General features: G+C 38.1%; 1 protein-coding gene across 4 annotated transcripts; it reads left to right on the top strand.

Annotated features, from left to right (window-relative positions):
• The first annotated feature begins 13481 nt into the window (after positions 1-13481).
• LOC104212629 (uncharacterized) lies at positions 13482-24047 on the top strand. Of its 4 annotated transcripts, none has more exons than XM_009761944.2 (9): positions 13482-13829; positions 14722-14967; positions 15285-15373; positions 15450-15588; positions 18493-18567; positions 20612-20733; positions 20827-20902; positions 21369-21428; positions 23356-24047. In XM_009761944.2, the coding sequence occupies exons 2-9, from the start codon at positions 14809-14811 to the stop codon at positions 23482-23484; spliced, it is 849 nt and encodes a 282-aa protein (XP_009760246.1). In that variant the 5' UTR covers positions 13482-13829; positions 14722-14808; the 3' UTR covers positions 23485-24047. The 4 variants fall into 4 exon arrangements, with proteins under 4 accessions (XP_009760246.1, XP_070024022.1, XP_070024023.1 ...); XM_070167921.1 differs by lacking the exon at positions 13482-13829 and adding an exon at positions 14074-14145; XM_070167922.1 differs by lacking the exon at positions 13482-13829 and adding an exon at positions 14186-14208.
• The last annotated feature ends 34782 nt before the right edge of the window (positions 24048-58829 follow it).

Here is a 58829-nt window from a genome sequence, read left to right as displayed (position 1 = left end):
GGATCTACTTACTGGATTTTGAGCATGACAGATATCCCAGGATCATTGCATTCAGGAGCTGCTCGAGGAGCCATTTTATGTTTTTGAGTCAATTATTTTTGTTTTGTTTTCCAGTCTTGTATAGTAGTATTTAGTCTTTTAGGTGATGTTAGAGTTTTTAATAGTCAGGTTAAGTTTGCCGAGTCTTTTGTTATGGTATTTCTTATTTTATATGTGGAAATGTGTTACAAGTCGAAAATCCAGAAAAAAAAATTGCATTTTTGTTATAAGAAATAAAAAAAATTCTCCTTTGAGATTGTTTTTCCTTTAGGCAATTAATATCTAGGACTTAAAATAAATTATTTTTATATTTCTTCTACTATATTAGGACCAAAATTCAAAAAAAAGAGAATTTTCTTTTAGTACTTCTTTAAGGTATTAATTCCAAAATTCAAAAAGATTTTCTTTTGAGGTGTTTCTTGGGGAAATTAGTGAAAAATGAAAAAATATTCTTTTTATTTTTATTAGAACTTTAGGATATTGTACATAGAAAAAAACATACTTTATCCTTTGTTTATCATTAGAAATTCTTCTTTAGGCAATCAAAATTGAAATCCAAAAAATATTTTGTTTTATCTTTTTCATTGCTTGTTTCGAAACCTTGCATCAGAATATCAAATGAAAATTCTAAATATTTTTCTATGGTTCACTCTTTAGATTTTCTTCCTAAAAAAAAGGAATAAAAAAATATCTTTCTCTTCTAGAGTTTTTTCTTAATAGAGTATTTGTTTCAAAGAAAAGAAAAAAAATCCGTTAAGCTTGAGTTTAAAATAGGTTATAGAACATTAAGTTTAGAAAATTCAAAAAAAAAAAAGATTTGCTTCATTTATTTCTCTTTTCTCAGCAGAGTAGTCATTAAGGTAAAAGAAAAAGAAACAGAGAACGTCAGTTTGTTTCCTTTATTCCCGATTTTTCAGAACTAAGCAAAGATCTGATTCATGCGGCGTCATGATACGTAGGCAACCTAAATAGGGTTCGATCGAATCATTTTTTTACTGTTAAAAGAAAAAAAAAAGGAAAAAAAATGGTGAAATTATGGGATGTAAGAAATGAGAAGGAAGAAAAAAAGCGATAATAAGAAAGAAAAAAAGGGAAAGAAAATGAGTGAGATAAGAAGTGCGAGGAAAGAAAAGAAAAGAGAAGATTCAAATGGACAAATTGGGATGATGCCAAGTGACCTTATGACCCTCGAAGTCATTCTAGAACTATTAATTGTTGCTAGGTGCATTGCACGCAATGTGATATTTTTGCTGTTAAATGCCCTAACGCTGCCAGGATGACCCCATTTTGTTCCTTTTGATATCTTCATAGCAGAAAGGTGGTTGATTTGTGGTCCTCGAAGTAGTAACTCCTCTCCACAACATAAAGTCAAAAGGCAATGGCAGACAACAACAAAACTGAGTTGGTTGATACAGGTGCCCAAAAACAATTGGTTGAACAGGACAATGAGTTGGTTGAAGAGGTGAGGATGTTAAGACAACACATAGCGGGCATGTATCAGGCTTGGATGACTGGGAAGGCACCACCCCCGTCACTACCTAGCTTTATAAATACTACCCTTACCCATATACCGGTCACAGTGCCAGATGATCTCCCATACTCTCCAAATCCACCCGTTTATCATGGCTTTCCCAACCACCCTAGTAGCTCCATCACTCATCTTCCAATTACTTTTCCCAAAAATTGCCCTCCGGCCTTATTCACCATCCCCAATAATGAACACCCACTCAAAGCTCATGATGCCCAATATTACCCCTCAGAGGTTGCCCACAAGGTTCCCAACTCATACAAGCAGGGTCCGCGGGATGGGCCTCATGTTGTAAATGAAGAGTTCACAGGAAGAAAAGGGCGAGACGGGATGCCCAGGAGGCTGAAAGGCATAGAACAGTCCCTAAAGAACAAGAAAGGAATGAGAGACCAGGGTAGCATGTCTTACAAAGAATTGTCTATGTCCCCCGACGTTCGTTTGCCTGCGGGGTTTAAAGTGCCAAAGTTTAACTTGTATGATGGGTGTGGGGATCCGGTAGCCCATTTGAGGGATTATTGTAGTGAAATGAGAAGTGTTGACGAGAAAGATGATTTGTTGATGACGTACTTCAGTGAGAGCCTGACTAGGGCAGCTTTGGAATGGCATAATCGTCAAGATGTTGGTAAGTGACCTACATTGGGTGACATGGCTCAAGATTTTGTTCGATACTTTTAATATAGATCAGGTGTTACCCCAGACCACTCCTCCCTATCTAAAATGGAAAAGAAGTCAGAGGAAAGCTTTAGGGAGTTAGGGCTCAGGTGGAGGGAGCAAGCGGCTCGAGTCAATATCCCGATTGGTGAAGAAGAAATGGTTGAGCTTTTCCTACAAGCCTAGGGGCCCACCTACTTCAGTCATTTGATCCCGACCATGGGGAAGCCTTTCAATGATATGTTAAAACTGGGGGAGCTAGTAGAAGAGGGAATCAAGTCATGCAAAATCATGAGTTGTTCGAAAAACATTCAGAACATCCCAGTAAGCTTGGGTGGAAGAAAGAGAAACAGAAAAGATGATTCGATGGGCTTTCTCGATCAACACTTCCAGCCTCGACATCGTCCCCGTGGATATCCTTGTGCGCCAGATGATCCTCCCTAATGCCACTTCTCTCCACGGAACTCCCAAAATCGTACATCACTTTCCCAGTACCCAGCTCCACAAAATGCCTATCCACCCCCACGAGCCTACCGAAAACCCCTGAATCAGGTTTCTGGCCCAATCAAACATTTAAGAATGAGAGGTTGCTGAAAAAAGAAAAGGCTTTCACCCCTATTGGAGAATCATATGCCAGTTTGTTCCAAAAGTTGAAGCAATTGGACATGTTGAAGTCGATTCATATAAAAATGCCAAACCCTCTGTCAAAGAAGTTTGATTTTTCTCAAAGGTGCGCATATTGCTCAGATGCCCCGGGGCATGACATAGAGAAGTGTTGGAATCTGAAGAATGCGATTTAGAAGCTTATTGATGCAGGCGACATTGTCGTACAAAATCCAGATGCAGCAGACACTAGCTAAAGTCCATCGTCTGTGCATAATGAGACACATATGGTGGGTATGGTTTATTTTGAAAAGGAATGTGAGAATTCTTCTGGGAGCTTCGGAGGTCCACGTGCTACTAAGCTTTCAGTGCTATCAGAGGTTGATCTTAAGAACGAGCCAGCAAAGGGAACCCAAAAGCAATTTGTTAAGAACAATGTGATGGAAATCTGTGAATGTCCTAGTAATATTGATGCGGAATTCAGTGGCTAAGATGCCGAGCTTGACAATTGGAGAGATGCTCCTTTCTTGGTTAGCCAGGGAGGAGTTTTGGTGGTTTATTTTGTTGTCATTTTTGTTGTCCGAGTTATTTCAGGGTTGTAAGCCAGACATTATCTTGTGGCTCAAACCCTTCTATCGTTTTATTTTGCCTAGTTTGTTTAGTCATAGTAGCCCGTCTAGCATCGTCTAAGTTTGTTCTAGGTTTGTGTCCCTAGTTTAGTTTGTTTGTTTTGTTGTTCAATCCCTTTCACCATCTGTCTAATGCAATTTTCTGTTTTCTGTAATTTCTAGTCATTTTCATTTAGTTCTTTTTCTTTTTATAGTTCTTTTCTTGATTGACTCTAGTGACATGACATGTATGCGTAATTCTCGGCCTGATCTTAAAAAGTCAGTTTAGTCATAAAGCAATGAATGAAACAATTTTGAAGATGACAGGGGCACTTGGTGGAAATAAGAATAGATTTGGACACTTTGAGATCATTTGAAACCCGAACCATGTAAAACTAGGGAAGATAGAACAAAAAGAAATACTATTGAAACGCATCATGCCGCATCAGGTCGAAGCTAAAGGCAAGTTTGCCCCAAATTAGAAGGGGCCGTTAATGAGAGTGAGAGTGTTATCCAATGGTGCTTTGTATATAACAAATGTAGAAGCGAATGTGTGGGTACGATCATCAAGTCTGCCGCAACCAAAAGATGTTACGAATGTTTTCCTTGGTTTGTTTAATTATGTTGTTTGTACTTTGCATGTTTTGAAGGTTGGAATGATAAAGACATTTTGTTCTGCTATCTAAACATTTTATCCCTCGTCACCCCTTTTGAGCCTTATTTATTTTCTTTCATACCCCTCTTTCAGAATCAGTAGCGAATATCAGAAACACAAGCATGAAAGACAAGAAAAGGAAGAAAGAAAAAGAGAAAGAAAAGGAAAGAGAAAGAAAGAAAGAAAGAAAAAGAAAAAAAGAAGAAAAAAGAAGAAGAAAAAGAATAAAAAGAAAAAGAGAAAAAAAGAGAGAAGAAAGAGAAAAGAAAAAAAAACAACAACAACAAAGTAATTTCTATGACATGAACTACATTCGACCTGATTCCTTTTAAGGATATGTAGGCAGCCTCACGGTTCGGTCTCATCAAAATAAAAATCCAAAAGTCCCCAAGCAAAGAAACTGGGGCAGAAGTTGTGTTTGCAGTAAGAAATCTGATTCCAAAAGTTGTAATTTTAAACCCATGTCGAAATTGTTTTGAGCCTTTGATACCCTTTCTTTCTAACCCTATCCAAAAGCCCACATTACGGTCCAAAGAAAGACCTTCCGACCAGTGTTCGAGAGATGCCAAGTCGAGCAAATAGAGGTGATTCATATCAGGGTAACACTCTGGTCCAAGCAGGAAAAGTAATGAAAATGAGAGAGTCTTATCGGTGAAAACCCTCATAGACATCGTAAGGCAACGAGAGTTGAGAGAAATAAAAATGAGAGAGTCTTATTGGTGAAAACCTTCACGGGCACCTTGAGGCGACGAAAGTTGAGAGAAAAAATCAAATGAGAGAGGCTTGATGGTGAAAACCCTTTGGGCACTACAAGTCGAATAAGGATTGTAAATCAGATTGGATAATCAGAGCATTGAAGCCCAGTTTCACGACTTAGAGGGTACAACAATAGTTGAACATCAGACTTGCTTGACAGAATAGGCCACATGTGCATGTCATGGTCGTTAGAGTTGGTATCCAATCTGATAGGTTTCTCCTTTGTAATTTTCTTGTTAGGAATCATCTCTTTCCCTTGTCCTTTACTCTGTTTCTTTTGTCGTGTTTTCTGAGTCTGTTTGGTCAAAACAAGTGAGAAATGACTTCAAAATTTTCCACCAGCTTTCCAAGTGCACAAAATGAGATCTGGCTAGCACATCAAAGCATCATAAGTCAGGAAAGAACAACAAGCGCACTGAGTTGGTAACAATCAACATGCGTTAGGATCCATGTGAAATACAAGGGACAAAAAAGGTGGTAAACCAGTGACAAACAAGATCTTCCATGCATAAATCAAAGCTATCATGGCAAGTGATGGAGCAATAGACCTCAAGACCAATGCAAGTGATTTAAATCAGGAAAGAACAACGTGCGCATTGAAGTTGGTAACAATCAATATACCGTGGGGATCATGTGAAACACAAAGGTTTGGTAGATGTCGATTCATGAGCAATGCAACAGATAGAAAGTATTGGGTCTGAACGGATCAGAGGTATTTTCTATGATAAGGGTGACAGAGAAAGTAGCCAGTCAATAAACAGGCAAGGTCTTTCAAGTTGAAACCAAAGTTATCATAGGAAGTGAAGGATCAATCGCCCTCAAAGTCAATGCCACAAACCAACCACCATATTTATAAACTCACAAGTTTTCTTTGTTTGAAACAGGGACAAAAATTGTGTCCAAATCAAAGCTTGGAAGTTTGATTTTTTTCAAGTGTCATGCCAAAATTTTGCCAGCCCAAAGGCAGTTTGAGAATGGGAAAGGAAAATTTGTTCGATCTGTAGGAACCCTCCATGAGGAAAAGCATGGTTCATAGGCAAAGAATTTTGTTCGTTCTGCAGAGATCCTCCAGAAAGAAAGCATGGCTCAGGTAAGTTCATTCTCGGCTTTTCAGGACCCTCCTGGACAATGGGATTTAGTTCTAAGACCTTCATAGAAAATAAGATTTAGCATAAGTTTTACCTTTAGGAAATTAGATTTAGATTTGAAATTGTCACTCTTAAGGTGAGATTTATTTTGAAATTTTCAGGACCCTCCTGGAAAATGGGACCTAGTTTAAAATTCAAAATAATCATGAGTAGCAAGATCTAGTATAAATGTACCCCAAAAGAATATAAGTTGGCTTTAAAGCTTTTATTGTTAGGATAGGATTTAATTTGCAATTTTCAGGACCCTCCTGGAAAATGGGACCTAGTTGAAAAATCGAAACAATCATAAGTAGCAAAATCTAGCATAAATGTATCCCAAGGAATATAAGTTGGTTTCAAAGTTTGCATGTTTGAGATATGATTCAATTAGGAGTTTTCAGGACCCTCCTGAATAATGGGACCTAACTTTAAGATTTCCATTAACAAGGTTTAGCATAAGTTTTGTTGTATGGTAATATAATTTAGCCGTAAAATTGTCACTCTTAAGATAAGACTTGATTTTTGATTGTCAGGACCCTCCTAGATAATAGGACGTAGTTTAAAACTGGCTTGCATAACAAGATTTAGTAGAAGTAACACCTTTAGAAGATATAACTTAGATTTAAAATTATCGTTTAGTTAAGAGTTGTCAGGACCCTCCTAGATAATGGGGAGTAGTTTAAGACCCTCTTAGATAACAAGATTTAGCGGAAGTCATACCTTTAAAAGATAGAGCTTAGACTTAAAATTGTCGTTTAGTTAAGAGTTGTCAGGACCCCCTGGATAATGGGACCTAACTTTCAAATTCTTAGAAATATGATTCAGTTTAACACTCACAGATGCGCCCAGCTACCAAACTGGGCCAGAAAATTTTCTTTTGTTTTGTCTATTTTTGTTGAAATCAGGTGCCTATCTGAAGAACAGGGAGAGCAACACGGATGTTAAAGATAAGAGCGTGACCAAGTACTAGCAATCAGGCGTCCACCTGGAGAACAAGGAACAACAGTTGAAGTATCAGCAATCAGGCGTCCACCTGGAGAACAAGGAAAAGCAGTTGAAGATTCAGTAATCAGGCGTCCACCTGGATAACAAGGAACAACAATTCAAGTTTCAGCAATCAAGCGCCCACCTGGAGAGCAAGGGAATACAATTCAAGTTTCAGCAATCATGCGCCCACCTGGAGAGCAAGGAAGTACAGTTCAGGTTTCAGCTTTCAAGTTCTTAGTAATATTTGGTAATATGATTCAGTTTAACACTCACATATGCGCCCAGCTACCAAACTGGGGCAGAAAATTTTCTTTGTTTTGTCTATTTTTGTTGAAATCAGGGACCCGCTTGGAGAACAGGGGAATACAATTCAAGTTCAGTAATCAGGCGCCCACCTGGAGAGCAAGGGAATACAGTTCAAGTTCAGCAATCAGGCGCCCACCTGGAGAGCAAGGGAATACAATTCAAGTTTCAACAATCAGGCGCCCACCTGGAGAGCAAGGGAGTACAGTTCAAGTTTCAGCTTTCAAGTTCTTATTGATATTTGGTAACATGATTCAGTTTACACTCACATATGTGCCCAACTACCAAACTGGGGCCGAAATTTTTCTTTGTTTTTGTCTATTTTGTTGAAATCAGGAGCCCACCTGAAGAGCAAGGGAATACAATTCTAGTTTTGGCAATCAGGCGCCTACCTGGAGGGCAAGGAAATACAATTCCAATTTTGGCAATCAGGCGCCCACCTGGAGAGCAAGGGAATACAATTCAAGTTTTGGCAATCAGGCGCCACCTGGAGAGCAAGAGAATACAATTCAAGTTTTAGCAATCAGACGCCCACCTGGAGAGCAAGGGAATACAATTCAAGTATTGGTAATTAGGAGCCCACCTAAAGAACGAAGGGAAGCAGTTCAAGTTTCGAGAAAAAGCAGTGCAAGTATTGGCAATCAGGAGCCCACCTGGAGAACGAAGGGAAGCAACAAGGTTCAAAGGAGTTCAGCAATCAGGAACCCACCTGAAAAACGAAGGGAAGCAGTTCAAGTTTCGAGAAAAAGCAGCGCAAGTGTTGGTAATTAGGAGCCCACCTAGAGAACGAAGGGAAGCAGCAAGGTTCAAAGGAAGACAACAATCAGAAGCCCACTTGAAGAACAAAGGGAAAGCATCTCAGGATGTAATTCAAGTCAGCAACAAAGGAATCTCACTCAGAGAGTACAAGTCAGCAGGGCAGCAGAAACTGCAAGTTCAAGTTTGAAGATATAGATAAGATTCTTGTAATTCGTATATCATAGTTTAGTCTGGTTTCTTTTATTTTGTCACGATGTAATAAGGAGTTCAGTAAGCAGAAATAGCAGCAAAATTACAGCTCTTCGGTAGTACCAGCTACCAAAACTTCTTGAACTACACGCGACCTGATTCCCCTATAACCCGAAATATGTAGGTTGTCCAAAACCAAGACTCGGTTGCACCCTTTCTCTTTTTTCTTATCCTTATTTCTTCCTTTTTGAATAAAAATTAGTCACATGACCCACCTTATCTTTACTTGAAAATTCTTCATGTTTCCAAGCAAAGAGGGGCAGCTGTGAGCACCTAATTTTTGACAATATTTAATTTTTTATCACTTCTTCTATGTAAATATTTTAGTGGTTTTAACCTACAATTTTTAGCTTTGTTATACTTTTTTATTATAGAGTAAAAATACAAAATTTTAAAAGGTGAATTATTACTATTAATATTATTTTATTTTTATTTTAAAATAATAAAAACAATCCGAAAAATTTTTTTTTTTTAATTTTCAGGAGTGATTTAAAAAATAAGAAGAAGGAAAGTATTGAATAAAAAAAAACAAAAGTAAAAGTAGGTGGAATTCTCTTTTAAAAAGTAAAAGAAAGTAGAAAATTAAAAAAATAAAAGTAAAGTTTTGTGGAAATTTTTAAAAAAATAAAAAGTAAAAGAAAGTTGGAATTAAAAAAAAATATAAAGGTATCTGAAAATTAAAAAATTTAAAGTAAAAGAAAGTAGCATTTTTAAAAGAAAAGCAAAAGAAAGTGGATTATTTTTTAAAGAAAAGTTAAATAAGTGGAATTCTCTTTTAAAAAGTAAAAAAAGTGAGATTTTTAAATAAGATAAAAGTAATTAAAGTTGGAATTTAAAAAATAAAAGTAAAGAAATGTGGGATTTATTTTTATAAAAAATAATAAAAGCAATTTGTAAGTGGGATTTCTTTTAATTAAAAAATAATAAAATATTTTTTAAAAAAAAATCTGAAAAAATTTAGAAAATTTTGCTATAAATAGAAGAGAAAATTTGAGAAGAAAAAAAAAAGAAGAAGAGAGGGGGAGGAGAGAAATTTAGGTTGAATGTTTTCATTAAATATTTCTTTCAACATTTCGGGCCTTGAATCTTGGGTTTGAAGAAGAGTTGATAGAGATTTTGTTGTTGCTGCTGTATTGACTCTACAACTTTCAGATTTTATTCATTTGAATTCACTCTCTTGTAGGTATGTAATTCAAGCTCTTGAGTTAAAAAATGTCGGAGCATCTTTATTGAAGCAGAAGTAAATTGATTTGGTTCTTTTGATAAAGTTTCTTTCGTATTGGATCTGTTCGCATGAATGATGTTTCTTTGATTGAGTGAATTGAGATTTGCAAATGTTAACGTTATTTTAGTATGTTCATGACACTGTCTCGTTTTTTTTTTCTTTATTTTATTTTTCTTGACTCATGACTTGTAACTAGCAGGTATTGTTTTGTTTATATTTAGATTTCAAGATCATGTAGCACCATGTTCATATTTTGAAATTTAAAAAAGTATGTGAAGAAAGTTAAGATAAAAAAAAATAGATTGCGTTAGTGGAATGATCTAATCTTCAATTTATGTTATTGGCTGCATATTTTCTTAAATTAACCATGTGAAGATTCAACTTCTTCTTCTTCAAAATGGTACTGTAGAAGTTATGGTGGTGATACTACAACTTTCTCTTTAGCATATTGTTAAATAAATTAATTACTTTACGTGTTCTTTGTTATAATCAAGTTTAAAATGCATTTTTGTATGTCCATGTTTGTTTTGTTCCTTCTGGTTCATCCGAATAGTTCTCAGCATGATTTCTTTTTCTTTTTGTGCTCATATGGTCATTTAAGATTCATTATTTTGCTATAAAATTTTGTTAGTTTCTTTCTAGAATTTGAAATCGAAAGTCGGTCTTTTGAAGATGATATGGAGATGAACCCAAAGCTGGCACCTGTCTTTTGTTATTTTCACATAAATGCCAACTCTACCTTTCTGAATTGTAGTATGCTATAACAAAAGGCTCCAGTGATATACATGTAGCTAACTCATTTCTTTAGGTCTTTTGTACTTATCAATTATACTACTCCATCCACAATAAAACCTCAAAACGCATGACCCTCATTTAATTAATTTTAAATTTATAGAATTCGAGGCATACTATTTAGCGTATTTTCTATGGCCCTCGCAAAGTTGAAAAATGTGTAGTTGCTTTAGGCGCGTAATTTAAAATTACCTTCCTAAACTCGGGTGTGCATTTCATGTGATCCAAATCCAAATCCGAACAACGTTAAATAAAATGTGTCGTGGACCGCGGGTGCATTTATGTGACGTGGTTCAAGACATATTTTAAATGACGTTGCAATCTTCCTAAAAAATGAATAAGAGCGGTTAATAAGTTAAAATTTAACCATAGGCTAAAACATGTATTAAAATCAGATAATAGGCCAATTATAACAGTTGAGCGACCGTGCTAGAACCACTGAACCGGGGAATGCCTAACACCTTCTCCCGGGTTAACAGAATTCCTTACCCGGATTTCTGTGTTCGCGAACTGTAAAACAGAGTCAATCTTTTCCTCGATTCAGGATTTGAACCGGTGACTTGGGACACCGTAAATTATCCCAAGTGGCAACTCTGAATTTTTAATAATAAATGAATCCCATTTCGTTGTCACTTTAAGTTGAAAAAAACTCTCTTATACCCTTTCCGGGGTGTAGGAAAAAAAGAGGTGTGACAACTGAAATACCATATCTTAGTAGAATTAGGGCATTAATGAACCTTGCTAATAATTCTAGACCAGATATAGCTTTTTCTGTAAGCTTGTTAGCAAGATTTAATTCTTCCCCACACAAAGACACTAGAATGGTGTTAAGCATCTATTCAGATATCTACGAGGGACTACTAATATGGGAGTATTTTATTCAAATGGATCTAGGTCAAAACTGATTGGTTATGCAGATGCAGGATATTTGTTTGACCCAAATAAAGGTCGATCTCAACAGTCTATTTATTTACATGTGGAGGTACTGCCATATCATGGCATTCAACAAACAAACTATGATTGCTACTTCTTCAAATCATGCAGAGATAATAGCCAGTCATAAAGCGAGTCGAGAGTGCATTTGGTTAAGATCAATAACTCAACATATCCAGGAGATATGTGGTCTTTCATGGGGAAAGGATATCCCAATACATTATATGAAGACAATGCTACATTAATAACTCAACTAAAAGGGAGATATATTAACGGGGATAGAACAAAACATATTTCATCAAAATTCTTTTTCACGCACAGTATTCAAAAGAATGGTGAATTAGAATTCAACAAATTCGTTCAAGTGATAATTTGACAGATTTGTTCACTAAGGCATTGCCAACATCAACATTTGAGAAGTTAAGATACAAGATTGGAATGCGCTGTCTCCAATATATCAAATAAGGTTTTTATCAGGGGGAGAAATACGCGTTGTACTCTTTTTTCCTTAACCAAGGTTTTGTCCCATTTGGATTTTCCTGGTAAGGTTTTTAATGAGGCAACTCTTAATGCGTATTACAAGATATGTGTACTCTTTTTCCTTCACTAAGATTTTTCCACTGGATTTTCTTAGTAAGGTTTTAACGATGCACATTATCTGTTAGTGGACATCCAAGGGGGAGTGTTATAAATCCTGCAAATGGATCCATCCACTTGCAACGATGGATGTCTTCCATAACAGGTTTTGGATTGGTTATGTATCCATAACATGTTTTGGATTGGTTATGTATCCATAACAAGTTTTAGATTGGTTATGTATTCATAACATGTTTTGGATTGGTTTTGTAACAACGAAATAGTTCTATAAATAGGTTCACTAATGAACTTATTTTCCACACTCTAAAACAAAGGAATAAATTTTCTCTTCTAATGTTATCATTCTCTTCTATTATTAGTTCTAGTTAATTACATGGTTATTGCTATATTTCTTTTATTTTATAACATGGACTATACTTCCCCTAGAAACCTGTTAAAATAGTTGATATAATATTATCTTACATGGATTGTTGATGCGACAGCCATTTCTTAAGATACAATTAGATTAATTAGATTTCTATAAACCTAATCTTTTTCAAAATATTTTAGATATACTTATTGGAATCAACCGAATATTCTACTAGTTTAATTTGCCGGTAGGTTTAGTACCCACCGGCTTGTCCTACTGACCTTTGTTTATTCCTTTTGAAAGGTTCTTTCAATTTGGAAGTCATTTTTTAATTACAAATTCGGTAAGACAGAGAAGCTTCGCAGTCCTACCTCCCATTCTAAAACAAGACAGGTAATTTTTAATAAAAAAAAAAAAATGCATTTGGTCAATCGTCCAATTTTCTTGAATACTCAAAAAGATGGACCATCAACTCTGTTATTTTAATATTTATTTTTTTCCATATCGAGTTGTCAATAAAATTTTAATCAGACGACAAACAATAAGGGATCTTAGGATATATTAGAAAAAATTATATATATATTAACTTTGGTATTATTAATCTTTTGTTTAGTAGTATTTTTTAATTTATATATAACTAATACAATTATATTCTTATACATAACAAATCATGTCATTAGCAATATCATGAGTTTTAATACATCGATAAACATGTATAAAAATAAAATTATCCTTTCAAAACCTTTTCCAAATTCTTTCCAAAAAATGCGAGAGTATTTTTGTAAACAAATATAGTAATTTTTATGCAATGCATGTTATCTTTAATATGCCATTATTAACCAACTATTACTAATACGCTATATTCAGTATTATTTTTATATTCCTATCAAACGAGGTCACAAAATTTCTGACCTTCAAAATTAATGCGTTGACCCTTTTATTTAAATCCGAAATAAAAAGAAAGAGGAAGGAAATGGATGCCAATATTTGTCTAATCTTCTTTTTTTCTTCCTAAATCCTCCTGAATCTTTTCATCCAGAAGTAGTACTAAGTTAGTACTGTATTTCATTAGCTTTTCGTTGTTCCTTTTATTTTTGGGTTGTTTCTCATGTATCTTTATCTTTTATAGCAGAAAAAGGGAACTGAAAGAAAAATAAGATACAATTGCATCCACACAAAACAGTCAAATAACAGCCAAACACAAGCCCACACGTAAATCCTAAGAACCAAAGATACAGCTATCATGGCACTTCAATTATTATTATTATTATTATTATTATTTTTTAACATACTAGTAATACTTTAATTGATTGCATATTTCACCATTTCCCACATATGAGTAACTAATTACATTTTCATATTCGCCCTTCTTTTTCATTCATTGCTTCGGTTGTCAGATTCCATTTTACAGTGCAAAATAATACTAACAATCACGAAATCATAACATATTGATTGTATCTCACGTTTTTGCCCCCCTTTCACGGGTTCTTTGCCTTTTCTTCATCATTTTCCTTTCGGTCACTTTCTTCTACACCCCATTTCGCAACAAATCTTTCTCCAAATACTCTTTTTTTATTTGGCATTCTTATCCGTTTTTCCCCCCCTGGGTTTTCTGTAATGTGGTGGGCTGCATGCTGTTGATTTCTGAAATCTGCATATTTTCGCGGGGTAAGAAGCAATGTGTGTGTTTGTTTTTAATTTTGATCTACAAGCTTTTATATGTATATTGCTTATGTATCTTTGCTTTATTTTTCTGGGTATTGATCTGACCTTTGCATTATTCAAGATTTGACCTTTGATTTGGCAGCATCTAGTGGTCATAAAAACACAATCTTTAAAATGGGGTCCGTGAATATAGCAACTAGTGCCGTTGTTTTTTGACCAGGGAAGGGGGTGGGGAGGTTTTGTGTGGAAAGAAGGTTAAATTACTTTGCTATTAATTCACTGTCCATAATGTCATAATGCTGTGGTTTGGGTTATTTAGGTACAATTTGTTCTCTATTTATCTGAAGGTTTCTTTGAGCTGGAATTTCTAGTGATTTTAGTGGTATGATAGTTTGCAGGACTACTTGTTGTTTTTGAGTTAGTATTACCAAGTGGCTTAGGAGTCTTCGCAGACAAGTAATTTTAAGTTGTGCATGATCCTTACCATGAGCTCTTTTACTTCCAGTAAGGGGTCAAAAAGATCGAGTCAAGTTGGATCATGATTGTAAATTGTGATTTTGGAGGCTCGGGCCCTCCAACAGTTTAGGAGGCAAAAAAAGGAGGGAATATAAGGCAAAGTATAGTAAATGATGTTTGTTGCTTATATTTGAGTTTGTCATTAGTTTAGTTGAAATCCATTTGGGATACTGCCTGTATGTGGTTTGATCTGTAAGATATTTGCAGTTACTCATTTTATTTGAAAGATTTTGAAAGTTTCACTCCAAGTCTTTTTCACAACGCACATCCAATACATTTATTATGCTCAAACTCCTCACTAAACTGATATTTATAATGCTCATACTATATCAAATAACTCTGCAGGCTGATAGATATATTGCTAAATTTTCCATTTCAGGAAGCTGGGGGATGTATTTGCAGTGTACATGTGTAGGTGATGTTCATTTTATAATCGGAGATAGTAGTTAAAAAGAGAGCTAAAGACATGGCAACTGCAATGGGTAGAAAGGCAGCTCCTGCACGGAATATAGTTGCATTTAGATCTTATCAGAGTCGGGCTGAGACATTGGTTAAAACTTATTTGTTAGCAGATCCTTTTATACCTTACACTTCCGTCTTTGCTGGCATATTTGCTTGCAAAATGGTAATGTTTATCGATCATATATCTTTTATCTTTCTTGTGACTATTGAAGAAAGGACTTCCCTTTTTTGATTCAAAGCTGACACATATTTGATGAAGAAACTTTACATGTTCTTGATCTTCTTTGTCACAGTAGTGATGAAACATACAAAAGAAAAAGAAAGAAAATGTAAAGATTTGGAGAAAATTATAATATTTCTAATTGGTTTTTCAGAAAATAATAGAAGTATAGAGCATGTCCTACATAAGTTACTTTCATTTGCTGCACAATTTTTCCCCTGTACTTTCATTCCTTGTAAAACTGTTTTGGCTCTTCACAGGTCTATGATCTATGTCAGCTGATCAGCAGTTTTTACTTCAGGACGTACACTACCCTAACAAAAATTCAAAGGATTGAGTGGAACAACCGGTAAATATTCTATCTTTATACTTCCCAAGGTTTTATTAATTCACTACTCATGTTTGTGAGACTTATTTTTCTGCAGTGGCATGTCAACAGTCCATGCCATTTTCATATCTGCTGTGTCCACGTATTTTGCCTTCTGGTCCAATCTTTTCTCCGATCACAATCCTGATGGCCTTTTAATCACCAGAAGTTCACCGCTATCAACTTTTACGTTAGGGGTAAGTAATCTTCAACTGTATATGCTGAGTATTGTCTTGTTATACCCCTTCCCCTTTTGGGTTTCCTTGAAAGGTCTTGATTCAGGCATTCAAAATCCAGTGACGTATCTCTCTGGTTGTAGAAAAAAGATGACTCTGGTATTGATCCTTGTAATGCTAATGTAGATGGAACTTCAATTATAAATAATTAATTATGTAATAGCTGAATTCACCTCTATGTATGCTTCTTAACTAGAAAAAGTTAGGGCTCAGTTTTTCTTTGGCAAAAACGTTATTGGTTTGTTGTTTCCTGTATGGACCTATTACTCTTAGGGGAAAACAATTGAGCTTTGGGTTTAAAGGGATTCAAATTTACACTTTGCACGGGGTAGAATCCCTTTGGTGCCAGCTAAGCTAAGGCTTGTTTTCTTATGTGTCTTTTATGTTCTTCTTTTGTTTCTTTTTCCCTTGCCTTTTTTTGTGGGCAAACCAGGAGGTGAGGGTGCAGTGGTAGAGCCTTGATGCATGTTATTTGAAATATGGCGACATTTCCTTTTAAGACTGTTCTCTGATTTCAACTCGAATAACTTTCCTTGCATCAACTATTTGATACTGAAATATTAACCAAAGAAAAAAACCCAATTATACGGACTAAAATCATCTTTTGAGTTGAACATATTAAAATTCTTAGCAATATCCCAATTCTGAAGACCCGCATTGTTATATAGACATTTGCTGAGTCTCATATTTGGACCGCAATCCCCGTGGCCAGGGGCAGATTTAGGGCGGCGGAAGGGGGTTCGTACCCCCTTTGTCGGAAAACTGTACTATGTATATAGGGTTAATTTTCTTTTTTATGTATATATATATATATATATATATATATATATATATATATATATATATATATATATATATATATATATATATATATAATATGCAGAATCCGCTTGACACAAGTAAAAAACTTAGATCAATGGTCAAGGGGTCCAAATTTTGCTAAAAGTTTGCAGGTTTAATTCCCATTGAGCACAGTTCTTATCCTTTTAAATTTTTGAATCCCCTTCACAAATATCCTGTCTCCACCACTGCCTGTGGCCTGGCCTTCCAGGACAGAACACATACATGCACACACCACACACACACACACATATTTCTATATGGACACTTATATTTGGAATTGGGGGACGATATTTGACACTGACTAATTACCTTCGAAATAAGCTTAAAATAGTCTATTATTAACCATCTCAAATTGTCTAGCACTTTTGTTTTTCCCCCCGGGTAAACCAGCCACTTATTGAAGTGAAATAATACATCAATAAATCGGTTATACGATAATATATAAAGATTTATAACCTACATGAAAATGTTGGTCTCATACAGGGATATATTAGATTCACACAGGATTGAGTGAGAAGGGAATAATGAAGATGAAAAACCAGTTTTTGGAGTATCAACACCTTGTGTAATGGGGTGAGGGTTTGAGTTTGGAAGATATGTGGTGTTGCAGAATTGGAATAAAATGGACTTGATAGAGCGAAATGGATGTAGATGATTCATATGATGAACTAAGTAATTCAGAATGAGGCATAGTTGATTTATGCACGGTTTAATTGCATGGTTCGGGATGTTACTTTAAGGAGGTTAGTCAAGATTGAGAAAAAGAGAAGATAAGGAACTATTTTGGAAGCTCTAACTGGTCCGGAGGGAATTCAAGAAGGATGTGATGTTGTTGAGGCCTGAGGGTCAAAGGAATGAAGATGTTGGTGAAATCATATAATTGGAAGATATATCGAGAGAGGAGGAAGGTGTGGAAGAACGTGTATGACACCAAAGCACGTAAGAAGGTTGTAATTTTCACTTTGGTGGACAACGTAATATTGAAGGTGGACAACATAAGGAAGAGGAGGAGAAGAATTGTGGTGATTTAATGCTGCTTGTGTAAGGAAATTGGTGAAAACACCGACCAATTCCTGTTACATTTTATATTCACTACACAGTTGTGGTATTCTGCCAGTTCTCTGTCAATGTTTGCTTGGTTAGCACCAACAACAACAAAAGAAACCATCATGAGCTGGAGGTATCTAAATATCAGCAAAGAGAGACAGTATGAAGAACTATGTTTTAATTTAAGCTAATGAGAGATGAAAGAAATAGGAGATTGTTCTACAGTAGTGCAGGAACAGAAGTAGTATAAGATGAACTTTTTTGCCTTATTTACTTTAATATTTAGAGGAACAGAAGTAGGGGAAAAGGATATCTTTTGTTTCATGTAATTTATTGGTGTGGGTAGAAAATATCAGCATTATAAATGATTAGGACAGATCAAATGAACTGTGGTTGAGTCACTCTCACTTTTTTACATATTGTCCACACCAGCTTGGCATCTCAAGGGATGGACTTTTCTATTTACAACCAGCCCCCCCACCCCACCACCAGCACCACGCACACACACAAAAAAAATATTAAGATAGCCGAGAACTAAAAGTCTTTCCTTTTTCTTAAAATGTTTTCTATAAATACAAAATACAAAAACGTATTGTTTCTTTTGTTTCCTTGTTATCCTATTGCAACAGTTTCCTGAAAGATATATAGCTTCAGCAACAAATAAATCGGTCCAAAAGTTGGTTATTATTTCTTTAAGCTGGTATTATGTCTCTTAGAATTCCATTATGTGGCTCATTAGCTTTATACCATGGTATTTGCACTATATCATTTGGTTTTGTGGATTGGGCTATGTGGTCATGTTGCATTATCTTGCTTAACATGATAGAGTCAATATAGCAGGCATGCTGGTCAGGACTTGCTAACCTAATTAGCTTAGAACTTGATTTACCTTTCTTATTTTCATGTGTCAGTAAGTAAATTAGATGTCAAATTTGTCATCTGGCTATTTTAATCCTCAGCTTGTGACATTGTCAGGTATCAGCTGGGTACTTCCTTTCAGACCTTGGAATGATTTGCTGGTTTTATCCTTCTTTGGGCGGATTAGAGTATGTAAGTATATATTCTCAAGTGGAAGACACTTCACTTAACATAGAAATTATTTTCTTAGTTTTGAACAAGCAATAGTTGTGTTTCCTGAAATCAGCCAGGCAGATATCTCCACCAATCTATCTCATTCATTTTTTCTTTCTTTTTCTTTCTTTTCCCTGTTGCGGTGCATCACAAAGTGGTTATCTGTGTTATGTGGCAAGTGATCCCCTTTGTTCCCTGCTCTCTGATAGGATCTTTCTGTTGCTAGGCTAAATGCTTGAATTTAAGGATAGATGCCATACTGTTTGGATCTTGGGTCTAGGTGTGGAAATGAAAAATAAACATAAATACCTGTAAATACTGTTGAGTGTTAATATTTACGTAATATTAGGTAGATATGAACGTGTTTGTGATACATGCTAGTTTTTTAGCTTGTTGTACAAGTAAGAAACACAAGGAACTTCACTTGATGAAGACTTCAGCATTTGATCTTCAACAACCACTAGAAAAGTTTAAAAAGTTCATACCTTTAAAGTAGATGCTGTGTTGTATGCTGGAAATATTGACCCATAGACAGCCATGGTTGGTTTTTAAACATTTGTACAGTGGAAAGAAAAGTAAAAGGGATCTTTTTATTTTGTTGTTATATGGACTAAATAATATGGTCGTAAGATGGAAGTACTAACCAGATAATTTAATTAAAATCAGACGTGTTGGGTGGTGGGTTACAAAATTTAACGTTTAACCTACCACATCTGTTTCTCAATGAATGCTTCTGCCAATCAGCTTGCAAATCACCAGTAAATTCACAAATTTGATTATGTTTTGGATTCTGGGTACTCCACATTGATTTCCATCTCGAAATATTCTTTTGGAAAAAGTTTAGGAATGACAAATTATTTTGGCAGGGTGTAGTTTCTGTAAAGTGACAAAGGGATGACATTTATCTCCTTGTTCTAATCTTAGGCTCGTTTAACGAGTTCTGGTGCACTTCTAGTGGAAACTGGGAAAAAGATAGAAAAGAAGATTGACCACTCCTTATTGACTTGGTGATTAACAATGTTCAAGAAGTGTTTCATATGTAGGACTTTAGAGGACAATAATTGTTAAGTTACTTGCTGGAGACTTAAGTTGGTAATGGAGAATCTAAATTTAGTCTCGCTGAATGTTTTTGTTGAGAAGACAAATTTCAGGTGCAGTGATGATTAATCACCAAGTTAATTTGTGGACTCGAGATTAAATAGTGAAGTACCTCGGGGAGTATTATGCAAGTTAGATATTGAAAAGGCATATCATATTCTATTAGGAGTTTCTGTTGTATATTAAAGGGGTTTGAAGTGGGGATTGAAAGGAAATGGATTATGGGTTTCTATCTTTTGCTATTCCCTGAATGATGCCTTAATTTTTGTGGGCCATAATGCAGAAACTTATAATATTTGTGTAGAACTTGATTCGGTTTGCAGCCGAATTAGGACTATATACTAACACACAGAAGTCTGAGTTGGTAGAGATGTGAGATTTGCAAAATATTCACACAGGCGAGTATTTTGTGGTTGTAGGACAACAACATCACAGATCATTTATCTGTGATTACCACTCAGAAAAGAACTCAAAAGATTTCTAACAACAGGTAATTGATAATTTTAAGAGGTTGAACAGTTGAAAGAGACATATATGCTTAAAGGGGAAAAAAATACACTATGGAGGTCTATTTTAGATAATATACCTACTTGTATTTGTTTCATATGCCGAGAGTACTGTCGGACAGATCAGAAAAAATGATGAGGGGCTTCTTATGGGAAGGAAAAAAGGGAGAGAAAATGCATTTAGTGGATTGGAGGTAAATAATATTTACCAGTTTGCAGTGACCAATTCAATGTAGTTCTGATGTATAATGCAGCTTATGGCAACTAGTTTTCCCTGGACTTTTCCGTTTTGATTGGAACTGAAAAACAGTCATGTCTTGTGTTTCGTTAGTATAATTGGAAGAGTGGCCATTAAATCTCTGGAAATACGATGTGCAGATTTATGTGTAGTATGTCAAATTTTAACTGTTGGATTTCAGGTTGTCCATCATTCTCTTTCAGCAATTGCTGTAGCATACTCCATGTACTCTGGAGAAGGACAGCTTTATACATTCATGGTACTGATATCTGAGGTGACAACACCAGAGATCAACATGAGATGGTAGGTGCTAAGAAGAAGACATGTTGGTGAAGTTCGGCAGCATCCATGTTGCAGCACCCTATGAACTTATGTCTCTTTATGGCTTTCTTTCAGGTTTCTTGATACAGCTGGACTGAAAAGATCTAGTGCATATCTGATTAATGGCGTGGTGATATTTTTTGCATGGCTGGTAAGTGATGTCTTCAATTCTTCATGTGGTAGATACAATGTCATTTTACATGAAGGATTTGTAGCATGGTTTGTTACGTGGATGTAGGAACGGGTATTATCTGGGGTACACTATTTTTAGCAGGTTTTGTTATATGCTGAAGAATCCGCCTCATGTACCCTGAATCATGTCATAACCGTTTAACATGGGTATGTCAAAGCAAATGAAGAGTCCATTTAACATAAGCTGCATGACATATAGAAGGGACCGTTACACTTTGCAGTGCATTGCTACCCCTCTCTCATCCAAAATTTTCTATTCTAGATAAGAGTGGGGAGGCGGTGAGGAATAGAGGTGATTTGTAGTGACTTGGAATGATTGCTCCTTATCATTGACACATGCCATGATTCCATTGTCTTTGAGACATTTAACCATTTCATTGATTCCTATTTAGTATTTGCTAACTGAATTCTGTTACTAAATGCAGGTTGCAAGAATTTTGCTGTTCATTTACATGTTTTACCATGTTTATTTGCACTATGATCAGGTGATTCTTTGTTTATCGCCAACTCTCTCTCTCTCTCTCTCAACAAGGTCTTAACTTTTTCTTCCTGAGGAATTCGGCTATTCTGAAATATGTTTTACTAACCCTCTTTAAATGCCCAAAGAAATTCCCATAATTAAAATCCAACTATTTTGGTTAACTTTATTTGACGGAAAAAGCCATTAAAGTTTTGATCTTAAGAATTTTATGGCCTGAATTGTATGACCAACAATATTATATGAGAGTGAATCCTCTATGGTTCAACACATCCTTAAAATGAGTGTCCTAGAAATGCAAATATTAAGATGGATGTGCAATAATACAAGGTTACATAGACGATAAATTGAGAGGTTGCTTGAGATAGTTGGTCATGTCTTACGTGGACCTCCAAATGCGCCGTCCGTGGAAGTGAAACCATGTTGATTGAAGGCGTTGTAAGCGGACGGGGTAGACTAAAATCACATGGAACAGAGTTGTCTGTTGTCTTAAAAGACCTACAATCTCTTGGAACCCAAGCATACTTGGGAAAAGTAAAACATAACGGAAGCAAAAGATTCATATAGGTTATTCCCATTAGCTTGGATGAAGACTTAGACATAATGGTATGCTTACATTATCTCCATCTTTTGGTGGTTTTCTTTTAATCCTTTACATATTTATATGTCTGTCGATTATGTACAGAACTTGTAGGGTTATAAAATCCCAAACTATTTAATATTGGAATGAAATAGGTCCTTATTGAAATGGATAGTTAGGATCCATATGGCTGACATCAATTAGCTTGGAATTGAGGCGTAATTATCGTTAGTTTGAATTAAAATGGCCGTTATTTGCAGTAAAGGATTTTGAAGAAATTGTTCAAAAACACATTATATTCTTAAAAGTATTCTCTAGGCAAGATTCTGTGGTGATTTCCCATATATCCACGAACTTCATTGATATGGATTTTATTATAAGTAAAGCCTCTTCCCTCCGATAACAATATAGTTTTATCATCAAAAAGTCTATCATTGTGATTACTTTTAGAATGCTGTCAATCCTTCACTTATGATGACTATTTGTTACATTACCTTTTCTTTCAGAATACGTGCCTTCCATTTCTATTTTAATGTTGTTTAGTTTTGAACGAATAAATCGTGGGGCTGTAGTTGCACAAAATATAAATTGTAAATACATCATAATGCAAGTTTGTATAACACCTAAGTTTTAAAATTGTTATTATTCAACACTAATAGAAAATAAAATATATGCATAGTTACAAATGCAGATCAACCAAAAACAGCAGTAGACAATCTAATCTTTTATTAACTGAGAAAATTCGAAGTAAAGATATACGGTTTAAACAGTTGATATACTAGTAAAGAGAACTGTATGGATCTATAGAAAATTCACGTGAAGGAGTAAGCTAATGCTTAACCCTGTAATTTTAAGATTGTCTATCTCCCTTGTTGAAATTTTGGCTCAGTGCAAACCATGTTCTTCACTTATAGTTTGTATAGATTACACAGTAGATGAGACAAACCTTTTGCTGGTAAAAGTATGTGCTTACTGCAAAAAAGTTATTGGCTGGTGTGTAATGCTGTTCCTGAAATTGATCAAGGGGTTTTATCACTCTATTATTTCTGACACATGGATCAACATGAATATCTCTGCAATGGTGTACGAGGTTTGGAAATAGAAGAGGGGGTTTGGAAATAGTATACGAGGATCTTCTTTTAATATTCTTTTTCTTTCCCCTCCTTTTTCCTTTCCTTTTGCATACTTCAAGGAGTTTAGGGCAGTATCTGGAATTCCAGAATCTAGCTTCATTTCCTTTCTTTGCCAAGAAGTGCATTCTATTTATCTTCTCTTATTATGTGCTAGTATCAAATGATTTCTAATTTAATTACTAAAAAATTTCTTTTTTTGAAATATGAATAAATAATTGCAGGTCATTCACATGCACATTTTCGGTATTCTTTTGGTTTTTGGAGTCCCCTCAGCTCTTGGTGTGATGAACCTGATGTGGTTCGGCAAAATCATTAAGGGGTTGAAAAAGAATCTTGCAAAAAGGCTGTGACAAGATGTCAGTATGATCAGTTCCCATTGATGCATTTTTCCCACGAACTCCTCTATACTGTACAAATAGGTTATAGGGTAGCTGCAAGGGGAAGAGAGAAGGGTTAAAGACGTCGGAAGAATAGAGGGTTAGTAGAATCAACACATGTAATTGGCTACTGGCAAAGCATGTTCAAGAAGTTCACATGTCCTATATCTGTTTTGAGAAGGAAAGTATAACAATGCAATGAGAAACACCACGGGAAGTAAGTAATACATGAGCCCTGTATATGTGATCTGTTCAAATGATACAGTTGTTTCCATGCGATAAACATGCCAGAGCCAGTATCTCCACTTGCATGTTAGCGTGTTCATATAATATTTGTTGTTTCCTTCAACTTTCATTTACTCGTATACGGGCCATCTTATTTAGTTCCATATTCTACTCCTATTATTTGATTTTATTCTATCTTTGTTTGGCTTCACCTCTTGAAGGCGTGGAAATTTTTTGTCAACTACCAGGATTTTCATTTATTTGTAAAAAGATATAAGTGTTCAAAAGTGAAAGATATGAACTTTGGATTCTCATGTGAGTATTTGCTTAATGTTGCATTGGTCAGAGACTCAAGAGTTTTTGTTTCATAGAAAATGCCTGATAGTACTGCTAACTGTACATACTGATGAAATAAATTATGTTGGAGATAGATTGAAGTTAAAGATGTCCTCATGTTTAGCTAAATATCCATATCTTTAGCTATTGTTATGGTAAGGAAGAATGTGCCAGAATATTGGCATGTTTCCAATTACCTTGAAAAGAGGGAAAGGAAAAGAAATTTGTAAATTTCCCCCTCTGGTTTGGCATGTTAATTTCGGGCATAAAGTTTCTTCCCAATGGAAAGCAAAAGATGCAAGTGTTAGTTTTCCCTCTTTTGCTTCCCTTCTAGTGTAACTTCCAAGACCAAACACTTATATTGGCAGGAATGGACTTGGATTCCACGTTTCAACCATTTTATCTATAATTTGACTTTGTATTTTACATCTAATTTTTTTGAATATAAAACCAAACAAGTATAGTGGATTTACACTAGTGAATGTGGAATACGTAAGGCAAAATCCCTCCATCCAAACAGGTAAGAATGTGGATTTAAGAGGAGATTTCAAAATGGGATTTTTACCTAGCTATACTATATATTAGAAGCTTATTTACCTATGTTCTCTATGTTTTGTAGTTTTTAATAAATATCTAGGTTTTTCTTACAAATTATGTAGGTTGCTCCTTAAAAGGCTCCCACCCCATTATTAGTGCCTTCAATTAAGGGATTCAATTACATTCTTTCTTCTTTTTTCCCTCTCCTCTTCTCTCATTTTTTTTTTACATCAAAATCCCTTAATCTATGCCCAGAATCTCCATCTTCTCTCTTTCCACCATTGGCGACAACTTTATATTATTAAAAAATTGGCAATTGCATCGTTCTTTTGCTGGGAGACTGGACAACACTGAAAATGAAGAAATATTTAGGAATTGTATGATAACTGTATCATAATTGTATTTGAATTGTATAAGATACATCAATGCTTAAAACATAATTATATCATTCTTGTATCACAATTGTATCAATATGGTACATTAGTACCCAAAATAATACCTGATACAATACTAATAAATTAATATATAATTATCATATATTTGTGAAACAAAATGTGAAATTAGTCACGAACTCACAACTGCTCGATCATAAAAATATACAACGAACATACAATTATCATGCATTTGTAAAACAATCCTTTAACAATTATGATACGTATACAATTATAGTACAATCGCGATACATTTCTGAAAAATTGTGATACAATTGTGATCTTCAAGTTTCAATCACAACTCTATACTAAAAATCTAATATAATCGTATTATAATTATATTAGTATTGTATCAAGTATTATGTAGGGTATTGATGTATCATATACAATCACATACAATAAAAACTTTAGAAAGAAAGAAAACAAAATTCAAAACTTACCCACAACTTGATTCTAAAGCAATATTTCGAATTTCGTCTGCATTGTATCAATAAGAAAGAGAGATTTTGGGTGAGTAGTAAGAAAGAGGAAAATTGGGTTTGAAAAGTTTTGGAAAAGGAAAAGAATCGACAATTTTGAGGGGATAACAATGAGTACAAAAAATTAAGAGAGATTTTGGATGATTATCAAGAGAGAGAAAATATTTTTGAAATTCTTGAGAAAAGGAACAGAATCTTAAATGTAGGGGTTATTGGAAATGGGGATAGGTGTCATATAACTGATAGGCTAAATTTAAGGGGTCTTGAATTTTCTTCTTTTTAATGGTTTTGTATATAACTTGTAAATATAGATATATAAAATAATTAATAAGGAACCTAAATAAAGGAGGTAAATATGTTTCTATTATATTATAGCTAGGTAAAAATCCCTTTCAAAATATAAAAACTGTAAAATGACATTTAGATGTCATCTGGAAAAAAATGGGCAGTCTGATGCACAAGACATTCTGTGTTCACACAGGGTTCGAGGAAGGACCACACAAGGGATGTGATGTAGACAACCTATTCTAATACAAACATTAGTGGTTGTTTCATGGCTCGAGCCCATAACTTATAGTTTCTCAAATGAAGTAAAAATAAGGGTGGCAATGAACTTTTATTCGAGTGTTATTCCGTTTTGGGTTTCAACTCAAAAAATTTCTTCGGTATGCAAATACAAAAATTTAAGCTTATGAATTTAACATATATAGACCTAACTCTCCCATCCAAATGAGCTCTATTGAATTTGCAAGACTAGAGCCAGAGGTATGCGAATTTGCGCCAAGGCAAATGAGGTAGCTAAAATCCGTCGAATCTTTCCATGCCCTAACAATATTATAATTTACAGATAACACAAAAAGGTTGTTCTAGATAATTCAATACTAGTTGGCTTTTGGCTGACCTATAGCATATCCAAATAATTATGTTAAATTTTATAATGCAAAGTGACAAAAATCTAATGTATTTTAAAATAGACATGTTCTATCTAGTTAGACAAGAACAAGTGCAGGCAGTTACATACCTTAACTTTGATTCTCCAATTTCCAATAGTTCATGTCATTTTCCAATATCCTAAGTTTACAGCCACCTTTTTATTTAATAAATATTAGGAAGTACAATTCATGGGTTGTATACACCATATTCTTGAAAGTGACTAACTCATTATTTAATCAAAATTAGTATAAAGCAGTCAAATCAGTGGCGTTTTTCTACAAATAGAAAAAGACATGCTGCATAGTTAATAATATTTCCCTCTGATTTCTTTTTTCTTTTTTCTTTTTCAAACTTTATTGAAAAATACTATCTAACCCCTTTCATTTTCAAGTTTTGTGCGTTAGCCCCATGTAGTTAGGTCTTGGGCATTTAGCCCACTTGTTATTCTATAATGTAGACCATTCAGTACGCACATATCAATATCTGAAATAGTTGGGAATGTTGAAATTAAACATGATTTTTTCAAACAAATGCTCATTTATCTTTCAAGTAGAGTGATGAAAGCATGGTTCACCTATTATCATAGAGATTACAACTTCCTTTCCCAATAATTATAACAAATCCAATACACACACTAATACAGGGAGATAATTATATTTTAGAAGAATAAAACTTAATTACACCATTATTTAGGAAATTTGAACTCAAAATTTCAATAAACTTGAGATCGTAACATTCAACTCAAATAAGGTCTCACTGGTTAATATAAAATATTCTATTAGTACTTTGAATATACCTCGGATGGGAAATAAGGAAATAATAATTTCTTACAATAAGGTTTTTCCCCTATAATTTTGTTTTTGTAGCTAGTAAGTTAGGAAGCTAATGACAAAAAATTTCAAACTATAGGTGTGTTAAGTGTTTTTTTTCTTCGAACTGTAGGAGCGTGAAGTGCAAAAGCAGAATTACAAAGGGTATCAAAGCACTTTTTTTTTTTGTTAAAAGAAAGAAAAAGAAGAAGAGATGACGACAAGATGGCGCAGTTTAAGGAATTTAGCGTCATGTCCACATCAGATCAAACTTGCTGCATTATGATCTATCTAGAGGCTGCAGCTGCCATCGTACTTTGATTTAATTATGGCGTCTTTGTTTTCAAATACAACAAAAAAAAATCAACATTGGTAACTTAGTGGCCACTTTCTCTTATTCATAATCATTTGAGAATCATGTCTTCTACTTTTTCGTCATTATATATATAAAATTAAGAATAGCTTCTAAGAGTGAAAACATTAAGTTCTCTGTTCTGCAAAGCGTAAATATTGTTTCAAACTTTTTCTAACTTTATACTTAGAATTAAAGTATAGCATTAATCTGGTGCAAACGCCATATGAAAATATATTTTTGGAGCTACCCGTAGTTGGTAGTAACCCAATTAAAATTTCAAATTTAAAGGTTGAAAATCAGTATGCGCTGATAAAAAACATCAAGCAAAGCGTGAGTCACAAGGTGACTTATCCCATTCATTGTTAGTCTTAATTAATTTATTGTATCTTACCATTTCAACTCCATTTTTATTGACATATGTAAAATCAGAATTTAGTTCATCTAATTTTTTTTATGTAATTATTTATGGCATACGTTTTTATATTGGTCATGTAATAAAGATATGTCTTATCAGCATATTAGAAAGTTGCCATTATACAGTGTCTTCTACAAAATTCTACCGTCTTCTCAACTTGATTTTGAGTCTACCATAAATTTATTCTTGCTTATATATAAGACAATTAAAAAAAAAAATTAAATACAATTATGGAGACAGAGTAAAAAATTGGGTTCTACAAAAAGTGTTTAAACTAAATCCTAAGAAAAAGTAAAATTTTCTTTAAAACTTTCGAATGCAATTCTCATTTTATAATGGTTTAAACTTTTGTATGTAGTTCAGCATAGTCCTAATTACAAGGAAAATTATGAAATTCTATCATGTTTATCCAATTAGTTATGTGTTAGTTATTTATCCATTGATGTCCAAATTTCAATTCCAGAAAAATAGTCAATTTCTTTTATGATTATCTAATTACATGTACTCCTTTAATTACGCTTTCAAGCTTAACCCCACTTATACTGAAATGCCACTTATATTCTCAAATACTTCATTAATACAACCCCTCGTCCCCCCCCCCCCCCCAAAAAAAAATAAAAAAATAACCATAACTATCCAAGAGTCAAATAAATAAATATTGGTTAAGATCTCTTATTATTTTTGTTTTTTGGTTTATCTTAGTAGCACTGTTAGAGCCCTTGACAAAGGAACTATTATTAGTTATCTAATTAATTACGTGAAAATTCAAACGGTAATATAAATACTCCCAAATAAATAAGTTTTATTTTATTTGGATTTAAGCAACTCAAGTCGACTGCTTGGCGTGCAATGGAAATTCAAGTGGACCCAGTATGATAAAAAGCCTGGTATATGTAGACTTAACTTTTGAAAAAAGGCAACGCCAATGAAATGATATATAAGCAACAAACCTGACACAACTTAATTAGTCCAAAGTAGAAAAGCATAATAGTCAAGGCGAAACTATTGGGTAAGGAGCTATTGTAAAATTATCTGTTAACGAGCCAGCTCAGTCCAAGTCTCGCGGGCTTTTAAATTTGGTGGGTTAGGACGGGCCGACCCGCCACATGAACGGGCCTTAAAATGGCCAGCACAACCCATCCCTAAGAGGGCCGCGGGCTAGGGCGGACCGGCCCTTCGATTTTTTTTTAAGAAAAAAGATTTTGTTTTAAATCCTTAAATATTTTTTCGTGACATAATCGATTAATCATGTAAATAACTTCTGTTTGCTTAGAGCGTAAAAAAAGCTTGATATTTGATAATTTTTATCCCACGGGTTGGCCCAGGCCCAGCCTCGGTCAAGCCTCAAGGGCTAGCGGACAGACTTGGCCCGGGCTTATAAGTCTTCGTTTTAAATGGGTTCAAAAAATTCGAGCTCAACCCTACCCAAGTAGCGGACTAGATTGGACTGGCCTTACGGGCTAAGCCCATTTTGACGGCTCTATCTGTTAACCAATTAAATTGTTCTATGTCATCCAAAGAGATCATAGTTTGCCCACGCAGCACATGGTCCAGCATGCTCATGACCCTTTTTTAGCCATGTAAAAATTCTCTAGATATATATTTACAGAAGAGTATTAGGATCTGTGAGCACGTGATTTTTGTTTTACGCGACAATCACTCCAAAAGAAACAAAATAATAGCAATTGGTCTTGCTGTACATTTCCTGGATTTTTATGTGGCATTTTTTTTGCTAGTTATTTGTGATTTTGCCCGTGGTTATTTTATTCAAAAAAAAAAACATAAAAAAAAATATATATGTCTATATGTCGTGTGAACCGTAATCCGTTTATTAAAAGAAAAATAAAATGTGTGCATCCTTCATTGTATTTTGTCATTAAGTGTTTAGTATAATTAAATGTTAATTGTGTGATAATTGTTGTCCAATGTTTTACATGGTATTATTTGGCAAATTAATTTAAGGAATTAAAAAAAAAAAAAGAGTTTCGGACTTGGGCCAGTCCGATTTTAAAACAAACAAGCCCAAACAACCCAATCCCAAACCAAAATTACCCGGTCCAGTCCAGTTCAGCCCCTAACTATCTCAAACGGCGTCGTTTGGGTCGTGCCTGATCTGGGCCGTTGATCTCAGATTGATCAACGGCCAAGATCACTTCCCCATAACCCTAAACAAAACCCGACCCATTCCACCCGAACCGACCCAAACCCCTTTAGGTTAATAGTAGTTTTCCTAATAAACAACTGATCTCATTTATCAAGCCCAAATGAGCTAGTTTTAAAATTCAAACTGGAAGGTCGTTTAATGTAAATTTAGTGTACGTTATTAGTTTGCTTGCAATCCCCCTTAGCAAATTAACAAAGTTCATTCACTCCTTGAAGACAAGGCATGAGGTAATTCTCATCTCATAAACAACCAATTAGGTAATCAAACAAAATTCGGATTCGTCAAACATAGTAGATATTTAGTATGTGGTTGCTTAAACAAGTAAGTTTGGTCTTTCTCTTTTATTTTTAGAGACAAATGTAATAGAAATGTAGTCGCTTTAGGACATCCTTTTCTAAAATAATGAGACGAGCCTCGCCAAATAAAAATGCAAATTGCGGGGCCCTCAATAACTAACCATAAATAAATATTTAGAATTCAGGACAGGCTGTTTAGTGAATTTCATGGCCTTCCCCAAAGATAATAACGCGTTAGACTCTCTAGGTGCGACTTAATTAAATTACATTCTTAAATTCGGGTGCGCATTTATGTGACCCAAATTCAAATCTCAACGGAGTCGAAATGTGTTAACAACTACGGGTGCATTGATTGTGACGTGGTTCGAGATGCATTTTCACGACGTTGCAATTCTATAAAAAATAAATGATAATAATAAAAGCGGTTTAAACTTAATAAAAGCACATAAGTCACAACATGTATTTAAATCAGATATTTAGCCATTATAACAATTTAAGCGACCGTGCTAGAACCACGGGATTCGAGGGTGCCTAACACCTTCCCTCGGGTCAACAGAATTCCTTACTTAGAATTTCTGGTTCGCAGACTTCATTTGGAAAAGTCGAAAATTTCCTCGATTTGGGATTCAAGATAAACCGGTGACTTGGGACACCAAAAACCAAACCTTTCCCAAGTGGCGACTCTGAATTAAATAAATAATCCCATTTCGAATATTGTCACTTAAATTGGAAAAACTCCACCCGCGCATTTTAGCCTTCGGGACGGGCGCGCAAAAAGGAGTTGTGACAGGATCAATTGCTTCAAATCTAATTTTAAAAGATGCTTTCTTTATTATCGTGGTGTGCTAATTAGCATGAGTAAATCTTCTGCTCAACTTATACGTACTGATAATATAAAGTTTTACTTACAATGTGAAGTTACTTGAAACAGTTATAAATAGGTTCTCAAGCAATGCCATATTTCCGTTCAAAAATAAGTGTTCTTTAATATTTTGGCACATCTTAATCATTTAATAGTATTGTACTCCCTCCGTCTCAATTTACCTGTCATATTTCTCTTTTACACAGCTTTTAAGGAATATTAATTTGTAGTTTTGTTTTTTAGTATTTTACCTTTATTTATGTCTTAAGCTATAATCTATCTTCATTAAATATTTATTCTTTTTATATGCCATCTCAATCTTCAAGAATAATTACACTAAAAGTAAAATGAGAAAAAAATAATTAAGTTTGTCATGAACTTTTAAAATGATAAAGAATTTGAGATAACTATTTTTAAAAGTTACGACAGATAATTTGAGACGGAGGGAATAATAGTTATTTAACTAACTTACCTTTTATACATTCTCAAATTACTCTTTATATGTCCTCATATTTTATAGATCATTTATTGGTTAAGGATAGATTTCAAAAAGTATAATTAAGTGTTTTCTTTTTTAAAGCAGCACATACTATAGCCAAAGTACTTTAGCTATAAAATAATCTTCTACTAACGTATGAAACTTTAACTTTTTTCACCTTACAAAATGAGGCAACCCATTAATGGCTTAGTGAATACATTGAGATTACACAGTAAATTGCTCAATAACCTTACCACGCATAACATAGGCTATTAAAACTGTGTGAAAAGTTTATGTGGGACCACGTTCTATTATACGCTTGAGTTTACAGTATGTGAATGGAGGTTTGATGGGCCCATGTTTGCAAAATTGCGGCCGAATGAAAGGCAATAATAACCCTGTGAATGCGTATATTGGTTGGAAGAGTATTTTAGGGAATAAATAGAATGACTTGGTTTTTTTGTCAATTCACTTTGACTAGAAGCTCCACACATTCCCTCTTATATATAGTAGTAATATATATATTATTTTTTTCTTCATAGTTTATTCCATGGTAGATCTTCATGTTAAAACTGTGTACGGATAAAATTAGGGGCAGAGTTTTCCCCAATTCCCCAATGAGAAAACAAAGGGAAACACGACTTAACGTAATTATAATCGAGTCCCAAGGACCTCTGATATCGAAATCCGAGAGGAATGAACGATGTACTTGAGATCGAAAACGGTGAAATAACATACTCAGACCTAGTTTTGAAACTCTGGAAACGCGGAGAATGGTTATGCATGACAAGTACGAGGCCTTAATATTCACCATCAACCGGATATTACGGTGCGAATCCCGTCCGATCTCAACTGCGGATCAACATTTATCGGAAAAAGAAGATTTATACCTTATTTAGACTTGTACTAGAACTGAAATTCCCCTATTATATAAAGGGAAAGATTTTCTTTATTCTGATACATTGTGATACACAGTTTAAAGTAATAAAGTTTGTTTTTACCTTCTAGTTATTGTTCAAAGTGTTCTTCATTTGTTCTCTTATTTATTCGCGATCGAGCTTGTACCGAAGGTCCGATTGAGGACGAATTTCATTGTTCAACCTAAGATCAGGCTTGGTCATCATATTGTGATTGGTTTGATCATTTATTTTATCTTTAACCAATTTACCTGTTATTCTTATTATTAGTATTGAATTAAATCACATATCCTTAAAACCGCGTACAAATTTAATTATTACTCATTCTTGGGGTAAACAGTTTGGCGTCGACCGTGGACTAAGGATAATAGTAGTGATTTGATACGAATCTCCATAACACACCATATTTTACGCTTGTTCTTTAAAATTTGATTTCAGGCTAGCCTAATGATGTCCAATTCTCAGTTTGTTCACTTGAACGTTGATGCTGATTCAGGCCATCATGGTGAAAATAATAACGTGATGCCTGCCAATGATGTGCCTCCGGTCGATCCCAATAGTGTCCTAGCCGCCGAACTGGTCAATGCTAACTCACAGGTGGCCATCAACATCAATTTACCAACTGATTCTGAAAACAACGGTCGTGGGGGACCCCAACCAATTGCTTGCGAAGTGCTGCAAGATGAAGGTGAAAGTGATGGGGTGAGCCTGCAGTTGATTTTCGGAATGTTACAGGCTCAACAAGAGGTGATAGCACAGTTGCAGAACTAAAGCCACGTCCCTAACAGGGTCGAGCCCGAATAGTCCCAGGAAAATACTCGGAGGGATGAATAGGTTGTCGTGGAACCGGGTTAATTCAAGCCCAGGGAAACTTTCAAGTTAATGAAGATGCTCCGATTTGAAATGATGGACACCGGCACAGCATGAAGGCAACTCGCCAATATAAATCTCAGCCAACCGCTCCGCAGAATAAATAGTACCGATTGGAATAAAATGTGCGGACTTGGTCTGTAAGCACGTGATTTTTGCTTCACGGACAATCGCTCCAAAAGAAAACAAAAATAGTGACCAGTGACCTCGCTGTACAAATTTTCAATTTTTCATGACATGTGCTGTTAGTCATTTGTGGTTCGGCCCATTTTGCATTTAATCTTATCAATCAAAATACAAAGTATGTCTGTCATGGTAATCAAACCGTAATTCGGTCGTTGAAAGAAAATTCAAAAAATATGTATATATGCATCGTTCGTTCTAGGTTGTGATTTAACTTACTTAAACATTTTAATATGGTGTGATAATTGTGTTGAAGTGTTACATTGTTGTTTGTTTTTATTTTTCATTTTATTTTATATTATTTCATTTTTGTTTTAAAATTAGGAAAACAAAAGAAAAGAGTGATGAAAATCGGTTTGGGCCCAAGAAATGAAACAAAAATAGGCCCAAAACCGGCACACAAGTCCAGTCCAAGTCCGGCCTGCCCAAACATTAATTCAAACGACGCCGTATCAGCGTCCTTATTGGAGCCTTTGATTTGATTCGAATGAACGGTCCCGATCAAGCCACTCATTCGACCCCAAACGACGTCGTCTTAGGAAATTGATCTGAGCCATCCAACCCCTTGATCCAATGGACCCAGGACTTCCCCCTAAACCCGTCAAATTCTGACCCGATCCGGCCTTACCCGGTCTCACCCACCATCATACCCAAACGACACCGTCTTCCCTAAGTGAATGGATCCTGGCCATAGATCTCATTTGATCCAACGGCCAGGATCTAAACCCCTAGATCGTATATAAACCTTCTATCGTACCCCACGCCCCCTATCCGAACCCCCCTTCACTCATCTCCTTCACCAAGCCCTGAACCCCCGAAACCCTAGCAGCCGCCCTAGTTTCCCTTTCACCAGAACCCGGCGGCATGAACGCCGATGGCCACCTCCCGAACACCCTAGGACCACCTCACTGTCCTGAACATGGATCTGCCATCGCTTTGCCTCGAATCACCTTCCTTCGTCTCGAATCTTCATTTGAAGATTCGAGTCGAACTCTGACCTATACCAAACCTCACCATCTTCATACCAGACACTCCCCCGACCCCCATCATGACCAAACCAGGCTTGGTTTGGTCCGAATCTACCCACAACTCCTAAAAACCAGATCTGAAGATCCAAACCCTAGAACACGAATAGCCTTGGAAACCGGCCAGTCTTAACTGGGGTTTGAGGTCTAATAGACCTTAATCAAGGTGTTCTCGTGTGAGAACACCCTGATTAAAGTTTGTTCGGCCTCGAATGGTCAAAGCTGAGTCAGACTTGGGTCAGTTTGGTCTAAACATTTTTCGGTAAGTTTTTCTTTGCCTTTCTGTTTTATTCGAGTGATAATTAAGTTGTTAGCATGCTTTGTTGTGATTTTTTGTTATTGTCTGGTATTTTTCTTAATTTCTTCCATCTCTGTCAAAGACCTTTTATTTGGTCGATTTTTTTCTGTGTATGCTTTGAACGTATCCTGTGATAAACATGTTTGATTAGGATAGTCGTCGCATAAATAATTCATATAGGTTCCTAGTAATTGAACAAAAGTTGACTGAAGCCCTTTGGGTCCCTGTACGTATTGTTTATGTGAACGATTGATTATTACCTGTTGTATTTAGTATAGTCGACTCGATAAGCGTCGTCGATTAGTTTTCTATGACTAAATGATCAAATGGATTGATAATTTCACATGACTAATTGAGCCCTGTCACTGACTGAATGCCCAACATTGCTTGAAATGGGTTTGTTTGCATTGCAAAACGACTGAAAAGATTCAGTCCAGGGTAGTTCTGAATTAGAACTTTCAGAAGTTCAAAATGCCCTGATGCTGCAATAGGTTTAGGGCAGTAATAATCAAGGTTTAACAAGGTTAGTCTGGGGTTCGAAAAGAACAGAAAAAGCTTAGTTTAAGTGAGCTGACAAGTAGGGTACTGAATTAGGATTAAATTAATGTCAATGGGGAACAAGACATAAGAGCATGGGAATTAAAATGAATACTTAAATGAACCCATAACTCTTGAACAAAAGGAATAAGCCAGGCGTGGGGAACAAAATGGCTGGCATCAAGAAGATGCTTAGGCATGGGGTTTAATAGGTATGGGCAGTCTGCAATTGGCAGAATCCAGGCAGCTTGACTGCACTGATTTGTTTGGCTTATAAATAAGCTATTTTCAGAACTTAAAAGGGGCTGGACATTTTTAGTCTTCAGAGAAGAAAAACAAGAAACATAAAGTCTCAGAATATTGTAACCAAACACTGTCTGAAAATTACATAAGAGTTTATGTTGGTCTAGCTGTCTTGGCCAATTGCTGTTGGTTGCCTGTTTGAGCTGCTTGTGATTGTTGAACTGCTGGTGTGTTTACATTGAATACTCTGCTATTTCTGCTGGTTCATTACTCTGTTTCTGGGATTGTTGTTTGTTGCTCGACTACTCGGGAGCTTCATCATTGTTGGTTGATTTTTGTTGCTGTGTTGTTGCTGTGTATCTGCTGTTGCTGTGTTTGTTGCATACTACTCAGTTGATCATTCCCCTTCTTCTTTTGCTTGGCTATACCAGGTACACGATTAGTACATTGTCAATGTAACTTGAAAGCTGAGCATGAATACAAAAGAGAAGATTTGAAGATGTTTTTTTTTCATACATATACTGTTATGTTTAACCTCATGTAACGTATGATAGTGTGCAATTTTGTTTGGATACTGAAGATAGCTTGCATGCCTAGTAGATATCAATGTAGGGTGATTAAATGTTGGTTTGTATATGCAGGCTGGTAGATAAAAGTATTCCCAATGCAGTAGGTTGTATCTTAGATTTAGTTTGATTGTGTAGTATATTCTTTAATGTATGCCAAGCATGAAAACTGTACACTACTAGTTAAGCTCTTTCTCTTCTGATAAATTATTTCATGTAATTGGTAAACCATACTTTAAGAAAAAGAACACAAAGCTTACAATCTCAACTTCACGAAGGTTGAGCCCAAGTCGAGCGAACCAAGCAGGCTCTCATCGGAAAAACAGTGGCCCAGGCCCAGCCGATACTGTGTGGGTTGGGTTTGGGCCCTTAATATTTGATCGGCTAACTGTGTACGTGGCCGTGCTTCTGATTTTGCGCAAGCATTTGGAATCCAGCTATAAATAACCCGCAAGCATGTAATTAACTAGGACTATCTCTGTTTTCAATTAGTAGAGACAAACGCGACAAGAAACGTAGTTGCTATAGGATATCCTTTTAAAATAAGGACGAGATGAGCCTCGACAAAATAAAAAAAAAACAAAAAAAAAATGCACAAGCTGCGGGGCCCTCGTTAAGTGTATATATCGAAGCATTCAGTTTCCAAGGTGGGTCGTTTAGCAAATCTCACGACCCTCCCAGAATAATAACGCGATAGCCTCTTTAAGCGCGTATTTAATAATTTTACCTTCTTAAATTCGGGTGCACATTTATGTGACCCAAATCCAAATCTCGACGGATTCGAGATGTGTTTCTAATCACGGGTACATTGATTGTGACGTGGTTCGAGATGCGTGTCCATGACGTCGCAAATTCCTTTTAAAAATAAGAATGAGACGAGCCTCGACAAACAAAAATGTACAAAGCTGCGGGGCCCTCTAAATGTATGTATATATTAAAGTATTTAGAATTCGGGATGTGCCGTTTAACGAATTTTTACGACCTTCCCCAAAATAACAAGACGCTAGTGCTTTAGGCGCGCCTTTAACAATTTATTTTCCTTAATTCGGGTGCACATTTATGTGACCCAAATCCAAATCTCAACCGAGTCGAGATATGTCGATAACCACGGGTGCATTGATGTAACGTGGTTCGAGATATGTTTTCACGACGTTGCAATTCTTGTAAAATAATAATTACGACAAAAGCGGTTAAAAGATAAAATTGGCACATAAGTTCACATTTGTATAAAATCAGATAATCAAGCCGAATATAACAGTTGAGCGACCGTGCTAGAACCACGGAACTCGAGAATGCCTAACACCTTCTCCCGGGTTAACAGAATTCCTTATCCGGATTTCTGGTACGCAGACTGTAATATAGAGTCACTCTTTTCCTCAATTTGGGATTAAAATTGGTGACTTGGGACACCCTAAATCTCCCAAGTGGCGACTCTGAAGTAACTAAACTAATCCCGTTTCGATTATCCTTTAATTGGAAAAACTCCCTTGCACCCCACGGGTGCGTAAAAAGGAGGTGTGACAGCTCTGGCGACTCTGCTGGGGATTGGTTTACCCAGAACCACTGGTTCAGGGTTAAGAATTTGAGCTTAGAATAATTGTTATTATTTGGCTTTACTTATTATCTGATTTTATTATATGTTTGGGCTCAATGTGCTAAATGTCGCTTTTACCGCTTCGATATTATTTGAACTGTATATAAACTGTGCCGAAACCTCTCTCTTCTCACCTCCGGGGAGAAGCTCGCTGGTCGAGGCTCCCTATTCTGTTAGTGTCAATACCCAAAATAAGAAAGAGGACGGATAAGTTACGAAGCCGGACGGCCTTTTGGTTCCCGGTAAGTTGCCCCTCCTCGACTCGAGTTGTCCGCTCGGGTACACAGTCTAGAACATATACCCAGGTTATAAACCTAGTATAACGAAACTCCATGCCGGATCCCTAGTAGGAACGCTTATTTGCATCACGTTGCATTTGACTTAGGGGACTCAACACAGGGGTTGGGTCCGTCTAGGACTAGCAACCTGATATGAAAGGACCATCCTAATGCATCCTATTTGTTTTCCGTGCATTTATTTGTCTCGCGCCCGCATGCTGACCGGTGTTTGAATATTGAATAAAATTGGAAACAAAAAAAAGAAGAAGAAGAAATAGCGGTTAAGGAGCTAATTGTTTATTTTTGGGAAAAACCAATGCCAAAATACTGTCAAAACTCTGTCGAAATTTTGAGAAAAAAAAACGTCTTATTAGTTTGTTTTATTAAAAGTAAAGGAAAAATAGAAAAAAAGAAGAGAAAAAAGGGTCGTTTTTCTGTTTTGTTTTTTAAAAAAAATATATAGTTTGTCTTGTCATAAAAATGAAGATGAAAAGAGTCTTATTTTTCAAATTTTTTTTATTTATTTTTATGAAAATCCGAATAATAATAAAATAATAATAAAAAAAAACATATATATATATATATATATATATATATATATATGTCTTTATTTGTTGCAAAAATATTTGTCTTGCCAAAAGTCTTGAAAAGACCTCCTTTCTCCTTTAAAGTAGTCCTTTCATAAATTTTTTTTTTAAGAAAAAAAAAATCTAAATAAAGTTTTTTTATTGTATTCACTTGGCATAATCACCCTAATAAATGTGCAGGATGAGCACGATACAAAACGAACCTTTTTCAGTAATGACCAAGATCCCTTTTGAGTTGCGATTATGGTGGAACGACTTAGGCAAAGAAGGGCAAGACAAAGTAAGGAAATATCTGAAAGGTCTCCCGGACCTACTAAACGTTCAGCCTCAGGGTGATATTATCAGATCATTGGTCACTTGTTGGGATTCCGCACACAACGTGTTCCATTTTTCGGACTTCGAGCTCACCCCGACATTGGAAGAAATAGCAGGGTACATCGGAAGTGATGAAGCCCCTTTAAGGTTCAAATACTTGATTGCACCTAGAGCTGTCACGGTACACCGGTTTCTGGATTTCCTAAAAATACCTCGAACGTTCCACCATCCAGATCTTGCCAAAGGATTCTGCAGTCTCCACCTCATATATGCTGGATACGGCCACGTGGGCGGATTCAATAAGCCGGATTTCAAACTGTGCAGTAGAGGCAACCGACAAAAGTGGGACAAACACAAGCTAGTTGCTTTTATGACAGCCTTTCTGGGTCTTATAGTGTTCCCTAGGAAAGATGGAAACATTGATCTAAAGGTAACCGGGGTCGTCAATACTTTGCTTACCCAAGATAAAAGTACTCTGGCGCCTATGATTATGGCTGACATTTTCCGGGCTCTCACTGCTTGTCGAGCCAGGGGCGACTTTTTCGAAGGATGTAACCTACTGTTGCAAATGTGGATGACCGATCATTTATGCCATCGCTCCTCGCTCTTGGGTTATGGTTCGCCCGAGAAAACTTGTATTGGAGAATTCTACACGAGAATCAAAGGGCTCAATTTACCTGAGGGAGTCACATCATGGACCTCATTTCTCCGAACTCTCACTGCCAGCCAAATCCAGTGGACGCTCGGATGGTCACCTATTGAGGAAATCATATACATGCCGGCAACCCGGCCTCACTTTCTGTTGATGGGACTGAAAAGCATCCAACCCTATGCACCGTATCGGGTTTTGAGGCAACTTGGGAGGTATCAAGTGGTGCCGAAAGATGAAGATTTGAGTACCCAAGTGATTGAAATCAGTCCGAACGGTCATTTCCCTGAAGAAGAAGTTCGCCAAATCTGGAGTGAGTGCCAACATCTGACAGCAAACACTTGTGTGATTGATACAATAAAAGGGGAAGTCGCCCCGGGATATCACGCTTGGTTTAGAGGTAGCCTGTCCTACGAAAGACCGGCTAAGAGACCGCATCTCAAAGATTTCGTAGAATCGTCCCAAGGGCAATGGAACTGGTTAGCAAAAGAGAAGGGTTATCGAGCAGAGATCGGTGATTTGAAGCTACAAATGGACAGTCTGAAATTCGATAACAGCGTACAAATCGCGGCGGATCGAAGCAAAAAGAATAGATTGATCCAAGAGAATGAAGAACTTAAGGCCCAAATCCAAAAATTGAGATTGTCTCTTGATGAGCAGCCCAGAAGTCGATCAGACCAGCAGTTGATAAAGGGTTTGAAAAGAGAAATCACGGAATGGCGAGATGGGTTAGAAGAATCCGAAAAGGTCATGGCAGAGCTCAAGGCACAGTGGGGAACAAGAGTAGATAAGCATCGCCGATACTTGAACCAATTGAAACGTGACCACGAGAAGACTGTTGCCAAAATAAAGAGAGAGATGGCTACACTCGATTTTAAAGCAGTTAAGCAGGCCAAGGATTTCCAATTGGAGAGTAGATACCGTTACGACTTGTTGGACCAAATGAAGACAGAAGTGCGGCAGCTGAAGAATCAGCATATACAGGATTCACAGGTATTCAAGACGTGCAGTGATCAGATAAGACACCTACTCATAGAGAAGAAACAAACCAGAGATAAGATCAGGGCCATTGCCCACGCCATCATCAGACGGTGTCGGCAGTGTGAGAACATGACCAGCGTTACCGTTCTCTCAGCAGTGATGGGTTATGTCAAACAGACCATGCACGAGTTGGAGCAGCTCGAAAGGGATCTCGCACCTAGAACCGCGAAAAGGCCGAATGATGCCTCGCGGGTCCTTAAGTTGGGAAATTAGCCTTTGGTCGAGTCTTGTTTATTTAGGCTTTGATGTTTTCCCATATGGTGTTTTCTTTTCCTTTAGTCAAATCAGATTAAGAACTGAGGAGTCTGTACTATTGCTATTCTTTGTTTGAAGTAATTTGTAATAGCAAAAACTTTGAGAATGAATTTAATGATCCCAAAAGAATTTTTGCGTTTCTTTACTTTATGGCAGAACTACGCCTGGTCTGATTCGCGCGGGGACGTGATACATAGGCAATCCCCATAAGATTCGACCATTTTTAATAAAGAAAGAAAGAAAATACAAAAATAAAATAAAAACGCAGGGTTTCCCAAAGTACTTTAAAAAAGGGGATAAATGAGCAAGCCGGGATGACGCATGTTGTTCGAAGCAAAGCATGTAGAAACGGTTAACTGCCTAGGAGCATTGCATCCTCTATGTGTTATGATCAAATCTGTTAAGCTCTAACGCTAACAAAGTTTGTTGTTGTCTGAATCCAGACAAGTTAGTTGTTAAAGAACTCTGGCAACACACTCCTACCAAACCAGATCCAAAGGACCGGTAGCAACAAACATGACTACTTCAGAGAATAGTAATGAGGAAGAAAGGCCGATGAGCCAGTTGTTAAAAGAAGCGATGGAAAAGATTGAAAGGATGGGGCTAGAGATGAATGCAATGCAGCTAGCCCTAGCCAAAGCACAAAAGAGCCCTGAGCCACTGGGGCACATGCCGGAATACCCTCACTCCGGCCCTTCCACAAGCCTCCCAAATCCCCGTTATCATCAAGAAAGAAGCCCTCATGATTCCCAAGCTCCACCACCCCATCAACCTCTCCCAATACCCAATATTCCCACTTTTGTGGGACCCACATCAGCCCCCTTGCAAAGAACGACCAGTGAGCCATTGTTTCAGGCTCACGATACGCAATACTATCCCCCTGAGCCCACATTCCATGCCCCCGACCCACAGGCCTACAATCCGCTCTTGGAAGCACCGGCAGAGATTGAAAAGCCGGTTAAAGCCCCTGAACAGGATGAGGTATTGAGAAAGTTCAAAAGCCTGGAGCAGTCCTTCAGGAACCTGCACGGTTTGGGCAACCAGGTCAGCGTAGCATACAAAGATCTATGCCCTTTCCCAGACGTCCAACTCCCAGCTGGGTTCAAGATGCCTTAGTTTGATTTATATGAAGGGCACGGTGATCCCATGGCACATTTGCGGGGATTCTGTAGCAAAATGAGAGGGGCAGGCGGTAAGGATGAGCTGCTAATAGCTTATTTCGGCCAAAGTCTGAGCGGATCTGTGCTAGAGTGGTATACCAGGCAGGATTCCAGTAGGTGGTATACTTGGGATGATCTGGTGTAGGCTTTTGCAGGTCATTTTCAGTACAATCTCGAGATAGTCCCTGACCGTCTCACATTATTAAGAACTGGGAAGAAACCCGGGGAAAGTTTTCGCGAGTTCGGGTTCCGCTGGAGAGAACAAGCAGCTAGAGTCGATCCTCCCATGAGAGAGGGAGAGATGGTGGACTATTTCTTGCAAACATTGGATCCAACCTACTTTGGTCACTTGGTGACAACGGTTGGAAAATCCTTCAACGAGGTGGTCAAGATAGGGGTCATGATAGAAGAGGGTCTGAGGTCTGACAAAATCTTGAACTACTCGGCACTCAAGGCCACAACTCAGGCTATTCAGAGCGGCACGGGAGGTGCGCTGAGAAGAAAGAAAGAAGAGGTTGCCACGATCGAGGCAGGCAGTTGGGCCAGGGCTGGCAGGCCACACTACAACCAACCCAGACCTCACAGGTCAAACTACCCATACAATCCACCACAAAATTTCTATCCACCTCGAGAACCACATTGTTCCGTACACCAGGCCCAGGCATACACTCCGCCTCCGGTCCGCCCGCAATGGCGCGCGCCGGCTCCCCAGAACATATATGCACCACCACAAAACACCTACCCTCCACCGAGGGCGTATAGAAACCCTTCAGGGGCAGGCTTTTGGGGAAATCCAGATGCTAGGAATGACAGGTTTCGGAAACAAAGAACTTTCACGGAGTTAGGAGAAACCTACACCGCTTTGTTCCACAAGCTGAGGCAATTGGGTTTGGTTAGTCCTGTCTAGACTCGAGAACCAAATCCCCCACCTCAGAATTTGGATCGATCAATAAGTTGTGAATACTGCTCAAGGATGCTCGGGCATGATACCGAGAAGTGTTGGAAATTGAGGCATGCCATACAGGATCTTATTGACACCAATAAGATCGAGGTCCAGACACCGGAAGCTCCTAACATCAACCAGAACCCACTGCCAGCGCACCACGAGACTCACATGATTGAGTTAGTGTATGAGGGTGGAGAGTTGAGAAAACCCTCACAAACAGTGATGATGATCCAGGCCGCCCCAAAAGAAGTCTCAACCAGTGGGGGAACGAGGGTACAGTCGTGGGGGGAAGGCGTCAAGCCAATAGTGATATTTGGAAAGAGCCCGTCCGCCATAACGAGCAAACCCGAGCCAAACAAGTTGGTAATATCAGGATTTCCGCCCACACCCGCAGTCGTATTGAAAGGGGTATATAAAGAACTGGTCACCATAAAGCCTGTAGTCCAGCTGCCGATGATTGATAGCAAGGCTGTGCCTTGGAAATATGAAAAGGCGGTGGTGATGTACAAAGGAAAACAGGTGGAAGAAGTTAGTTGTGAAGCGCAAGGGCTGACTCGATCAGGTCGATGTTTTGCTCCGGTGGAGCTAAGAAGAACCAACCCAGTTGCAACCAAGAAACCTGTGTCCGAAGAAGAGGCTGAGGAGTTCCTGAGGAAGATGAAAGTGCAGGACTACTCCGTGGTCGAACAGCTGAGAAAAACACCGGCCCAGATCTCGTTGCTGTCATTACTGATCCATTCTGAGGAGCATCGACGGGCTTTGATGAAGATATTGAACGAAGCTCATGTACCCAATGAGATTTCTGTAAACCACCTGGAAACCATTGCCAACAAGATTTTCGAGGTGAACAGGGTAACGTTCTCAGATGATGATCTGCCGGTGGAAGGTACGGAGCATAATAAATCTCTATACCTAGCTGTCAAATGTGAAAACTCGGTGGTAACTCGAGTATTGGTGGATAACGGCTCAAGTTCCAATATTTGTCCACTATCTACCCTGAACCAGTTAAAGATCGACCACGGAAGAATCCACAAGAATAACATCTGTGTCCGAGGGTTCGACGGAAACGGAACAGCCACTGTGGGGGATGTTGTACTTGAACTGACCATCGGTCCAGTCTTGTTTACCATGGAGTTCCAGGTGTTAGACGCCACAGTATCTTATAACCTGCTGTTAGGACGACCATGGATTCATGCAGCCAAAGCAGTGCCCTCCACCCTACATCAGATGGTGAAGTTCGAGTGGGAAAGACAAGAGGTCGTGTTACACGGCGAGGACACAACGTGCACCATGGGCGGAGCCATTGTACCTTTCATAGAGACCGCTGATGACAAAGGTCCTTGGGTCTACCAGATTTTCGATACAGGGTCGGCCAACAAAATTTCTGAAGGAGAAATCATCCCGCACCCTAGGGTAGCTGCCGCAACAGTCATGATGGTCTCAGAAATGCTGGGTAATGGATTTGTGCCAGGAAAAGGCCTGGGAGTCGAGCTTCAAGGGATTGTCCAACCTGTCTCCCTTCCTAAAAATCTGGAAACTTTCGGATTGGGGTTCAAACCAACCGCAGCAGATAGGAAGCAGGCGCGAAAAATGAAGAAGAGGGTTTGGTTTCTGCCCAAACCGGTGCCACGTCTCTCAAGGTCTTTTGTCAAAGCAAGTGCCAAGGGGTCGCCAGTCCCAAAGATTCTAGGACCATTGATTGATATGGATGGGGACCTGAATCGGAGTTTCGAGAGGCTATTCGCTGATGTCAGTATGGTAGAAGCTGGAGAAGGTTCCAGCAGAGCAGAGATACAGTTTGTGGGGCCTGAGGCCAAAACCAACAATTGGACAGTTACTCCTCTTCCTGTCCGAGGGGAGTCTTGGTAGTAGGCTTTGATTTATGTTTTGTTTGTTTTGTTTTGTTCGGATTATTCCAGGGTGTAATCCAAATTTTACTTTTGTTTTGTAAAAGTGTGAACCCTTTTATCCCGCAAGTTTAATAAAGTTCTCTTCTTTTGCCCATTTTAATTTTGTTTTGTTCTTTTTCCTTTCTGAACAGTTCTCTTTTTACTGGTTCTAATGACATGGCATGCACAGCGGATCTTCGACCTAGTCTAATAAATCAATCTGAATCCGACTCAATGATGCAAGAGGTCGTTTGTGACGATGAATCTGAATGTGACGAAGGTGAAGCCTTCGAAGAGATAAACCGAGAACTGTGCCAATTTGAAGAGAAACCCAAGCCTAACCTAAATGACACTGAGGCTGTGAATCTAGGAGACGCTGATAACGTCCAAGAGACCAAAATTAGCATCCACATTGAGCCGAATGTCAGGGAAGAATTGATCAAAACCCTCATGGAATTCAAAGATGTTTTTGCATGGTCATATGACGATATGCCGGGATTAAGCACCAATTTAGTGGTTCACAAATTGCCCACTGACCCGGCATACCCTCCGGTCAAGCAAAAACTAAGGAAATTTAAAACAGAAATGAGTGTAAAGATCAAAGAAGATGTGATTAAGCAGTTGCAGGCGAAGGTCATTCGGGTCACTCGATATCCCGAGTGGTTGGCCAATGTGGTACCAGTCCCGAAGAAGGACGGGAAAATCAGGGTTTGCGTCGACTACCGCAATCTCAACAAAGCAAGTCCCAAGGACAATTTTCCGTTGCCCAACATTCATATCCTGATCGATAATTGCGCTGGGCGCGAGATCAGATCATTTGTGGATTGCTATGCGGGTTATCATCAGATCCTAATGGATGAGGAAGACGCGGAAAAGACAGCATTTATCATGCCATGGGGAACTTACTGCTATCGGGTAATGCCGTTCGGACTGAAGAATGTTGGGGCAACGTACATGCGAGCAATGACTGCTGTGTTTCACGACATGATACACAAAGAAATTGAGGTGTACGTAGATGATGTGATCATAAAGTCTTGGCGTCAGGAAGACCATGTAGCAGACCTAAGGAGATTCTTCCAAAGACTCCGAAGGTATGATATCAAGCTTAACCCGGCCAAATGCGCATTCGGGGTTCCATCAGGAAAGTTGTTGGGATTCATCGTCAGTCGACGGGGGATTGAATTAGACCCATCCAAGATTGAATCCATCCGAGATTTGCCACCGCCAAAGAACAAAACTGAGGTAATGAGTTTGCTGGGTAGACTCAATTATATCAGCAGGTTCATCGCTCAACTCACAGCAACTTGTGAGCCCATATTTCGGCTGCTGAGAAAGGACGCTGCAGTAGGTTGGACAGCAGAGTGTCAGGAGGCCTTCGACCAAATCAAAGGGTATCTGTCTAATCCACCCGTATTGGTCCCGCCTAAGCCCGGGAAACCCCTAATCCTTTACCTGACGGTCTTGGAAAATTCATTTGGTTGTGTACTGGGGCAACATGATGACACAGGAAGGAAGGAGCAGGCCATCTACTATCTTAGCAAGAAATTCACAGTACATGAGGTCAAGTACACTCAACTCGAGAAAACATGTTGCGCCCTAACTTGGGTAGCTCAGAAGTTGAAGCACTACCTGTCTTCGTATACTACTTATCTCATATCCCGTTTGGACCCATTGAAGTATATCTTTCAGAAACCTATGCCCACGGGAAGGTTGGCAAAATGGCAAATTCTGCTCACAGAGTTTGATATCGTCTATGTAACGAGGACGGCCATGAAAGCCCAGGCGCTGGCAGACCATTTGGCAGAGAATCCCGTTGATGAAAAATACGAGCCCTTAAGAACGTATTTTCCTGACGAAGAGGTAATGCATACAAATGAGCTGGAGTTACCCGAGGAACCGGGTTGGAAGCTTTTCTTCGATGGAGCTGCAAACGCGAAAGGGGTTGGAATAGGAGCAGTACTCATTTCTGAAACAGGACGCCATTATCCTGTTACGGCTCAACTACGCTTCTATTGCACCAACAATATGGCCGAGTATGAAGCTTGCATTTTGGGTCTACGATTGGCTGCGGACATGGATGTCCAAGACGTCTTGGTCTTGGGAGACTCGGACCTCTTGGTACATCAAATTCAGGGTGAATGGGAAACGCGAGATCTAAAGCTCATACCATACCGACAATGCTTGCATGATCTGAGCAAGCGATTTCGATCAGCGAAGTTCAAACATATCCCGAGAGTTCATAACGAGGTTGCAGATGCATTGGCCACCTTAGCATCAATGTTGCACCACCCTGACAAAATGTATGTTGATCCTCTGCACATCCAGGTCCGTGATCAGCACGCTTACTACAACACCATAGAAGAAGAAGCAGATGGCGAACCCTGGTTTCATGATATCAAGGAATACCTCATAATGGGGATATATCCAGAACAGGCCTCTGGAGACCAAAAAAGAGCCCTTCGGCGTTTGTCGAATGGTTTCTTCCTCAGCGGAGGAGTGTTGTACAAAAGAACCCCGGATTTGGGATTGTTGAGATGTATAGATGCCGGTCAAGCCACGACGGTTGTGGCAGAGGTACATGTTGGAGTTTGTGGGCCACACATGAGCGGATATATATTGGCAAGGAAGATCCTTCGAACAGGGTGTTATTGGCTCACCATGTAACACGACTGTATCACTTTCGTGAGGAAATGCCATCAGTGCCAGGTACATGGAGATCTGATTCATTCTCCGCCAACAGAGTTACATACGATGTCAGCACCCTGGCCATTTGTGGCATGGGGCATGGATGTCATTGGACCTATCGAGCCGGCAGCATCCAACGGTCATAGGTTCATTCTAGTAACCATTGATTACTTCACCAAATGGGTTGAGGCTAAAACCTTCAAGTCGGTAACTAAAAAGGCAGTGGTGGATTTTGTGCACTCCCATATCATCTGCAGATTTGGGATCCCAAAAGTAATCATCACGGATAACGGTGCGAATCTTAACAGCAGCCTGATGAGAGAGGTATGCCAACAATTCAAGATTACACACCGCAATTCCACCCCATATCGTCCCAAGGCGAATGGAGCGGTCGAAGCAGCCAATAAGAACATCAAGAAGATACTGCGAAAGATGGTGGAAGGATCCAGACAATGGCACGAGAGATTACCCTTTGCTTTGTTGGGTTACCGCACTACCGTCCGGACTTCTATAGGTACAACTCCTTATTTGTTGGTGTACGGAACTGAGGCCGTAATACCAGCGGAGGTCGAAATTCCATCCCTCCGGATTGTCGTTGAAGCCGAGATTGATGATGATGAATGGGTCAAAGCTCGATTGGAACAGTTGAGCCTGATAGATGAGAAAAGATTGGCAGCAGTGTGCCATGGTCAGCTGTACCAGAAGAGAATGGCAAGAACATATAATAAGAAGGTGCGCCCCAGGAAGTTTGAAGTAGGGCAGCAGGTATTGAAGAAGATCCTCCCACATCAGGTCGAGGCAAAAGGCAAATTCGCCCCAAATTGGCAAGGGCCTTATATCGTGACCAGAGTATTGTCCAACGGTGCTTTGTGTTTGACAGATATCGAGGGGAGATGTGTCGACATGGCTATCAATTCTGATGCAGTCAAGAGATATTATGCGTAATTTCTTTAATTATGGCAATTTTTGGTTCGTTTGTTTGTATCTGGTATTTATTGGATAATGAGATGACATAGGCAATTCTTTCTTCTATCCAAACACTTTTTACCCTTGTTTCCCCTTTTGAGCCTTAAGTTATTCTTTCATACCCCTCTTTTGGAATCACTAATGGAAAAGACATGGAAAAAAAAGAAAGAAAAAAAAAGAGAAAAGAAAAGAAAAGAAAAAAAATCTTTAAAGGAAAATGAAAAAGAAGGATAAAGAAAAGAAAAAGAAGATAAAATCATAAGAAATACAAAACCGTGGGAACTACGTTTGACCTGATTCCTCAAAGAGGATACGTAGGCGCCTCGCGGCTCGGTCATAGTGTGCATCGTAGTGTACATAGGATGCATAGTGTACATAAATACGCATAATAAGGCACAATGTACATAACGCACATAGCTCAACATAAAGTGAAAGTAGAATCCCCCAAGCAAGAAAAATGGGGCAGAGGCTATGTTTTAAAATTCCAACAAAGGTTTGATTCCAAAAGTTGTAGCAAGTCACCCGTCGAAATTATTTCATAAGCCTTTCTTCTAGCCCCACACCAAAACCAACATCGACGTCCAAAAAGACCTCCCGATCAATATCCAAGAGATGCCAAGTCAGGCAAAAAAAGCCGAGAATAATACACGGATCCCCAGCAAAGAAGAGGATCATAAGACTGAGAATGAATTGATGGTCAAAGGAATCTCCAGAAGAGAGGGTCGTATCGACAACCCTCCGATTCCTCGATAAAGAAATAAAATGAGAGAGTCTCATCGGTGAAAACCTTCACAGGCACCGAAAGGCGACGTAAGATGAGAGATATAAAATGAGAGAGTCTTATTGGTGAAAACCTTCACAGGCACCATAAGGCGCCAGGAGTTGAGAGAAAAGAGAGAGAGTCTCATTAGTGAAAACCCCTCGAAGGGCACTATGAGGCGACAAGACAGATCAACAAAAGCGTCCACATTCGCAAAGAAATGGACACTCATGTATCCCCAGCAAATCAGACCATCGGGCAAGTCGATTGATACAAATAGACTGGGTCGGAAATCTATGGTATATGTCATGATCACGGGGACCAGTCATGTCGCCCAGATAAGTTCTTCTGAATTTCTTTTCCCACCAAGTATTGGTTCAGAAAGATTTGCTCCTTTTTATTTCTCTTTCTAAAATTTGTCTTGAAAAGGATTTTTCAAAGCTTACTACCAGAGACCGAAGAGGGATTCATCCAATGCAGGATAACACCAACAGTCCTAAAGGCTGGCCCCAGGCAATGCAATGATTGTGCCCTGCAGTTTTGGAGGAAGTAAACTCCTAAAGGGAGTGTTTTCGGGAGTAAAAGCAGACTCCCACAACATGTACTATAAAGAGAAAGCAGAAAAGGGGATAAATTGAAAACCAATCCCCAGCAGGACGGAAACCCCCAGCAAGCAATTCTGTCCACCAACCAGTTATGAAGGCACAAAGCAAGAAAAGGGAAAGAGAGGAAAAATCATCCACCGGAAAGGCACCTCCTCCCACCATGTTTAAAACTAACTCAATACTTTTTGTCTGCTGCAGGAACACAAAGGATTGATGATGGCAGCAGGACGCGATGCCAGAGAAATCACCAAAACCGGGGCAGAAAATATTCTGCCGATTGTCAAAAAATTTTCTCGGAAGAACGAGGAAATAATTTCAATACATTTAAGTTCTAGGTCGCCCACCAGTAGAATGCGGGAATACATTTAAGTTCTAGGTCACCCACCAGTATAATGCGGGAATACTTTTCAGCTCTAGGTCGCCCACCAGTAAAATGCGGGAATACTTTAAGTTCTAGGTCGCCCACCAGTAAAATGCGGGAATACTTTTAAGTTCTAGGTTGCCCACCAGTAAAATGCGGGAATACATTTAAGTTCTAGGTCACCCACCAGTAAAATACGGGAATACATTTAAGTTCTAGGTCGCCCACCAGTAAAATGCGGGAATACATTTAAGTTCTAGGTCGCCCACCAGTAAAATGCGGGAATACTTTTAAGTTCTAGGTCGCCCACCAGTAAAATGCGGGAATACATTTAAGTTCTAGGTCGCCCACCAGTAAAATGCGGGAATACATTTAAGTTCTAGGTCGCCCACCAGTAAAATGCGGGAATACTTTTAAGTTCTAGGTCGCCCACCAGTAAAATGCGGGAATACATTTAAGTTCTAGGTCGCCCACCAGTAAAATGCGGGAATACATTTAAGTTCTAGGTCGCCCACCAGTAAAATGCGGGAATACATTTAAGTTCTAGGTCGCCCACCAGTAAAATGCGGGAATACTTTTAAGTTCTAGGTCGCCCACCAGTAAAATGCGGGAATACATTTAAGTTCTAGGTCGCCCACCAGTAAAATGCGGGAATACATTTAAGTTCTAGGTCGCCCACCAGTAAAATGCGGGAATACATTTAAGTTCTAGGTCGCCCACCAGTAAAATGCGGGAATACATTTAAGTTCTAGGTCGCCCACCAGTAAAATGCGGGAATACTTTTAAGTTCTAGGTCGCCCACCAGTAAAATGCGGGAATACATTTAAGTTCTAGGTCGCCCACCAGTAAAATGCGGGAATACATTTAAGTTCTAGGTCGCCCACCAGTAAAATGCGGGAATACATTTAAGTTCTAGGTCACCCACCAGTATAATGCGGGAATACTTTTAAGTTCTAGGTCGTCCACCAGTAAAATGCGGGAATACTTTTAGCTCTAGGTCGCCCACCAGTAAAATACGGGAATACTTTTAAGTTCTAGGTCGCCCACCAGTAAAATGCGGGAATACATTTCATAATTTTGCATTTAAGCAACTTTTGGTCTTATATTACAGATTTTTGAATCAGTAACCCCACCTGAAGGCGGAAGGTTACAACAGAGATCCCCAAGCAGGAAACAATAAAATCCCCAGCACCAAAAAGCAGAAGGCTGCAAAGGCAAGCGCGCGATTCGAAAGGAAGAAGGAACGCGTCTCGAAAGAAGCAGCTTGGGAACGTTATAGCATGCCCAGCATAACAATTTTGATGAAGAAAGCCATACCACTGAAGAAACCATTGAAAGGCTTAAAGAAGAGGGCCATGTTCCCAGCAGATCAAGCGAAGTGATGAAAACAGGCATTCAGAAAAGGCAAAGGACCAGTATCATCCCCCAAGTTCACAAAATAAAGGCATCGGAGGAAAGTGCTAGCCGACAAGAAAGCAAGGCAACAAGAACAAGTTGAAGATAGATGAGATCTCATGATCCATAGTCTAGCTTAGCTTCTTGTTTTTCCTTTCGGAACAATGTAACAAGGAGATCGGCGAGCGGTAGCATCCTACAGCAGCATGCAACATCGCATAACAACAACAAGCACTACAGTCACACGATAGTCCCAGCTACCAAAATTTCCCGAACTACATTGACCTGATTCCTGTTCAGCCCAGGATATGTAGGAAACCTCTGAAGCAAAGGTTCGGTCAAATCTTTTTCAAAAAATGTTTCACACGGAGTACTCGGACGGGCAAAAATCGCTCGCTTTATCTTTGCGCAAAAACCCTTCGTGTCTTCGTGCAAAGAGGGGCAGCTGTAAGCACATGATTTTTGCTTCACGGACAATCGCTCCAAAAGAAAACAAAAATAGTGACCAGTGACCTCGCTGTACAAATTTTCAATTTTTCATGACATGTGCTGTTAGGCATTTGTGGTTCGGCCCATTTTGCATTTAATCTTATCAATCAAAATACAAAGTATGTCTGTCATGGTAATCAAACCGTAATTCGGTCGTTGAAAGAAAATTCAAAAAATATGTATATATGCATCGTTCGTTCTAGGTTGTGATTTAACTTACTTAAACATTTTAATATGGTGTGATAATTGTGTTGAAGTGTTACATTGTTATTTGTTTTTATTTTTTTTATTTTATATTATTTCATTTTTGTTTTAAAATTAGGAAAACAAAAGAAAAGAGTGATGAAAATCGGTTTGGGCCCAAGAAATGAAACAAAAATAGGCCCAAAACCGGCACACAAGTCCAGTCCAAGTCCGGCCTGCCCAAACATTAATTCAAACGACGCCGTATCAGCGTCCTTATTGGAGCCGTTGATTTGATTCGAATGAACGGTCCCGATCAATCCACTCATTCAACCCCAAACGACGTCGTCTTAGGCACTTGATCTGAGCCGTCCAACCCCTTGATCCAACGGACCCAGGCCTTCCCCCTAAACCCGTCAAATTTTGACCCGATCCGGCCTTACCCGGTCTCACCCACCATCACACCCAAATGACATCATCTTCCCTAAGTGAATGGATCCTGGCCATAGATCTCATTTGATCCAACGGCCAGGATCTAAACCCCTAGATCGTATATAAACCTTCTATCGTACCCCACGCCCCTATCTGAACCCCCCCTTCACTCATCTCCTTCACCAAGCCCTGAACCCTCCGAAACCCTAGCAGCCGCCCTAGTTTCCCTTTCACCAGAACCCGGCGGCATGAACGCCGGTGGCCACCTCCCGAACACCCTAGGACCACCTCGCTGTCCTGAACATGGATCTGCCATCCCTTTGCCTCGAATCACCTTTCTTCATCTCGAATCTTCATTTGAAGATTCGAGTCGAACTCTGACCTATACCAAACCTCACCATCTTCATACCAGACACTCCCCTGACCTCCCTCGTGACCAAACCAGGCTTGGTTTGGTCCGAATCTACCCACAACTCCTAAAAACCAGATCTGAAGATCCAAACCCTAGAACTAGAATAGCCTTGGAAACCGGCCAGTCTTAACAGGGGTTTGAGGTCTAATAGATCTTAATCAAGGTGTTTTCGTGTGAGAACACCCTGATTAAAGTTTGTTTGGCCTCGAATGGTCAAAGCTGAGTCAGACTTGGGTCAGTTTGGTTTAAACATTTTTCGGTAAGTTTTTCTTTGCCTTTCTGTTTTATTCGAGTGATAATTAAGTTGTTAGCATGCTTTGTTGTGATTGTTTGTTATTGTCTGGTATTTTTCTTAATTTCTTCCATCTCTGTTAAAGACCTTTTATTTGGTCGATTGTTTTCTGGGTATGCTTTGAACGTATCCTGTGATAAACATGTTCGATTAGGATAGTCGTCGCATAAATAATTCATATAGGTTCCTAGTAATTGAACAAAAGTTGACTGAAGCCCTTTGGGTCCCTGTACGTATTGTTTATGTGAACGATTGATTATTACCTGTTGTATTTAGTATAGTCGACTCGATAAGCGTCGTCGATTAGTTTTCTATGACTAAATGATCAAATGGATTGATAATTTCACATGACTAATTGAGCCCTGTCACTGACTGAATGCCCGACATTGCTTGAAATGGGTTTGTTTGCATTGCAAAACGACTGAAAAGATTCAGTCCAGGGTAGTTCTGAATTTGAACTTTGAGAAGTTCAAAATGCCCTGATGCTGCAATAGGTTTAGGGCAGTAATAATCAAGGTTTAACAAGGTTAGTGTGGGGTTCGAAAAGAACAGAAAAAGCTTAGTTTAAGTGAGCTGACAAGTAGGGTACTGAATTAGGATTAAATTAATGTCAATGGGGAACAAGACATAAGAGCATGAGAATTAAAATGAATACTTAAATGAACCCATAACTCTTGAACAAAAGGAATAAGCCAGGCGTGGGGAACAAAATGGCTGGCATCAAGAAGATGCTTAGGCATGGGGTTTAATAGGTATGGGCAGTCTGCAATTGGCAGAATCCAGGCAGCTTGACTGCACTGGTTTGTTTGGCTTATAAATAAGCTATTTTCAGAACTTAAAAGGGGCTGGACATTTTTAGTCTTCAGAGAAGAAAAACAAGAAACATAAAGTCTCAGAATATTGTAACCAAACACTGTCTGAAAATTACATAAGAGTTTATGTTGGTCTAGCTGTCTTGGCCAATTGCTGTTGGTTGCCTGTTTGAGCTGCTTGTGATTGTTGAACTGCTGGTGTGTTTACGTTGAATACTCTGCTGTTTCTGCTGGTTCATTACTCTGTTTCTGGGTATGTTGTTTGTTGCTCGACTACTCGGGAGCTTCATCATTGTTGGTTGGTTTTTGTTGCTTTGTTGTTGCTGTGTATCTGCTGTTGCTGTGTTTGTTGCATACTACTCAGTTGATCATTCCCCTTCTTCTTTTGCTTGGCTATACCAGGTACACGATTAGTACATTGTCAATGTAACTTGAAAGCTGAGCATGAATACAAAAGAGAAGATCTGAAGATGTTTTTTTTTTCATACATATATTGTTATGTTTAACCTCATGTAACGTATGATAGTGTGCAGTTTTGTTTGGATACTGAAGATAGCTTGCATGCCTAGTAGATATCAATGTAGGGTGATTAAATGTTGGTTTGTATATGCAGGCTGGTAGATAAAAGTATTCACAATGCAGTAGGTTGTATCTTAGATTTAGTTTGATTGTGTAGTATATTCTTTAATGTATGCCAAGCATAAAAACTGTACACTACTAGTTAAGCTCTTTCTCTTCTGATAAATTGTTTCATGTAATTGGTAAACCATACTTTAAGAAAAAGAACACAAAGCTTACAATCTCAACATCACGAAGGTTGAGCCCAAGTCGAGCGAACCAAGCAGGCTCTCATCGGAAAAACAGTGGCCCAGGCCCAGCCGATACTGTGTGGGTTGGGTTTGGGCCCTTAATATTTGATCGGCTAACTATGTACGTGGCCGTGCTTCTGATTTTGCGCAAGCATTTGGAATCCAGCTATAAATAACCCGCAAGCATGTAATTAACTAGGACTATCTCTGTTTTCAATTAGTAGAGACAAACGCGACAAGAAAAGTAGTTGCTATACGATATCCTTTTAAAATAAGGACGAGATGAGCCTCGACAAAAAAAAAAAAAAAACACAAGTTGCGGGGCCCTCGTTAAGTGTATATATCGAAGCATTCAGTTTCCAAGGTGGGTCGTTTAGCAAATCTCACGACCCTCCCGGAATAATAACACGATAGCCTCTTTAAGCGCGTATTTAATAATTTTACCTTCTTAAATTCGGGTGCACATTTATGTGACCCAAATCCAAATCTCGACGGATTCGAGATGTGTTTCTAATCACGGGTACATTGATTGTGACGTGGTTCGAGATGCGTGTCCATGACGTCGCAAATTCCTTTTAAAAATAAGAATGAGACGAGCCTCGACAAACAAAAATGTACAAAGCTGCGGGGCCCTCTAAATGTATGTATATATTAAAGTATTTAGAATTCGGGATGTGCCGTTTAACAAATTTTCACGACCTTCCCCAAAATAACAAGACGCTAGTGCTTTAGGCGCGCCTTTAACAATTTATGTTCCTTAATTCGGGTGCACATTTATGTGACCCAAATCCAAATCTCAACCGAGTCGAGATATGTCGATAACCACGGGTGCATTGATGTAACGTGGTTCGAGATATGTTTTCACGACGTTGCAATTCTTATAAAATAATAATAACGACAAAAGCGGTTAAAAGTTAAAAATTTGCACATATGTTCAATTTGTATAAAAATCAGATAATCAAGCCGAATATAACAGTTGAGCGACCGTGCTAGAACCACGGAACTCGGGAATGCCTAACACCTTCTCCCGGGTTAACAGAATTCCTTATCCGGATTTCTGGTACGCAGACTGTAATATAGAGTCATTCTTTTCCTCGATTCGGGATTAAAATTGGTGACTTGGGACACCCTAAATCTCCCAAGTGGCGACTCTGAAATAATTAAACCAATCCCGTTTCGACTGTCCTTTAATTGGAAAAAACTCCCTACGCACCTCGCGGTGCCGGAAAAAGGAGGTGTGACAGCTCTGGCGACTCTGCTGGGGACTTAACCCAGAACCAGTGGTTCAGGGTTAGAAATTCGAGCTCATATAAATTGTTATATTTGGTTTTATCTGATTTTTACATGATTGAGCCTAATGTGCTAAATGCTGCTTTTACCGCTTTGATATTACGTGAACTGTGTATAAACTGTGCCGAAACCCATCTCCTCTCTGAGTCTTCTAAATCATGAAGAAGGGTGTACTTCGTACGACTTCTTTTCTGTATAGTGTCAAATCCCAATTTAGAACGAGGTTCGGACAAGTTGCTAAGCCGGTGAAGCTTCTGTATTCCCGGTACGCTACCCCTAAGGGTGGCAATGAACTTTTATTCGAGTGTTATTCCGTTTTGGGTTTCAACTCAAAAAATTTCTTCGGTATGCAAATACAAAAATTTAAGCTTATGAATTTAACATAAATAGACCTAACTCTCCCATCCAAATGAGCTCTATTGAATTTGCAAGACTAGAGCCAGAGGTATGCGAATTTGCGCCAAGGAAAATGAGGAAGCTAAAATCCGTCGAATCTTTCCATGCCCTAACAATATTATAATTTACAGATAACACAAAAAGGTTGTTCTAGATAATTCAATACTAGTTGGCTTTTGGCTGACCTATAGCATATCCAAATAATTATGTTAAATTTTATAATGCAAAGTGACAAAAATCTAATGTATTTTAAAATAGACATGTTCTATCTAGTTAGACAAGAACAAGTGCAGGCAGTTACATACCTTAACTTTGATTCTCCAATTTCCAATAGTTCATGTCATTTTCCAATATCCTAAGTTTACAGCCACCTTTTTATTTAATAAATATTAGGAAGTACAATTCATGGGTTGTATACACCATATTCTTGAAAGTGACTAACTCATTATTTAATCAAAATTAGTATAAAGCAGTCAAATCAGTGGCGTTTTTCTACAAATAGAAAAAGACATGCTGCATAGTTAATAATATTTCCCTCTGATTCCTCTTTTCTTTTTTCTTTTTCAAAATTTATTGAAAAATACTATCTAACCCCTTTCATTTTCAAGTTTTGTGCGTTAGCCCCATGTAGTTAGGTCTTGGGCATTTAGCCCACTTGTTATTCTAGAATGCAGACCATTCAGTACGCACATATCAATATCTGAAATAGTTGGGAATGTTGAAATTAAACATGATTTCTTCAAACAAATGCTCATTTATCTTATAAGTAGAGTGATGAAAGCATGGTTCACCTATTATCATAGAGATTACAACTTCCTCTCCCAATAATTATAACAAATCCAATACACACACTAATACAAGGAGAGAATTATATTTTAGAAGAATAAAACTTAATTACACCATTATTTAGGAAATTTGAACTCAAAATCTTAATAAACTTGAGATGAAGACACAACCAAAATTTGTTATTGAGAGAAAATTGAAGATGTGGAATTTTGCCAAGGTGGAGATTTGTTGAAATTGGCAAAATGTTTGTCCCACATCGGTGGGAAAACAAAAGTTGGGGGGATTTTCCCCCTATAAAAGAAGGCTTAATGTTTAGGATTTAAACACACCTCTCATTTGCCTTCTCATCTGTTTAAGGCATTTGTATCTTCTCTCTTTAGTATTATTTCACTTGTATTTTTGGAGTGGAATAAAATATTGGTTGTGTCCGAGGAGTAGGCAAAATTAGCCGAACCTCGTAAATTCTGGTGTTCCCTTTATTGTTGCTTTATTGTCTTATTTATTATTTGGTGGCTGTCATAATTTTTGGTATAGTAGTTGTGACTTATTCACACTATATACATTTGGCTTCCGCAACAATTGGTATCAGAGCCAAGGTACTGTCTAAGTATGCTCTGTGGTTGCAGCATAGTCTGATCTTCCACATCAGAAAAGATTTATCTTGGTAACTGAGTCAAGGTTCTGTCTGAGTATGCTCTGTGGTTGCAGCTTAGTCTGATCTTCTACATCAGAAAGGAAATAATCTTGATTTGTGTCGTCAGCTATTAAATAATATTTGTGTCAAATATGGGAGACAATAAACAAGAAGAATCTACATCAAGTGTCAACAATACGTCATCATTGGCATCTTCGCTTATGACAAGAATTGTGTCAAATGCGAAATTTGCGGTAGAAATTTTTGACGGGTCCGGGCATTTTGGGATGTGGCAAGGCGAGGTTCTAGATGTCCTTTTTCAACAAGGGCTAGATCTG

Source organism: Nicotiana sylvestris, chromosome 2, assembly GCF_000393655.2.
Source record: "Nicotiana sylvestris chromosome 2, ASM39365v2, whole genome shotgun sequence".
In the NCBI taxonomy this organism is placed as follows: domain Eukaryota; kingdom Viridiplantae; phylum Streptophyta; class Magnoliopsida; order Solanales; family Solanaceae; genus Nicotiana; species Nicotiana sylvestris.
This window is presented reverse-complemented; position numbering and strand designations above follow the sequence as displayed.

Coding starts and splice junctions, on each gene's coding strand:
- LOC104212629 (XM_009761944.2), top strand. CDS start 14,809: ATGGCAACTGCAATGGGTAGAAAGGCAGCTCCTGCACGGAATATAGTT. Junction 20,734..20,826: donor CCAGAGATCAACATGAGATG/GTAGGTGCTAAG, acceptor GCTTTCTTTCAG/GTTTCTTGATACAGCTGGAC. Junction 20,903..21,368: donor TGATATTTTTTGCATGGCTG/GTAAGTGATGTC, acceptor TACTAAATGCAG/GTTGCAAGAATTTTGCTGTT.